General features: G+C 44.8%; 2 protein-coding genes and 3 long non-coding RNA genes across 5 annotated transcripts; 3 read left to right on the forward strand and 2 right to left on the reverse strand.

Moving 5' to 3' along the window:
• Positions 1 to 7,805: 7,805 nt before the first annotated feature.
• polr1f (RNA polymerase I subunit F) lies at positions 7,806 to 14,125 on the reverse strand. The gene is made up of 4 exons (XM_060043333.1): positions 13,782 to 14,125; positions 13,440 to 13,581; positions 12,812 to 13,020; positions 7,806 to 9,163 (listed from the first exon to the last, which is right to left on the reverse strand). Exons 1-4 carry the CDS (start codon positions 14,078 to 14,080, stop codon positions 8,659 to 8,661), a joined length of 1,155 nt encoding a protein of 384 aa, XP_059899316.1. The 5' UTR covers positions 14,081 to 14,125; the 3' UTR covers positions 7,806 to 8,658.
• Positions 14,126 to 15,488: 1,363 nt separating this feature from the next.
• On the forward strand, positions 15,489 to 16,407 carry LOC132451306 (uncharacterized). The gene is made up of 2 exons (XR_009524039.1): positions 15,489 to 15,768; positions 15,908 to 16,407. It is a non-coding gene; the product is annotated as an uncharacterized LOC132451306 (long non-coding RNA).
• A 3,194-nt stretch (positions 16,408 to 19,601) lies between these two features.
• Positions 19,602 to 20,452, forward strand: LOC132450692 (uncharacterized). The gene is made up of 3 exons (XR_009523899.1): positions 19,602 to 19,736; positions 19,878 to 20,207; positions 20,292 to 20,452. It is a non-coding gene; the product is annotated as an uncharacterized LOC132450692 (long non-coding RNA).
• Positions 20,453 to 23,567: 3,115 nt separating this feature from the next.
• LOC132451270 (transmembrane protein 196) lies at positions 23,568 to 31,190 on the reverse strand. The gene is given in 5 exon segments (XM_060043635.1): positions 23,568 to 25,631; positions 25,916 to 26,064; positions 27,013 to 27,151; positions 30,221 to 30,277; positions 30,641 to 31,190. Coding segments are annotated over 5 exon segments (582 nt in total). The 5' UTR covers positions 30,806 to 31,190; the 3' UTR covers positions 23,568 to 25,559.
• Positions 31,191 to 64,294: 33,104 nt separating this feature from the next.
• LOC132451081 (uncharacterized) lies at positions 64,295 to 64,994 on the forward strand. Its single transcript, XR_009523965.1, has 3 exons — positions 64,295 to 64,336; positions 64,502 to 64,567; positions 64,678 to 64,994. It is a non-coding gene; the product is annotated as an uncharacterized LOC132451081 (long non-coding RNA).
• Positions 64,995 to 72,089: the final 7,095 nt, after the last annotated feature.

A 72,089-nucleotide genomic window follows, 5' to 3' on the forward strand; every position in this document is an offset into this window, starting at 1 on the left:
CAAATCACAGGCTGTTTAGACAGCTGGGTGGCCAGTGGAAGGCTGGCTGCCTTGACCACATGTATGTGTGCAAGCAATCCTGTATGCGTGCGGCCTGTGTGTGTGTGTCTGTGTGTAGGTTTTTGTTTTTGTGTACATCTGTGTGTCTTTATGTGTGCATGTACTGTGCATGTGGGACTTCCAGAAACCCGAATACCGCATCACATAAGCCCCCCTTAAAACCCTTGATGATCCTGCTCATCACAATCACCAAACCACTTAGAGGTCCCCCCACTCCCCGCCCACCAACAATCCTTAACCCCCCCACATCCACCACCACCTCCACGCATAATCATCCAAAGTCTGCATATTCATGCGGGGCCCGCATTTTTTCAAATATGCCGCACTTTAACCGCATAAAATGCAGATTTCCGCGCAAAATAAGCGGGGCTTGCATGTTTTCATAATCCCCGCATTTTCGTTGCAAAAAAGTCACATATATCTTAGCAGACAGTTGAAAAATGTTGCGTTTACTTCACACAAGAGCAGCCATTTCCCCCTGTTGCCATGGGAACGTTATAGAGTGACGTAATTACGCAACGTGAACGTCATTGAAAAGCTGAATTTTTCGCAAGTTCCCGCAATTTTGGCAAGTTCCCGCAAATTCATCGCAACAAACACAAAAAAACGCTGCATCTTTCTGGAGGGACTGGTTTAGTGTCAGACGCTTTGATTAGCTTTAATGGGAGGCGTCACCAGGGCGGCGTTGGGCGGTGGTTTAGTGGGAGGCGTCACCAGGGCGGCGTTAGGCGATAGTTTAGTGGGAGGCGTCACCAGGGCGGCGTTGGGCGGTGGTTTAGTGGTGGGTTTGTGTGTTGTTTTTTTTGGTGACTTTTCTTTGATTTTTTTAAGCACCCTCTGAGGCTAAAAATATACTGGTTTGGGGTAAATAACAACTATATTAATACAGGAGTTCCTTACTCTCTCAATGGGGACCCAGATCAAATACCAAATGTGATATGTCTTAATAGGTCTCTTTGATCATACAAAATGGGTTATTATGGGTTGATGTCTGAATGGGGCCTCTCAGGTAAATATCACAGGATATATGATGTGATATATCTAAAAGCCCTCTAAATCATGAAATTCTGCTTCTGCCACAATGTCTGTGTGGAACCCTGAATGTATGTACTCATTTATGGACTTTACTTTGAATCGGAAATATAGGCTAGGCCTTTAGAGTAGGCTTATGGTTTGGGGACAACTAAACCCAGTGCTATAACTGTTCATTTGTGCAGGCCCTGCAAGTCAGGTTATAGGCTATGAATCTGAATGAATGAAGGTATTGCCAATCTCCAGCTGGTTATCCCCTAGAGATGCACCAGCATACAGGAAATCTACCAAATTCAAAGTTTTCTGGGGGAGCACCCCCAGACCTGCCCCACTCCCCTATTTACACCCACTTTTGCACAAATTGGAGGAGGGGGGTCTTCATGCATATTTGCCCAGGGGAACAGTAGTTCACATCCATTCCTGTATCAATGCAATTTATAATGTGACATGGGCCCAATCCAGTAGTTGGGCCCATGTCACATGTTTTGAGAAAAATACTTTTCTCAAAACAAAAGTATTTTCTTCAAGTATACAAAGTGACTTAATTGATCTCAGGTGCTAAGTGAGCGAGTGTGTGAGGCCACATGGCCTCAGATAGGTATATATGGGATTGGGACAGCACTTCATGAGAGCACATGCTACCTTGACAACGTTTAATGACAAAGAAGTTTGGGACATGCCGGTTTGGGTATTCTAATTTTTTTGTTAATGCAATGAAAACAATCGACTACAGCAATTTATTGATATCAGAAAACATAATTTTTACTTTGAATACTTGAATAAGAATGTATTGAATAATTAAGGCGATTATTGGCCTACACCAGGGATGGGCAACTTTCATGATAAAGAGGGCCACATTTTTCATCATAACCATTGGAGGGCCACATGACTGCACACTTCAACTAAACGTGAGCTGAGAGAAGCTACACAATTTTGAATTTGGTAGATATGATTTCCTGTATTCTGGTGCATTTTGGGGATGGCCACTACCTAAAAAATCATCCAGAATCATAACCTATGTACGGTATGTTAATTGAACCAACATACATTAATTTCATGTTTTCCATGCTCAAACAGCCACATGAATGGTCAGTATTTTTATCAGTGCAAAGGGCTCACAATACATCATCATTCAATGAAGTCAAAAAACTGAAAAACAGTGGCCCAACATTAAGTGCAACAACTCAATGAACTCAAACCCAACAAGCAGTTGTAGTAGTTGTAGTGGCGACTTAAGTGGATATCTTTAATGACTGATATCGCTTCTAAGCAACCTAGACGCATGGGTTTGCCTTCGAATTCTATGAATTCTTCTCATCTTTCTTGACCGAGTTTTCTGTAACTCGATCAATTATTATTCTTCTTCTTTCTTTTTTTTTTTTTATTATGTGCGGGCCTGACTGAGTGAGGATGCGGGCCGCACTGAGTGAGGATGCGGGTCGCATGCGCGCATCCTCACTCAGTTGCCCATCCCTGGCCTACACATACTAATCATAAGTCAGAACGGGCTACATTTGGCTGAATTATAAGTAGTAATATGAAGAGCCGTTTGGGAGCCAAAAGAGCCGGCTCTTGCTGGTGAGCTGATCCAAATGATCCGGCTCACTAAAAGAAGGCAGAAATTCCTATCCGGTCGCGCATCCGGTAGAGCCCATGGGACCTATGAGATCAAAAAATATGTATGGGTTTCAATAGAGAGAAAGTAATTATCTTCTGGTCCCAGTCTTTATATGACCCGGATTAGACATGTCGTTTGTGGATTTAAATGATAATTTTTCATGTCAAGAGTTTGACCGTTTATTGTGCAATTATTCAGTTAAAGGCTGTAGAGAAAACACAATGAGAAAGACTACATGTCTTGTATGTGCCATCCCGCTCCCTGCGACTGGCGTGGACAAGACCGACAATCTCCCCATCGGCATAACTGAAACTCTCCACATGCCCCAACTTATAATGGTTTTCACCTCTTTTGATGCTTTTATCCTCCCCTTGGAAAAACTTCTTCACGAAAATGTTTAGTTTTCTTTGCAGGAAAAATTATAATTTAAATCCCAAAACAACATATGTGTAATCCGGGGCATATAAAGACTGTGACCAGAAAATAATTACTTTCTCTCCATTGAAACCCATTCATATTTTTTGATCTCATAGGTCCCATGGGCTCTAACGAAAGGGGCGTGACTTCGCCACAGACAGTAGCATCTTCTTGTTGTTTACCTTCCTAACTTCGGATTTCCCTATGGTCTCCGCGGTAAACGTCACAACGCTTTGAACTGTGGGTAATTCCCTTAGGTGAAGTCTGCACTGATGCAGACTCACGGAAAGGGCTCGGTAAGTGTGGACTCAAACCCTCACGCCCTTTGGAATTCGACATTGGGACAGCCTTAATAATTTCGTGAGAACCCGCAATAAATTCTGTGAGTCTGTGAGTCCGTACATTGAGATTGGGCCATGGTGTGCCGTTGTGTCAATAATCATCAAGCACAGTTGACTCCACAGTGGTGGGAAGGGGGGCCCAAAAAGGCTTGAATAAAATTCTGCTGAGGGCCCCCAAAGGCTTGGGCCGGCCCTGGCTGGGCGCCGAACACCCCAACCACTGCATTACCCTGCCCATGTGTGTTATGTTGGGGAGATGGACACACGCTCTAGAACAGCTGGAGGAAGACTTCAACAAACACTTGATGTAGCCTTGTTCAGTGTTTCGTGGTTGCCGGGCAAATCAGGACAATTCACCCCGACCCACCCCCTGCCTCTTTTGAGTCTCCTTTCCAGCAATCAGTGTTGTATGTGTTTCATGTACACAGTCATCAGCGCTGCCTCGGGGCCCACCCACCCACGGCCCTCTTTCCTCACTCCCCCTCCCCCCTCCCTATTTCCACCCTGCTCGCTCCCTCACCTCCACGCCAAGGGCTGTCTGAAAATATCGTAAAGTATTGTGTGTTCTGGGTATTGTTATATGCTACACTACTTCAGGATGACATAATTTTTTTCCAGAGCCAAACCATTTCTCTCTGCTTATTTATATTTTCGTGGTTTGAGGAGGCTGCGACTGAATGTCTGATAATCTGGTGTGGTGTGTGTGTGCGTTGGCCTTTGTGTGCTTGTGTATGTGTGTGGGCGTATGACGTCTCCTCTGTTCCACATGACCCTCCTCATTCATAGTTTTTTTTACACCCATTGCTGAATCTTTCCACAATAAATCATTAGGTCCACTTGTGTAACTCTTAACTTTCACCCCGATTCCTCCAATACCCACTTTACCTTTTCCCCCTGGCGTTTATCTAATGACTTGTGTACTAATATTCATAACAGTGAAATAAAGTGCAACGTTCTACACTATGTTCTGGTTTAAATGTTGGCTTTGCATTTTCATTGGCCCGTGTGTGTTTCTCTGTGTTTATGAGTGAAGGAGTGACCATTTGGTCAGACGACAGACGTCTAGACACTGAACAGACTCCCAGTAACTCCTGATTACACTTTGCCATATCAATCCCACTAGCCTCTCTCTCTCTCTCTCTCTCACACACACACACACACACACACACACACACACACACACACACACACACACACACACACACACACACACACACACACACACACACACACACACACACACACACACACACACACACACACACACACACACACACACTCCTGACACAAACCCCAACTGAAGGCAGACCCTTTACCTGTGGATTGAAGGAGGTGATAACAGTGAATTCTATTCACTGTTCAATCCTGAATAAGGAGAAGAATGCATGTTAGGAAGAAAGAGAAATCGAGGCTTAATCTTTAGGATTTAACTGGATGATCTCATCCCCTTTAAGAGGGAACACAAGCCTACACATATAAACACAAAAACAGGCATAAACAAACGCTGAATGAGGAAAACAGGAACAAGCTGTCTGCTGTGCAGTGGAGTACAGCTGTATACATTTCATTCCCACATTTAGCTGCTGAACATGTTGACCATGCTCTCCTGCTGCTTAGTCCAGGATCCATCTCAAACATGCCTCACCACTGGTGGATATGTCCATTATATCTGGTAGACACACAAACAATACCTAACCCATACAAAAGGTTCCCAAAGGATCAACATTCACAAATTCAACAATAGTCTTTTAGTCCAGTCAAAACAATATATTCCATACATGAGTAACTTTCCAAGATGTACTTGTGTTAACAAGGATGGTTATGGATGCCATGCCAATGCACTAACGATACACCTCCAGTGTACGCTGTGAGAGATTTGTTTGTCTAAAGGGGGTTACCGTGTTTGTTGTGTGTGTGTGTGCGTGTGTGTGTCGTCTTTGCAACCGGTGGGAAGGGGGACACACAAAAACACACACACATAAAAACACCCAAGTAGAGGCAAATACCTGAAGCTAAAACCAATCATGAAAACAGAGATGCACGGCAGTGGTGCCAAAAGAATCCTCCCAAGAAACGCCTCTGAAATACGTCCATAAAGGGATTTTACGGATGTCAGTGGGCCGAGTGGAGCGGAGTGCTTTGATATATGCCCAGAGTCTTGCCTGGGCCGTGGTGGAGGATAAATGGGCAACACTCTGACTGGTGGAACACTTAAGACTTTACGAACCGCTGCCATTTGGGGTCTAGGCAGAGGAGCAAGCGACCACAGGACTAATTAGGCCTGGTTAAAGAGGTTAGGGAGGCCTGGTTAGAGAGGTTAGAGAGGCCTGGTTGGAGAGGTTAGGGAGGCCTGGTTAAAGAGGCCTTGTTAGAGAGGCCTGGTTAGAGAGGTTAGAGAGGCCTGGTTAGAGAGGTTAGGGAGGCCTGGTTAGAGAGGTTAGGGAGGCCTGGTTTAGGTTAGAGAGGCCAGGTTAAAGAGGCCTGGTTAGAGAGGTTAGAGAGGCCTGGTTAGAGAGGTTAGGGAGGCCTGGTTTAGGTTAGAGAGGCCAGGTTAAAGAGGCCTGGTTAGAGAGGTTAGGGAGGCCTGGTTAGAGAGGTTAGGGAGGCCTGGTTAGAGAGGCCTGGTTAAAGAAGTTTGGGAGGCCTGGTTAGAGAGGTTAGAGAGGCCTGGTTGGAGAGGTTAAGGAGGCCTGGTTTAGGTTAGAGAGGCCTGGTTGGAGAGGTTAGGGAGGCCTGGTTTAGGTTAGAGAGGCCTGGTTGGAGAGGTTAGGGAGGCCTGGCTAAAGAGGTTAGAGAGGCCTGGTTAGAGAGGTTAGAGGGGCCTGGTTAAAGATGTTAGGGAGGCCTGGTTAGAGAGGTTAGGCAGGCCTGGTTAAAGAGGTTAGGGAGGCCTGGCTAGAGGCCTGTGTGACCCCGGGCCTGAGACCCTCGGTCAGGGCGGACTTGGGGAGCAGGGGTGTGTTTGAGGAAGCACATCAGCAGGCGTGTAACTGTGAGTGTAACTGTGTGTGTGCGTGAGTCCTGAGCCAGGGCAGGGTGCCGTTTGTTCTCATAAAGACCACACTGCTCCTTTCATGTTGGAGCTGCCAGGCCTGGAGATTCTGACACAGGAGATAGAGACGCACAGCCAAACCTGCACGCACAACAACACACATACGCACACACACTCTATTAAAAACAACGCCAGAGGATGACCACAGAGAGACAGGGGACGAGGGATACACTGGAGAGACGTAGAAAAGGGTAATCTAGGTCGCTCAATGAAAATAAAACATTTAAAGACTTTCTCCCCATTGTCAACACCCCCCCCCCCCCCCCCCCATGAAGACAGATGACCGAGGCCAGATATGAGGGTGCAGTGGCAGGGGGGTGTCAGCGGTGGAATGCGTGTGAACTACACACGGGCCACTATAAATCAGGGGTCGGGGCGCTGAGGAAAAACAGGAGTGGGGATAAGGGGGGCGGGAGAGAAGAGGGAGTCGTAGGAAGAGCTGACAAGATAAATGATGTTCGATGGAAAGGGAATTGGGTGGGTGGGGAGGTTGGGGGAGGTACAGGTGCACCATGGTTGGGAGAAAACCATCAGTTGAATGAGTGGGTGAGAGAAGAAGGATGAATAGAGTGTGTGTGTGTGTGTGTGTGGGGGTCATGAAGGGACATGTCATCCTCAGGAAGAAGAGATGACGTCATTTTGTTTTGAGATATTGGGGACACTGTGTTCAGTTGGGGGACGGTCGAGAGTAGCTCTTGACGTGCAACGAGTTTTAGTAACTCCATTTTAAAATAGTAAGGATTTAAGTAACTCTAGTCTAAACAAGTTTTGTATTTCCCAGGTATAGCACATCATAGATAGTATCTACATTATAGATCAAGCACATTTTTACCTGATTATAAAACAGGAAATCATTGCATTGAGAGGAAGACACTTATGCCTCAACATTCAAAGTGTGTCTGTTTAATACTAATAACCACAGTATTCACAAAGAAAAACAAATATAGAATGAATTAGTAAAACACACATAAAGGGGTGTGAGTGGCTTAAAGAGGATTCAGCCATTAATAGGGGTCTCTTATCTGACTACTTTTAAGAGCATGGCTGATATCAGCGGCAACAACACTCTCACAACATCACACCCGATAGGAACCCCCCCAGAAGGGGTGTGTGTGTGTGTGTGTGTGTGTGGGGGTTAATGGAGATGTTAAACGCAAACAACGCTATTCCCCTGCTTTACACCCCAGGCCAACTGAAGATGTTGGCTGGAAAGGATTTGCACTATTAACAGAGAATTAAGTTTCCCACCAAAAGGAGCCAATAAAATATTACAGATATTCCAAGATTCAAAATAAAACTCTTTATTAACTACTTTGTGCCGTTTTCTTCACATGAAAAATTGGTAATCATTTTATTTTCCCGACTATGACATGTGACAGCTGAAAATGATTTATTTTGAATATAAGAAATCCCAATGTCCCTTTCATCTCATACCAAGGTAACACAGTTGAGCAGGGGGGGCAGGTCACACATTGGGGATATTTGGTGCCCACTGGACAGATGTTAAGGAGAGGAGGAATTATTGCTTTTCTTGAACAATCCTCATGGACTTTTAAGGGGACATACAATACCACCAGGTGTGAGTGTGATTAGCCTTACAAGCCGTTTTGAAAATCTGCCCCATATGACATCACTAGTGGGCGTGTCCACCTAGATCTCTGCTGGATAGATCAGTCTACCAGTCTATCCAGTGGACTGAAGTAAATGTTGCTCATCTATCGAGCACAGATCTAGATGGCCACGCCCACTAGTGATGTCAGATGGGGGCGGATTTTTCAAAACGGCTTGTATGGTTAATCACACTCACGCCTGGTGGTATAATATGTCCCCTTTAATAAACATTTCTGGCCGATACTACCAGGAATGCGATAATAGGAACTCAAGCTTGAGTCTGAGTGTAAACTTGCACCCCCTTAAGGAGTTTTAAGAGAACTACACATTCTGGTGGCAAAAACAGATTCCATCTTTCAGATCAGGCCTCTTCTCCACTTATAGTATGTAGCACAAGGCCTGTCAACTGTGTCCAATCCACTATTGATACAAGACATGGGCACACCAAAATGACCCAATTCTCATCGGTATAGCCGGCATCCCGCCTTCATTTATAGATTTTCTTTAAGAACATTTCAAGCTAACTGCTAGCCGTCCGATTTCCTCTTTTTCTTTGACTTGGGCCTCTGGGGATCCTCTCTGGGACAGGGAATTATTTCAACAGCCATCTCCAGCCTCCTCTTCCTGCTGGGCTTGTCGCTAAGGTAACCGCTGGAGTCGCTGCCGTGTTGCTCCGGCACCGTCACTGCCTGCTCCTGCCCCTCGTCCTTCGGACCCTCATCCTTTTTCTTCTTCTTCTTCTTCTTTTTCTCAGATGCAGGGGGACTGTCCGTGGCTCCGTCCAAGTTTTGGTCGCCTCCTCGCGGGGCCGTCCACTCCTCCTCCTCCTCCTGCTTCACCGCCCTGCTGACCTCTCCGTCCTCGTCCGGCTCCTGCCTGACATCACCCTCCGTCTGCACCGCATGCTGCTTGTCTCGCTTCTTCTTCTTTTTCTTGGGCGTCTCCTCAGGGGCCTCCGGGGCCGAGGGCGACATCTGGTGGTCGGTGACGATGCACTCCATGCACTCGGCCATGGCCAGCATCTCCTGAACCCTGGAGCGACCACACAACTCGTCAGCAGCCATATTGAGGTACATGTTCAATGAGTTCCCCTCCTATTCATTAACACAGCGGTCACAACTCCAACTGTTCTTTGAAACTCTAGATTATAGCAGCTAAGGATCTTTAATTGCCCTCATTGGGGAAAAAGTTATAGACAATAGCTGTTAGGGGTGGGAATCTATTGGCACCTCACGATTCGATTCCGATTATGAGGTCAACGATTCGATTCTGAAGTGATTATCGATGCAACAAATTTTTTTATGTACATTTCCATGAGTGAGTTTCAAAAATATATATACACATTAGGGTTGGGCAATCGTCTACAAGCTTCCATCGTCCGATAGCGCCCCCTAGCGATCGCCGATACCATCGGGGGTCATCTTTATAATAATTTTATAATATTAATTATTTATAATAATTTATCACTTTGAAAAAAATCGCGTTTTTATTTTTCGATTTTTTTCTTAAAAACGAATACGATGGTCTTCCCCTTGGACCAGCGTGAGCCGTGAGCCTCCGCTGATTTAATGCTGCTATCCATTTTGATGGTAGGCTGGTACGAACGACCAGCTTCAGCGAGAACGTGACGTATTTCCCTTGCTCCAGCCTTCCAGTTTGCCATTTGTGTCCGACGAGTTTGAGAAGAAAACTATTTTGGAAAAAAGAAATAATCCAGTATAATGGTCGCCAGCCTTTACAGAAACATTAACATTGCAAGCCTTTTACATTGCAATAATATCTTGCCATTTTCGCCAATTTTAATTTCAACAAGTTCTGTCGTGTTTCTGTCGAGCCACGAGGGGTAGTAGCGGGCTAGTCATCATTAGCAACATAGCCTCTTTAGCAAACCAGCTTGAAAACACAACTTTACATTGAATTGCACGCAAAGCATGACCGTGCAATGCATAAATTGGTGACCGGATTAAAGCAGCAATGAAATCAAGTGTGTAAGAGGATTTAAAATCGACATTACAACCCCCAACGTGGTACAAATACAAAGGAAATAGAGCTCAATCCCCATTGACTATGGGCGCAGCCATCTTGTTTGCTAGTTGTACAGATCTGCTCGCTCTACTTTGAAAGCGACGAGATACTACGACCGAAAGGGGGCGTGCCTCAGTGAAATGCCGCAAGAAAGCTGGGAGATTTGCGACTTTACCACTTCGTACATCCAAATGGATAGCAGCATAAGTTTCGATGCGTCGGCGGCGCTGTCATGATGACACACAGCTCGTAGCTGTGTTCGAAATCGTTCCCTATCACGGATATAGTGCACTATATAGGGTGCTCGCTATTTTGTAGTGCTGTTCGAATCCTCACTGGTTAATTTCATGCCCTATATAGTGCACTTAAAATACCCAAAATGTGAGTGTACATATGATGTTCTCTACGTGTTACTCCCATATACCACAATGCAATGCAGTCGTGTTTTTCCAGAGGAGAAGAAGAAGCTCAATAACCGCAAGCGGCGAAAACGACTACATTTAATGATGGAGTCTCCGGCTTTCGTTTAGAAATATCAACAATTTATTTGGGATTTAACAAGAAAATGAAACATTCAAAATTAATAAGAAAAACCTTGTTCAAGGAAATGTAACATTCAACATCAATACAACCTCCAGCTTTCCTCTAGAGTGCCCGGTTTGTTTACACAATCTGGGCGCATCCGTCTGCGTCACACAAATACCCGGCGCATTTACTGACACAAATGATGTTTAGAAATGTTCAGCGTAGTGTCCGAATTCTCGTTTGTACGTTCCCTATGTAGTGCACTATATCATGAACACTATAGGGAATAGTGAGTGAGTGAATAGGGAACGATTTCGAACACAGCTCATGTACCACAGCTGTGACCCGGAAATGGTGCAGCGGGGTGTGATGTCATTTCGCCGTGCGAGCAGACCGGTAGGTTTCGAGCCCCTCCCCTCTCCTTCCGCAGCAGTGTGCGAATACGGCAGGTCAGCGCTACATAGTATGTTTTCCACCGGTGCCAGTTAATTTCAATTACAATTTGCGGGGCTTTTTAAGTTGAAAAAATAGCTACCACCGCGTTTTTAAAAAAATAATAATAAAAAAATAATAATTAAAAATTAATTATTAAAATATAATTGACGCCTTTTTATCGGCTACTTGAGACGATCAACGATCTAATCCATCTATCGTCGATAGTCGATAGAATCGACTATCGGCCCATCCCTAATATACATCTAGGTTTGCTACTCAGAGTTTGCTAATCATTTCCTACTTTTGTGATGATCATTAAAGACATCAACAGGTGAATTAACTTATCTAATATTTCATAAGAGAGAAAGCTTTTGTCTCAAATATGACTTTCTATGAACAATGCAATAATCAATGCAGCTTGCATTATAACACAATATGGAAGCATGCAAAAAATAGGTTTCAATTATATTTTCTTTCTATCTTTCTTTTCTATGTCATTAAAGGAAAAGCTGCTCTTGAATTAGAAGGAGTTCTTGTGTCTGGCTGTGAGTTTGCGCGCATGCTATGCGTAGGCTGAATCGCAATCATGTCTAGACAAATCAGATTGGCCAATACACAATGAAGATAAATTCAATAATTTTAAAAATACAGAAATTATCCCTCTCTGGCGAACAGAATGTTGCAGCAGGCAAAAAAAATAAAATGCAAACCCCTAATAGCTGTAGGCCTACAGACAGACCGATACTTGGACATCAGCCGATGGTACCAAACGAAATGCAATGTTCTCATTAGGGTTGGGCAATCGTCTACAAGCTTCCATCGTCCGATAGCGCCACCTAGCGATCGCCGATAGTCGATACTATCGGCGATAGGGAATAGTGTGTGAGTGAATAGGGAACGATTTCGAACACAGCTCATGTACCACAGCTGTGACCTGGAAATGGTGCAGCGGGGTGTGATGTCATTTCGCCATGCGAGCAGACCGGTAGGTTTCGAGCCCCTCCCCTCTCCTCTCGCAGAAGTGAGTGAATACGGCAGGTCAGCGCTACATAGTATGTTTTCCACCAGTGCCAGTTAATTACACTTACAATTTGCGGGGCTTTTTAAGTTGAAAAAATAGCTACCACAGCGCTTAAAAAAAAGAAAAGAAAATTAATTATTAAAATATAATTATCGCCTTTTTATCGGCTACTTGAGACGATCGACGATGGAATCCATCTATCGTCGATAGTCGATAGAATCGACTATCGGCCCATCCCTAGTTCTCATGAGCGAAAAACATTACTTTAGAGAACCTGCACTTACAACACATTTACATTAGATATACAAGATGGCCCTACCTGAAGTCAACATCTTAATAATGTATTTTTAAACAGACCATCTAATACAAGGAGGGGGGGATCTTCTTATATGGGTATTATATTGTTATATACAAGCTATTGAGCCGTAATCTTCACAATATACTGTTATTTGGACTTTGCTGACAATGCGAATAGCGTGAAATTATATAAATGAGCTGGCAATGTGGTTTTAATGACATGGTTCAGATCGACAACGAAGGCGCAATTCTACGGTCAATTAACTTGCATTTGTTGTAGAAGCTAAAACTATAATAGCAACCACTCACTTATTATTTAGACATCGGGAAGATGTAGGGTAACAATGACGCAACCTGCCCATCTCCCCCCCACTCACTTGGTCCGCTCTAGCCGTCCTCGGATCAGTAACACGCCTACTTGGTCGGCGTCTATCTGGTTCACCTCAAACTCCAGGCCTGCTCCTATCCTCGGCCCCATCTCTCGCCAGGTATCCACGGAGATCAGGTTAGGTTTGGGGATGCTGGCGTTGAAGCAGCCATGCACCAGGCAGCCAACATGGCTTGCCCCCAGTTTATTGACTATGCCCTGTGCAGAAGAGATATACAACATAGACATACATTTAAATGCAATAAAGAGGGGATAAAATAATCATTGTGTATATATACACTCATGGATAATCTTGGTTGATCCAAGGTTAAAAAATGTATGTCCCAAAAAAGAAGCAGGGCTTTTAATGGCTAGCAAACATGGGCTTATATATTATGACCCGTTGTGAGAAGTATCTACAGATGGGGCCAAGCATCTGCTTTTTATCCTGGCCGTTTTCACCTGAATCTCAATGCGAGCCTTTAGACTACGCGTTCTTCTGTGAAAGTGAAACATTAATTTCAAAGTCCAGGCAGAGTGGTTCGGGTTGCGACAGCGGACCAGAAAAACATAGTAGTAATAAGACTGCTACCATGATCTATTACGTTATGCCTGTGAATCATATGTCAGATACTCACCAGCAGCTTCTGTCCTGGTTCGGGGTTGAAAACCACAAAGCTGGCAGCTATGTCCATGTGGATGTAGCCGTTATCGTCACAGATGTCTCCCTGGGCGCCGAGGATCGAAATGTGGTCATATGCCAAAGGAACCCCTTTCAATCTAAATTAAACGAGTAATAAAAGGAGAGAGCACGTTATTCGCTTGGGTAGAAGTAAACAACTTGTTCTCAACAGACAGCCGAACGCAGACACAGGAAGAGAGAATCGGCGCTCACTGTTGGGTTGAATGGTCGACTTTATCAGAACTACCCTGCCTGCAGCTAGGTCTGCTCTGTCAACATTAATCAGCTAACAGCTTACTTCTCGGAGTACTTCAGCAGCTCAGTGTCCAGCTCCTCCTGTATGCCCGTCCTCTTCCTCTTTATGTACATGGGCGCCAGGCCGATGTGTCTCCTGTGCGTGTCTAGAACCAGACACGAGTACGGCGCCGACACCAGTTTGCAAGCGTCGGCAAACGTGGGAATAAACCCCTGGCCTGACGCAGGACCTCCAGCAATAATGCTGGGGAGTTTGTTCAGTGTCGCTGGACCACCCGGGGGCAGTTCACTGGACATTATGAGATGTTTTGGCGTTTCTGTTCCATGCTTGACATCAGCCATGCTGTTCCCAAAAGAGGGAGATCAACGAGCAACTATTTCCGTTTTGAAGAAGTAACACGCTTCTCGAAACATTTACATTTGGTTGTGGCGCCCCCGTCTGGAAGCAGGTCATATGACGGGGATTATCACGCTTCCGGGTTCCGGTGGCGGGATTTGTCTTCGTTGTGCATGAACACTTCCGGCGCACTTCAACAATGGCTGAAACAAATTGCCGCTTTTCCACTGCATGTTGTCATAGAAAATCGATAACAACAACAATGCCGCCATTTTCTTTATTTTTTGTAACCTACAATAAATAAAGCAGGCTTCCAGTCAATGGAAAAATGGCTTCTCCCCACCGGCGATTGTTGTTGTTTACGATTTTCTATCAGTTCTCACCACACAACGACGTCTCATCTTTGCTCCTTGAATGTCGATATGTAATGGTATGGAGTTATTGAAACTTACTAAGTGCAAAAAAGACTAGAAATTGAATGTTTATTTTTCATTGAATGTTTACATAAAGTTGCACTGGGTGCCTTTAAACCACCTACCTGACAGGATGTGCTACCTATGGTTTAATCACAGAATGGGCTCTTAGTAGGTTATACCGAGGAGGTAGGTCAACTTTTCAGAACTCAGGCACAAAATGTTTAGTCTTATTAATGTCCCAGCATTTGACCAAACCACAATGTGAAAAGCTTCATCACAAGTACAAATGTTGCATTTTATATCTTAATTAATTGTAAAGGTGAATATTGAGCAATAAAAAGCAACATTTAAAAGCAATATTGAGCTACAAAAAGCAATTTCTTTAGAGGTCCAAACTGCTTCCAATATGCAAGTCACAGCCAAAATCTGGGTTAGATGTTTTAATTTTTTTTCCTCATCTCATACAGGTGCACTGGATGCTGCTGCTGTACACATACAGCAATTGGAAGAAACAGTCAAGGAGCTGATGAGAGCTGTCACAGCTGAAAGTGGTTCAAGTGCCTTTTCACAGATTTTGTGTCTCAGACGAGGACATCCTTTTTTACACCAGATTCACGTCAAGAGATGTTTTTTGTGACTTCTGGGAAGTTATTCAACCATCTGCCTCCATGTTGGTTTATTGGTCGAAAGCTCAGAAAAAGAAACAAACATTTGAACCCATTTCTCCCAGTCCAACGTGTAGACTGCAACTGGTAGAGTTTTTTCTCTTCTGCTGCCGGGTTGCTGCAGGCCTGCAAGAGAAGGTGCTGGCTGACATGTTTCAGGTCAGTGTGTCCACTGTCTCCCATGTTGTTATACCGTGGGCCAACTACCGTTACCTGCTCCTTGGCTCCCTCCCCTGCTCCTTGGCTCCCTCCCCATCTGGATGAGTAAACAGCAAGTCAAGAACACCATGCCAAGCTAATTTGTGCAGTACAGTCCAGATGTTCGGGTAATCATCGACTGCACCGAGGTGCAGTCGATGATTACCCGAACATCATCTTACAAGAACACAACAACCTTTAAGGCCTTGATTGGGATTGCCCCTTGTAGTGCTGTGACTTTTGTGTCAAGTCTCTTCACCGGCTCCATCTCCGACCCAGAGCTGACTGAACGAAGTGGACTGCTGGATTTACTGGAGCCAGGAGATGGCTGCATGGCAGACAAGGGTTTCACCATCGAGAAGCCACTAGCTGATCGTGGGGCAACGCTGATTATACCACCCTTCAAGATGACAGGTAGGCATGAAAGGAATGAACATTTCAAATTAAAACTTTGACCCAAATGTGACCATTAAGATATGTAGACAAATGTTTAAGATGGACTGAAGCACTCACAATTATATTACTAATTAATTTATCTCTAACCACTGCGCAGTTCACTGAAGAGGATGCTCTGAAAACACAAGCAATCGCTCGACTTCGAATCCTCGTAGAAAGAGCAATAGGCAGAGTCAAGGAATACCGCATCTGGGAACGCACTGTCCTTTCACCTTGTCTGCGACAGTCAATCAGCTGTGGACCGTCTGCTGTGTGATGACCAACTTCCAGGGACCACTTGATTTAAAAGGCTACATCCCTGTTGAATAGTGTTTCTACTCAAACATGTACCTATAAATATAATACATAAATATTAAAACGAGAGGCACTGAACATTTGGAGTGGTCCCTTCATTTTTTCCGGAGCTGTAATTTTGTACACTGAAAACATTGTATATATTGAATGACATGTATGTAATTGAATGAGAAGTCTTTCATCTACAATCAATTTTAAAGTCCAGTCAGTCCATCCTGAAAGTATTCAAAATAATGTTAATATATAATGTAGTAAATGATGTACTCAGAAAAAGGGAATGAATTAAATCCTTTTATTCTTTCAGTTCCTTTATTCATTCAGTTCATTTCACATTCATTTCACTTTCTGCTGAAGATACACATTTATATATGTACCAAAGAAGTACAAGTCTACCTTATTTTTCATCTCATCATTTCATCCCTCCAGACTGAGCTGACTCCAAACTGACGTTAGCATAAGCCAACCTACCTAGCGTAAGCTAGCTAGCATTCGTAGTCGATATATTTCTCGAAAAATAAACAATCCCTTGTCCAGTTTGGAGCGGGCTGTTATGGAGTGTTGTTCGGTAAGTCGGTGAACTTCAGAAAACGTGACTTTGGGTACATTTACCGGGGATGTCGTGAAAGTGAACTGCCGGTCCTCCATCATCAGTTCGCCAGAGTGATGAGTGATTCACCGGATGTCACAGTGCACAATGAACACCGAATGCGGAAGTACTACGTATAATTTGATGAATATTTATATATACTAGAGTTTCCGCTCGCGCATTGCGCGCACTCAAACCTCTAGTTGTAATTAAATCAATAGCAATAATGTGGACACCCCAGTCAATAATGTAACACATTTCTGAGGGCATAATATAATAACATTTTGCCTATAATGTTACAACGTATAACATTTTGGTTCACCTATTAAGTAATGAAGCAAGCGTAATCATTTCCTCCTTACATTATGAAGCAAGCATATAAACTTTCTACCTATAAGCCATTTTCACACATTTTTGCCACATTTGTAGCCTATTTCAGGAGATTCTACAAATGCGGCAAAAATGTGTAAAAACGGCTTATAGGTAGAACATTTGGTGAACTTTGGCCTCTAGGGCGCGCTGTCATTAATGAAAATGTGCTTTAACTCCTCCCTCTTCAAATTAGTATATTTCAAACTTTTTTTCGATGTCTGGGGATACTGTCAAACCTCTTCATATAGCTAATAAATTATTTTTCATGGAAACATCACAATTTGGCTGCCATGTTGAAAGTTGTCCAAATCAATTATACTACATATCCAGACAGCACAAATTCTGTACAATCTTTATGAAACTTGCCCGATATGATCAGCCCAAACTGAACAAATGCGTCAAGCAGCTTTTTCAATTCAAAACAGTTTTGCCGTGATAGCAAATCAAACTTGAAGGCGAGGCCGCCAAACAGGAGATAAGCCCATTTCTCAGCAACTCTTTAACATATCATAGCCAAACTTGGTACATAGACTCATGACTCATTCTGGAGACACCCAAACAGTTTGGTGACCTTTAACCTCAGAGGGACGTCAAACAGGAAGTGAGCTCTTATCTCTGCAAGACTTTCATGTATCCAAACCAAACTTGGCTCATAGTCTTATGACTCTGTCCTGATGATCCTGATGGTGACATTTGACCTCTAGGGGGGCATTAAAACCAAAGCGAGTGTGATCACTTCTCAGTCTATCTTTTATTTTGTGATGTGAAACTTGTTGAAGGTTGTGTGTCTGACGTAGATCTATCTTCTTGCTCTGGCTACTCTGACTCCCACTAGTGATGTCATGCGGGGCAGATTTTCAAAACGACTTGTAAGGCTAATCACACTCACACTTGGTGCCATAATATGTCCCCTTTGATAAACATATCCAGCAGTTACTACACAGCAAATACATGAGTGTTAAAAGGTTAGGGACGGTGTTGAATATAGAGTGTTGGTGTTATTTTAACACCACGCAGTTATGAAATAGCACTGCTAGTGTTGCCTGTGACTTATTTGCGTTGTCAAATCAGAGTGTTAAAGGCACCCAGTGCAACTTTATGTAAACATTCAATGAAAAATAAACATTCAATTTCTAGTCTTTTTTACACGTAGTAAGTTTCAATAACTCCATACCATTACATATCGACATTCAAGGAGCAAAGATGAGACGTCGTTGTGTGGTGAGAACTGATAGAAAATCGTAAACAACAACAATCGCCGGTGGGGAGAAGCCATTTTTCCATTGACTGGAAGCCTGCTTTATTTATTGTAGGTTACAAAAAATAAAGAAAATGGCGGCATTGTTGTTGTTATCGATTTTGTATCAGTTCTCACTGATAGTGAGAACTTTATCAAAATTACTATATCAACTGTGGTTAATAGTTGGGAAATAACAGTAAGTGTTTTGGATCTCAGTTTCAGCTAAATTCAACCTGCCAAATTAATCTGATGTGGACCTGAAGGACTCCTCAGGAGTTGATGTAGATGCTGACATTTTTGATGAGTTAGTGAGATCTGCTGCAGTATCGTTCAAGGTGTTCACTGAGGACTCTGGTAAGACACAGAAACGCCCCTCCCATTGCATTTACATTTAGGACATTTAGCAGATGCTTTTGTCTAGAGTGAATTAGTACATCTGTCAATAGGAACAGAAACAACAATATTGTTATTGTTACAACTGCAGATGTCAGAGAGCAAATATGCAAGATCAGGCCACTGTGGTGATGTTGCCTTATGCAAAATATATTTCCCAACTAATGTTAAATATTATAACCCCCCCCCCCATCCCTTTTCTTCCCTTAGCTGAGAAAGAGGTCTCTGAGGCCTCCTTCTGCTCAGAATAGGGATCATTCTCACCCATTGAGTCTGTGAGGTCATTCTCATCAGTTGAGTCTATGAGTTCAGGCTCCACTGTTATTACAGAATGCACCAAAGCACGGAGAAGGCAACTGGTAGAAGGACCACCTGACAGTAAGGCAGCAAAAGATGTAAGTTGTTCTTAGGTTGTTGGTAGGATGTCAAAAAAAATTCAAAATGCATAGCAAGTTTACATGCAACCTCTATATTACAGATGGTCTATGTAGCTCTACATCAAAAAACTGGGGGTGAAGACATATTCAAAGAGTACAACGCAACCAAAGGCCTTTCTGATCAAACAAGAAGGAAACTCGTCAACATCCTGGTGGCAGATATGGTCGAGAGTCATGGGTAAGTGACCAATAAAATACAACCCCAATTCCAGAAGAATTAAGACACTGTGTACAATGTTAATGAAAACAGAATGCTATGATTAACAAATTCTGAAAACCCTTTATTTAATTGTGAATAGTGCAAAGACCAACATATCAACTGTTGACAGAGAAAAAAGTTTCTGATGCCAGTTAACCTAATTAGTTGTGAAATGTTCCTTCTTTTGTTGTCTATTACACAACTTTACTAGCGTTTTGTTGCCCCCGTCCCAACTTTTTTGAGATGTGTTGCTGGCATAAAATTCATAATGTGCTTATATTTCAAACTGACCCTATCTTGCTATGGTGTAGGAGGGTCCCACCAATCAATGTCCGCGTGACCTATGCCCTAGGAATAGTCACCCTTTTCCCCAATTTGAAGGATAAGGCTTCACCAACTGGTTATGTGAGTATTATGCAACAGGAACCTCTCATTTAGTCTTGGTCATGTATAGAGAAAAGCCTTATTTTGGGGTCCTGATACAGACATCAGCTTTGATGGATTTTAATATTGACAGTGTGTCTTGCCTGTGTTCTTGTCTGACAGGAACATTACTACGATCCTCACAGTGGCCAAGGTTACCTGGCCTACAGATTGAAAACGGTTCAGCGCAATACCACAAGTGACTTAAAGAGGAGCCCCAAGTCTGCGGATCAACATGGCCCTAAGACCCTGCGTGAGACATCAACATCTGAGCAGCTGTCAGGTGATGAATGCAGAGAAGCGATGTCCATGATGAAGCATTCAGCAGACCAACCAGTTGTTAAGGAGAAAATGAAGGCAACCTTCAAGCACCGTCAGAGTATGCTACACGATCCAGACCAGTCTTTAGTTATCCTAGATCACTTCCCCCGATTCTTGGATACACCAGGCTTGGTAAGAATTATAGAGACTTGCTTGATGTACCAGTTATTAAATGTGTTGTGTACCATGTTTTAATATAGTTTCTGTCTGTGTTAGATTAACCAAGACTTCACAATGCTATTTGGAGAAGATGTCTCGGGCAAGTTTATTGCAAAATGGCCAACGTTCTACAAACCTAGGATTATCGCTGTCTGCAAAGGCCTTCGCCCTGGTACTCATGTGGATGACCTTCTGTCCGCTCAAGAGGAATCGAATGATTATGGTAAGTGTCCACGGATTGTGTTTGCTAGTGTTCTTCATATGCGCTTATTAACTATGACTGTGTACTGATGGGGTGTGGGTGTTGCCATACTAATCCACTAGGATGGGACAGTGACTTGGCAGCTATCCTCCTGCTCGTTCATCTCTTGCCTCCAATCGCAAAAGGAAAAAGACATGGGAAAATCAGTGCCACTGAAGCTGCTGACCATGTGGTCAAGTTCATGAAGGTATGTTCAGGACATAGATAGTGACTGAATGTTGCTTCACCTCTTTTAACACTTAATTTACCTATGATTTGTCACTTTCTTGGTCAGCTGTTTGAAAGATCCCTCTCGCAGTAGTTAAAGGGACACACCAACATTTAGGGAAATTATTTATTATTTATCGTCTCCTTCTTGTCTCTGTGCGTGCAGTAACTCAATCTGACATACTCACTACTAGCCTAGTTTTGCATAGCTTATTGAGGTGGGCAGAAGCAACAAGCAGAGATAGAACATCAGACTGAGTTACTGCACACACAGTAACGAGAAGTGTATGTATCATCTTATACAACTTTGGGGGATAATATTTAAAATATTGGCAAGTTCCTTTAAAAGACAAGATATTGTTTACATAAAATAATGCTCTTAAAATGATTTGGAGATATTTTATTCACTGCTGTGGTGGCACTGTAATCAAGGAGGCCAAGATGATGAGAGATAATTAATTATTATTTATGTACGTTGCCCTTTGTTGACTAGACATTTAGTAGATCCCAAAAAAGCTCTGCTTTTAACGTGCCATGTCATTCAGAGGTGTTTAGACGCCTATCCAGCTATAAGAAGAGGCTTATATAAGAGGCTTATATAAGAAGCCTCTTTGGTGTGTAAACAAATTACTGTTCCTAATTTCCCCTCCAACACTCTTAGGTGGGGACGAGCATGGTGATATTCCTGGACAGATTTGGATCAGCACAGCCCTTCCTCCTCTATGTTGGAGAAAAGAAGAGTAGTATCCAAAAGTTTTACGTCATCCTCGATCAGAAGGCCATTCCATGCGTGGCGCAGACAGCTGTGGCTGCCTTCGATGAACTGTTTAAGGCCCACTTCGTCTTTGCTGTATCCTACGATGAGGCCTTGTGCAACTTCTACACCTTCATTCAGACTACCGTATATGGGATTGACGTCGGCACTACAAAAGAGAGTCCACGGGTCAAGGAAATCCGGGCAAAAGTTGATCATATTGAGGTTTGAAAATGTTCACCTGCAAGCACAAAAGTTGCTCCGTTTTTTTTCAACATTTGAAGTTTGGTCATGCGTTGTACCCAGGACGTACATTGCGTTTGAAATGTGGAGAGAATGGGTGTTCTTCTGTTTTTTACACATATTGTGGATTCAAGAAACATTTATTGAGAGTACATGGAGACTGTGTAGCTTCAAATTCTATTGTTCCTTTGGACAATGTTCTTTCTTTCTTATTCTCTACAAACTTTGGGACCTATCTCCTTCCTACATTTTTAACTATAGAGACTCCATTCTAATCTTCAAATGTTCAGAATAGCTTGGAATCGCTCGCTTCTTTTCCGTTTTTTTTAAAAAAAATTATACTTTTTAAGATATTCTACTTTTAAAATACTGTACTGTTTAAGACGTAATAACTAAATCAATTTTCTACCGTTTATCTTCGTTCAAACCATTTCAATAATATGAATTTCGATATCATTTAAACTTTATTCTGAATCACAGTTTTAGTTTCATACCTACAGAAGAGGATTAGGTCCACACAGGGGATTAGGTCCACACAGAATTCTGAGAATTCTGAGAATTCTGAGAATTGAGAATTCTGACTTTGAGAATTCTGATTTTTTAAATCAGAATTCTGACTTTAATATCAGAATTCTGAGAATAATGTCAGAATTCTGTCTTTAAACTCAGAATCCTGACATTAATCTCAAAATTCTGACTCTAATCTCAGAATTCTGATACCAAAGATATAAAAGGTGAGTGAAAGTTTCACTCACCTTTAGGTCTACCATTAACGAAATGGCTTCTTCTTCTTCCTCCTACTGCATAAAGTAAAGTGTCTCTCCCACAGAGGTTGGTCCTTACAGGTAGGCCTACCCGTAGTTCTGACTTTAATTTCAGAATTCAGACTTTTTTCTCTGAATACTGAGATTAATGTCAGAAATCTGAGTTTAAAATCAGAATTCTGAGATTAAAGTCAGAATTCGGACATTAATCTCCGTATTCTGAGAATAAAGTCATAACTTAATTATTTTATTATGTCTGGCCCTAATCGTCTTCCGTACATACCGGCTTTAATTTTCATTTGATTTACGTTGACGCTGGAGCGTGAGGACGTTCAGCAGTGTTGCCAGATTGGGCGGTTTCCCCAATCTATTGAGCTACTTTTAATCATGCACCAGTTCGCTATTCTCTTAAAGACACACACACACACACACACACACACACACACACACACACACACACACACACACACACACACACACACACACACACACACACACATTCACATTCACAAGCAGCAGTTGCAGATTCTCTTGGCATGTATGTTGTGGTCCTTGTGATAGAGAGTGACGTGGCCCCTTCGTCAGCGATAGCTCCTATTGGAGTGTACTGCAGAGATCCCAAAGCAAAACGAGTGTGCACAGACACACAAACACACACACACAAGCACACACATCAGTTTTGAGTCCCCTCCGAAGTAAGCAAGGATCATTTTGGGCTATTCAACAGCTTTGATGTGGTCAGTGCTGTTGTACAGTATATCAATATATGAGGTTAGCTTACCGCTATCAGGTTACTTTATATGTGAAGAGAAAGCAATAAGTCCAAAACCTAAATGATTAAAAAGACAATCTGCCTGTTTTTGCATGTGTGTGTGCAAGTGTGTGTATAAAACGGCCTTTAAGCCTATATTTGTAGGAAGTCTTGTATCCGGTGGAATGATTTGCGGCGAATTATTTTTCTATTGTCTATATATATTCACTATGTATCAATATCATTCTTTTATTTATGATGCAGAATGGACCTGGTGGTTATTGTAAGCATTTGAATAACGGATTGGAATTGTTGCGTCATAAATATTTGTAATGGCTTCCATAGTTTTCTTCAAATAGGGCTTGAAGTGGATATTTCTAGTAATGTGTGTGTTTGTGTGCATGTGTGTGCACGTGTGTATGTGTGTGTGTGTGTGTGTGTGTGTGTGTGTGTGTGTGTGTGTGTGTGTGTGTGTGTGTGTGTGTGTGTGTGTGTGTGTGTGTGTGTGTGTGCGAGGACGTGCATATGTCTTGTAGGCTACATCATCTCTTGATCAAGCCTGACAAACAGCAACATAAGCAAGGTGCATTAACAGTGTTACATTTATTTCAGTTTTTATAAGAAGCTTATAGAAAAATATGTTTGGTGTACGGATATTGACCAGTTAAATACAAGCAGCAATGTAAATTACGAATTGTTCTATTTTCACTTGATATATATATCCACAACAATGCTATACTGCTGGCTGTACCAGGAATCTGCATTCATAATAAGGAAGACCGAGGGAGATATAGAAAGAGACAGAGGTAAAGAGAAGGCGAGAGAGAGAGAGAGCGATAGAGAGACATAGAGAGAGATAGAGAGACAGATTGACAGAGAGAGAGAGAGAGAGAGAGACAGACAGACAGACAGACAGACAGAGAGACAGACATACAGACATACAGACAGACAGACAGAGAGACAGACAGAGAGAGAGAGAAATAGACGAAGAACAGGTACAGAAAACAACGGTAGCTCTTGATAAAAAATAAACAACAGCATGCCGTGTTTGTGCTATTTCCTCGGAGGCGTATGGTACGATTGGATATTATCGACGTAGTTCTTCCTGCTGAATAGACAAAATCATAGGTTCCATCACGCAGACGTTCCTCACCTGAAGTATCAGTAAAAATAGCGGCCATTGGTCGTGTGTCACGTCAAACGCACACTTTTGATATGTTCATGCAGTACCTGCCAAGCCTTAAAGTGTATTCCGATGAAAAATTAACCCAGAGTCTTTTCGGCATGAAACCCATGAAATAAGCCCGCCAGACACTTTTTTTCATTGATAATCGAGTACAGAGTGTGCCTGCGAATGCCCGGAGCAATGTAACAACCCCAATGGCTTCCATGTTATTGGCTAAGGGCAGTGTGAACGCTTCCAAATCGACATTTTAACCAAAATATTGCTCAAAATAGCCCCAAACCTCTGCAGTAGCATGTGTAGGGTCCCTACACATAAAACGAAGCATCAAAAAGTAGATTAGCATAGAAGGAGTTTATCAAAGAAGATTGTTTTCCATGTGCCTTGCCGGTAGGTCCATGGTTCAAGGAAATCCAATAATAATATAATAGAGGCACCAACATTTTTAAAACAGCCAAGTATCAAGAGGGGATATTGTTAAGTTCAATTTGTTGGCGCCTCTATTATATTATTTACAGTAGCCGGTAATCTACTTTAGTGGACTTCCTGGAAACATGAACCTACCGGTAAGGCACAGACTTGGAATATAGTATTTTTTAATAACCTCCCGGTACACAAACTAAGTTGATAATGCTTTGTTTTATATGCAGGGACCCTAGTCATGCTACTGCAGAGGTTTGGTGCTATTTTGAGCAATATTAGTTTCCAGCTTCCAAATTTTCCATTTGGAAGCGTTCACACTGCCCTTAGCAAATAACATGGAAGCTATTTGAGCTGTTACATTGCTCCGGGCATTCGAGGGCAAGCTCTATACTCGATTATCATTGAATAAAAATGTCTCTAGGGCTTATTTTATGGGTTTTTATGCCGAAAAATACCCTGGGTTAAATTTTCGCCGAAATTACACTTTAATTCCCCTTTGTTCCCAAAGATAACATGTTCTGCCTCACTTCCAATGAGGAAGACAATAGCTGATCACTGACACACTCTCTCCTCTCTGCAGAGTGTACACAAGTAGTCAATCCAGACAGGTCCATGGATGCCGCTGAACGCAAGTACAGCCCAAATTGCGCACCATGTTGTATTTGTTTCAACCATGGAGGGTTTCAACGGGCCTGAGCGAAACCCCTTCCAAGAGATGCTGTCCGGAGCGCCTGGTCGTTATAGTGATGTACTGCTGTTTCCGTTATAAGAAATCTGGGGAATGCCGTTACTGGAGTTCTCTAGGATCTCCTATTATGGGGGGCACACACACTCACACACACACACACACACACACACACACACACACACACACACACACACACACACACACACACACACACACACACACACACACACACACACACACACACACACACACTGTTGCATCATTATCAGTTTCATATTTGTACTATCACTGACAATAATTCCTGCCACCCATCAGAGAAAAACACAGTGCCATTTGCTTACCCTATCATCTACTGTTTGCACACTGTTAACATGTGTTTTTCTTCATCATCAGTTTTGTATTATACTTATCAATTATGCTGCCATGTCTGCCGTACCTTCTCGGCCATCTCGTGGGAGTGGTGCAAAGAGTGCTCTCTCTCCAGGAACATCCTCTGCTGCTCCGAGCTGGCAAGCCGGCAGGTCAGCCAGGCGGACAGCGTGCAGGAGGAGATGCCTGCAGGACAGACAGACAGAAGACACAGTGTCCTGAATGGAGGAGCCCCAACAGAGATTCAGTAGTATTCATTTCATTCCTTCATTCATGAATAGAATTTTCCAGAGGAATGATGGATTTTGTGTTTGGAAGCAATCTAAACTTAACAAGGAGATGTCTTTGGGAGGTGAACAGGATTTCGTGTGTGTCGGCGGCTGTCAGTACAGTCCTCGTAAGCGGTCGCCCGACGGCACGCACGTCATTCACCAAACTGACAGCGGGACCGGCTACCAGTTACCCTCCTCTCCCTCCACTCCTCCTGACAGCCCCCTATACGTTGCTCCGGTCTCTCTCTTTAACGTCTTCTCTCATCATCGCTGGTGTCGGGCCCTCCGCCTCTCTCCCCTCTGTTAGGGTTCTCCGCTGCTCTCTCTGTCGGTCTGTGGGTGCTAGGGTTCTCCGCTGCTCTCTCTGTCGGTCTGTGGGTGCTGGGGGGTGCGCCTGCAGATTCCTCCCCGGTACATCATCTGCTGCTGTTCCTGCTTCACATCTGTGGTTCATCTTCTCATCCCAAAGCAGTATATCCACTCCGGTTTTCAAGCCACTCTTTGCCAGTTCGTAATAGACTCTGAACAGTTTGTATAGCTCCTTAGCCCATCTGTAAAATCCTTCTTTCTAAGAATTATCTTGACCTACCTGCCTAACCTGTCTTTCCTTGTTCCCTAGTTCCATGCTCCTCAGCCCCTCTGTCAGGACTCAGCTGGACCCATACCGGATTCCCACCATTCTCCAGCCCCTCGGATTCTCAATAAATGCCTCTGTACCGTCAATCTTCTCCTGCCTACCCTGTGTGGTGCATTTGGGTCAACTACCTCTCCCCTGAGATCATTACAGCCGGCACGCAGCCTGTGGCCTGTGGCCTGTGGCCTGTGGCGTATGGCGTGGGGGTTCACTGGTGTCTCCGGGTACCTAGACAGGCCAGTGTCATGGCCGCCAGATGGACCGAGTGCATGGCGGTGTCCGGCCTCTTGCTCAGCGCACGCACAAACTGGAAGTTGAGGATCCCCCCGATCAGACCACAGATACAGCAGGCGGAAAACACAATCATCTGGGGAAGGGTAGAGACAGACAGGTGGACAGACAGGTGGGAAGACGGATGGACAAACAGAAAGACAGAAAGGGGAAAAGAATGACAGATTTGTGGACGGAAAGATGTACAGTGGGATAGGCAGATGGGCAGATGGGCCGATTGAAAGACCAACAGACAGATGGACAGAGAAAAACCGGCCAATAGACACAGACCAATATAGAGATAGACAGACAGACAGACAGACAGACAGACAGACAGACAGACAGACAGACAGACAGACAGACAGACAGACAGATAAACATAGACAAACAGGCCGATGGACACAGACAGAAGACAGACAGTCAGACAGACAGACAGATGAGCAGACCGACATATCGGCCAATGGACACAGACAGACAGAGAGACAGAGAGACGGACAGACGTGCAGGCAAACAGACATAAAGATTGTTTATTTTGTATCTGCCAGTTGATGTGATTTATTTGAACTGCAGTGATCATCACAACAAATACAACTACCTCAGTTAGTTTGGTTAAAATGCGTTTCAGCAGCAGACGGAGCCAGACTCAACAAACGGAGAGAAGGAGAAGACAGGAGAGAGGGTTCATGACAACATATCCTTGGTGTGTGTGTCACAAATTGTGTGATTGTGTGAATTGAGTGATTTACAAACCAGGAATGATTTGAATGTTATTACTCTCCTGCTTCTGAACCGGCCCCTTCAATGACTCATATGCCTTAGTCCTAAACAAATCATATTCTCTATTAGAAAATTGGATCACTTTAAATGCCACTACTCTAGAGATATTGCACTGGCAGTGATGTGCTTGTTGCACACACAGTCTGTGTGTGTGTATGTGTGTTTGTATTTATAAGTGTGAGTGTGTGTCTGTGTGACCAGGTTACTCTTTTTAATCAAATTTACTGCATAATGTACCTTATGATAAATCGCAATTTATTAAAGCCTTCCACAAACCAATGGTGGAGTGCGTGTGTACTTGCTTTTTTTAAACCTGCCCTTTTTAAGGGCAGGTTTACTTTCACTCACAACCAACACACTAAAGCACACACACACACACACACACACACACACACACACACACACACACACACACACACACACACACACACACACACACACACACACACACACACAAACTTACCCACAATAACACACACATATTACTGACTGCATGGAAAAGGATTGCTTGGTTTCAGTCATCACAGAGAGGAGGGGCTTCAGGGAAGATGTATTGGAAAGTGTGAACACAAGGCAAGCTAATGGAATCATTCCCCCACACAGAGACAGCAGATAAAATAGATTGGAGGACGGATAGAGTTGAAAATGAACAAGGGAGCAAGAGGGCAAGACTGAGCTAGAGAGAGAGAGAGAGAGAGAGAGAGAGAGAGAGAGAAAGTGAGGTGAGAATGAAGATCGCTGAATTGAAACTGATTGATGAAAAGGTTAATGAGGAAAGATGGAGAGAAACAGAAAGAGAAAGAGAGCGATATAGAGAGAAAGGAAGAGAGAGAGAGAGAGAGAGAGAGAGAGAGAGAGAGAGAGAGAGAGAGAGAGAGAGAGAGAGAGAGAGAGAGAGAGAGAGAGAGAGAAAGAGAGAGAGAGAGAGAGAGAGAGGAAGAGGGGGAATGAAACAGTGACAGGTGGGATAATGTTACTGTTACAGCAAATCACACGGTATCGATCAATCCTTAAAACCCAGTCTGGCAGGGAGAGACAAAGACAGAGAAAGGCAAAGGGAGGAGAAGTGCAGAGGGACAAGATTCAAATCAAAATGTAAAGTTTTTTTTTTTTTTTTAATACACTTCTTCTGATGGGGTTCTGTCTGAAATTATAAACTGCTGAATTGTTGGGCCCTAACCAGAGAGACATTACTAAACCAAAATAACAAGAAGTGTTAGATATCAGATGGTGGTGCTGGGCTGACTTTTTTCGGAAAGTACTTAAACATTTAGCTCAAATCACTCCTTTATGCTAGTATTATGGGCTGATCTCAGTTGGAAAGTTGTATAAACTACTTTCACATGACACTAGCGTTATTTTTAGTCGTCACTGTAAGGGAGAGAGAAAGTGAGGTAGAGAGATAGATGGAGAAAGGGTGAGAGATAGAGCAGGGCAAGAGAGAGAGACGGAGAGAGAGAGCAGGAGAGATATGCTTGCTCAGGGCTGGTCACGAGAAGCAAGACAGAGGGCGTACGAAGAGAGACAGAAATGAAACAGAAACAGAATCGCAGTGTGTGCATGTGTGTGTGTGTGTGTGTGTGTGTGAGTGTGTGTGTGTGTGTGTGTGTGTGTGTGTGTGTGTGTGTGTGTGTGTGTGTGTGTGTGTGTGTGTGTGTGTGTGTGTGTGTGTGTGTGTGTGTGTGTGTGTGTGTGTGTGTGTGTGTAAGGTACAGACAGAGGAGGAGAGGTGACTGCTTGTCTCCTCTGGTTTCCTCTGATGACTGAGCTCAGGACGCTCAGTACGCGGTGGAGGACAGACGTGTGCGTGGAAACATGCACTCGCAAACACAGGCGCGCAGCAAGCAGACTCTCATACCTACAGTGGGTTTATAGCATGTCACTGAGACACTATGGGAGCAGGTCGGAGGTCAGAGTGCAAACATGAAAAAAAGGACCACAAAAAATAATCTGACGCTGACGACTGACTGGTGAAAGTGTGCGGTTAGCCTTTTTGCACAAAACACAACGGGCCATGAAAGAGAATTATTCACATTTGATTTATTACATGATGTTATGAATCAAATATTTATAACATATATAATATAAATCAAAAACATACATGATATGTTCTCTTCGAAGATTGGTGTTTGTTTATTGTAGTAAAACTGCCACATAAAAAATAAATCAGCTTTAACCTTGAGAGCCGATCTGGATGGCTTTACTCCTGCGTACAGCATCTGAAGCACTAGTCAATGACTGAGTGTATCGATGATAGACATGAGATATAGATTTAGAACTAAGATGTGGTTAGACTGATGGACTGACAAGAACAAGAGCCAATTTACCATCTTGAGACCAAAGGGATCACACAGTTAATCAAGCGTTCTCCTCCAGGGGTTTTACTCACGATAAGACCAGTTCTCTTTCGGGCACACAGCATCCCACATACCCCACACACCAGGAACTAGAAACAAGTGGATTAGAAGGTAGAAATAACAGCTTAGCCAGGTAGTCTACAATGTGTTAACACACTGTTGTCCTTATACGTGAATATTCATAAAATACATACATAAATATAAGACATCTAAATCATATGTTGCCCAAACTCAATCATATGTCGGCATAGAAATATATATACAAATTAAAATAGCATTTGGAATAATTAAGATTCAGTTGTGCACAGTTATTTATGTGTTTTAAAATTGCCCCCCTTAATGACTATTACAATTAATAGAAACGGAAGCAAGCATATTTTATAAGTTTTTTTCAACTTGAAATCTCTATATATTTTTTTTCAACTCAGCATATTATCACCAAGGTAACGTACACAGAGTCCGCTCCAAACCGGCGACGCGTCGCCCTGCTGCGGCTTGTACTCGTCTCGTATCCAGCTGATACCCACGGCCCCCAGGACGATGCTGGCCACGCCCAGGCCCACCTCCACAACCGACAGCAGCAGCAGGCTCCACAGGATCTTGCGGCTGGAGCACATCTTGCCCGGGCATTGCTCCACACGAGGAGACCAGTGAGACTATGTTTAGAGCGGGGATGCGCTTCCTTTTTTCGTGCAAACACAGCGTCTATCTAATCCATAACTCCTTCGGTTTACCGCGGAGAGTTTCCACTACAACATTAAATAAATACCGTAAGTGAAAACTAGCGCTCAGAGACGGAACTTGGGAATCTTTTTAAAGGTAAAGCGCTCGTCGTGAGGTTTGTTGAAACTTGATCCGTGTTGAGAGAGAGCAACGTGTGATGGCTGGTGCTGTCTATGGTACCTATACACTCCTGCGCACTCAAAGGTTTACACACACTGTTCTCTCACACCCTCTTTCCATCTCTCTCCCTCTCACTCTCTCTCCATCTCGCCCTTTCTCGCTCTCTCTTTCTTCACCCCCCCCCTCTCTGAGACAGAGGGAGACAATCTTCCCGCCCCATTACATTCAGTGGCAAAACTGGCGCGCTCACCCCCCCCCCCCCCCACCCCACACACACACACATACACATATGCACGCTCGACAACATCAAAATCCATCGTCAAAACCGCATTCAGGGAAAGTAATTTATGAATATAAATGAAGTTTTCCTAACTTATCATCATATTTAATTTTGGTGTGAAAAGACTCATTCCATTTAATTTCCTTCCCCTTCCATTTTTTATCTTTGACACAATGAATGTGTTGAATCTGCCCGTCCTAAACATACCTTTGCCACCTGCCACTTGACCACGCCCACCTCACCTGTTGGGGGTGGTGGAGCCTATAAACCAACCACCGGAACCATCGGACTCTCCCTGACCGGTTTCACCTGACTTACGTGAAACGTCGGATGGACACGAAGGGACCGAGGCAGGCGAAGGCGTACAGCAGCGGGCCCGACCTTCCTGGTGACGGGGAATGGACCCACGAAGCGTGGCGCAAGCTTCTTCGATGGGACCTTGAGATGTAAGTCCTTGGCTGACAACCACACTCTCTGTCCTGGCTGATAGTCTGGAGCCGGCCGTCTCCTGCAGTCGGCCGCTCTCTTAACCCGGTCCCCCTGTCGAATCAGGACCTGGCGGGCGGCTATCGAGATGCTTCGACAGCGTCGGATCATGGCATGGGCAGAGGGAACCGACACTACCAGCTCGTTGTCTGGAAATACTGGTGGTTGATAACAGTAAACACAGTGAAATGGTGAAAACCCTGTGGCAGAAGTGGGTTACGAGTTGTGCGCATACTCTACCCAGATCAGGTGCTTGCTCCATGTTGAGGGGTTCTGGAAAACCACACAGCGGAGACCGGTTTCCAATTGTTGGTTAAGGCGCTTGGCCTGGCCGTTGGCTTCCGAGTGGTAGCCTGAGGTCAGGCTGGCCGTGGCATCGATGAGCCGGCAAAACTCCCTCCAGAACCGTGACACGAATTTGGGCCCCCGGTCAGAGACTATGTCTTTGGGGAAGCCATGGATCTTGAAGACCTGGTCCATCATGACTTCTGCCGTCTCTTTGGCAGACGGCAGTTTGGGCACATGGGTGGATTACTGCACGGGCACACCGGGCACATGCCCAGGGGCCCATGGGCTCAGGGGGGCCTTGGGCCCCCCTGAGCCGCCCCACAAGTTACTAACAGTGGGACCCAGGGCCCCACAAGTTACTAACAGTGGGGCCCTCGAGTAGACTGAGCCGCCCCACAAGTTACTAACAGTGGGGCCCAGGGCCCCACAAGTTACTAACTTTAATGTTGCATTGTCGAAGCAATCAGTAGAGAAATGCAAAAATCCAAGCGAAAACAGCAATAGTAGGCCTATTACTACTGAGTAAATAAATTAATAAAAAGATCAATAGGGGGCACTATTTCAGTTTTTGAATTTGAGACCGGTCACGAACAAGTCACTGTCATTTAAACATGGAGCAACGGCGAACTCAGTGGAGCGTTGAAGCAATGAATTTATTCAGTTCAGATCAACAAGCCTGGAGATGATGCAACCTCAAAAGGACTGCTACGAATTATACTCGATTGTGGACTGCAATCTATGTTTCCAAATGTGTATGTAGCGCTAAGGCTTTTTCTGACTCTGCCCGTCAGTAATTGCGAAGGGGAGCGGACATTCTCTCTTCTGTCACGGATAAAAAATGAACTGAGGACGAAAATGTCACAAAAACGCCTCAAGGCACTTTCTCTCATGGCAATTGAGAGCGACCTTACCAATGCACTGGACTTTGATGATATCGTGGAGGATTTCGCACGGAACAGAACCCGGAAAAAATGCATTTCATAGGAGAAATGCATTACTGTCAATTAATGTAGGGAACTGTTCGTATTGAGTTGCTTTAAGTCATTTTTATTTGTTGAAAGCGGTGCATTCGAAATTCGTTCAAATTGCCAAAAATTTCATCAATTATATATTTTTTTATCCTGTTTTGGTTAAATAAAGATGCATTTATTTGTATAATTATTGTGAGGTTTCCTTTCCTGTGCTACATATCCTGCTGAGATGCAGGTATAGGCCAATGACTTATTATCGCCAATAAGTGTGTGTGTATTCTGGGTGAGTGTGTTTATGTTGGAAGGGGGGGGGGGGGGCCTGCTGAGTCCACGTGCCCAGGGGCCCGATATGTCATAATCCGTCTATGTTTGGGCAGAGCAATAAATCTGACCATCTTGGAGAACCTATCCACCGGTGTTGCCTTGAGACGCCGGGAGACCCGTGACGAAGTTGAGTGAGATGTTGGACCAAGGTCTGGAGGGGATGGGCTGCGGTTGTAAGAGCCCCATGCGAGCCCCGGAAGAAGTCTTGGTGCAGACCGCACATGCCTCTATGTACTCCCTGACCCCCACCTCCATGGATGGCCACCAGAACCGCCGGGAGATGGCGAACACCGTTCTCTTGACTCCCGGGTGACATGAAAGCCGCGAGGTGGGAGCCCAGTGGATCACCTGTGGGCGCAGCTCGATGGGGACAAACAGACGGTTAGCGGGGCACCCACTAGGTGCCGGAGCACCACCATTCGCTCGCTTTACCTCAGTCTCTATAGGCCAGGTAACCGCTCCAACCACACGGGTTAGTGGGAGGATGGTTTCTAGTTCTTTGGCCTCAGGCTCGGGGTCAAATAGTCGAGACAAGACATCCGGTTTGACGTTCCGGGACCCCGGCCTGTTTGAAAGAGAAAAGGCGAGCCCCTCCCCCATTCAGCGGCAGCCCAAGTCTTAGCTCTCCCGGTCAGGTGAGAAATCATAAACGCTACTTTGGACCGGTCTGTGGGAAACGCATGAGGATTTAATTCAAAATTAATTGAACAGTCAATAAAAAATATCCTGCTTTGCTCCAGCTCTCTGGTGTATCACGCTGGGGGAGCCAACTTACTGCCTGCTCCGATAAGCGGCATGGGGAAAGTCGGCGTTACTTCCGGGGTCGGAAGCGGTGCCGGAGCGGTCTGGCGAGTGAGCTGGTCAATTATGTCCTGCACAGGCTTCCTGGGCGCGTAGGGCGCTGGACACACGTTCTGCCTCTGAAATAAACCAAATTGTTCTGCATGAAACCCTGCCTCTTCTCTGCTCTTATTCATCACTCCTACCACTGTCTTCTGACCGAGACACTGCCTGCTCGCCAAACCTCACTCCATCTGAATCATAATTTTCACCATTTATATCAACCTACCAACAGTTCCTACAATGGTCCTTCGAGCAGGAGGCTGAGTGAGGGACACCATGGCAGGCATTGGTATGGAGTCACCAGACGAAAAAGAGTTGGATGAGAGGGCTCTCCCAGCCGAACACAGTGACAATTCATCCAGGCCTCACTGAGAGAGGCGCAAACCTGACCGCTATGGCTCCCTGGCTCCTGATGGGAGCATCTCCAGTAAGCCCAAAAGCCTCCCTCATCATAGCCAAGCAGCTGATCCATCTCCTACTACAACTGCTGCTGCACCAACCTGGAACACCCGGATCCACAGCCTGAAGAGGAGGAAGCTACAGCAGCCGAGGAGGGAGAGGGAGATGAAGAAATCACCCACAATTATACCCGGCCCGAATCGTCCGAGGAGCAATCAGCTCAACAACCAGCTCCACCCTCAGAGGGAGGGCTGAGACCCGACTGATCTAGAGGCAAAAGGGAGAAACGTCAGTCATTGCCAAGGTCAAAGATGGCCTCCTCTTATCCTTACAATTATGCCAGTGGAAGTTCCCGAAGCTCACGCAAGAGTCACCAGGTGGAGCTCACCCCTTTAGGGGGGGCAGCCATGAGAGGTCATGAGAGGAGGAAACTTGGAGTCAGATCCGGGAAGAACAAGCCCTAGATGACAGGGCTCAAGAACTGGGCAGGCAAGCACAAGCAGCCTTGAAGGGGCGAGAGAGGTTGACCTGATCTCTTACTCTACAGCGATGGCTAAGGAGAGTTCAACGAGAATTGGAAGAGGCTCGGCAAATAACATCATTCACCGGAGAAGTGACCACAGAGCATCCACCTGCTTCACAAGCTATGCCTAGTGTTCATAACCCATCTCAATAGTTGGCTCCGTGTTCCATGAGCTCAAGGGAGAACCTGTTGACCTGTTCTCCGAGCAGGGAGCTCCAGCTCAAGGGAGCCACCCAGTAGTCCAGACGTCCAATCTAGAGCATGCAGCTCCCTCACCTCCGTCATTCCACCATTTAGTACGGACCGCACCTCGTCCTGCCAAGACCCTCAGATCCAGTTCCTGAGAAAGCCACACCTCTTTCCTTGCTTAAGCCCACTGAACAGGCATCAGAGGAGCTAGTATCATGGAGCTGTTAGTGTCCACTGCTTTTGGCATCCCAAAGCCAAGACTGCCTTATTTCGAGAGTGGAAATGAAAGTGACTTTGTTCTGCTTAATATGGCGTTGGAGAGCCTGTTAGATATCCACGCTCACCTCTCTGAACAATACAAGTACCAGTTTCTAATGGACTACCTGAGGCTGCCCAGTGCTTACAAGCTAGTGAAGTCATATATGCATGCCTCAACTCCCTACACATCTGCTCTTGGTGCCCTTAAGGCAAAGTATAGCCAGCCGCGGCAGTTGATCCAAAGTGAAATAGCTAGCATCCTTCATTCACCAACTGTCAGATTCGGAGATAGCAATGCCTTCCAGGACTTTTCTCTTTCTGTACATTCATTGATTGGCATGCAGCTAACAGTGGAAGGTACAGGCGGAAGTGAGTTGTGGTGTGGCTCTCATGTCGACAGGCTACTCACCAAGCTCCCCCTTCCATACCGGGACAGTTTCATTAAGCACTGTTTGAACCGTGGCATCCTGAAAGATGGCGCAGAGCAAACACACACCTTGGAAGACTTCTCTGCCTGGCTCCAGTTGAAGGCCCGGGCCAAGAGTATTGCCCAACAAGTCTCAGTCCCTGCTTCAATGGAGCGACGAGAGCCTGTACAGAAGAACCAGGGGAGGAAGGGGATGCCTACTACCATGTACCTTAGCAACACAGCCACTGTGGAAAGCCAGCCTGGTGTCCACCAGGGCCGTGAAAAGAGGATGACCTTCCCTGATAAACCCAAGTTCCAACCTTTCTGTCAATACTGTAACAACCACGACCACTTCCTGGGAACCTGCCCAAAAGTGAAGGCGTTCAGCCAATCAGAACTGAGAACATGGATAGAGAAGAATGATCGTTGCTACAGATGTGCTCGCTGCCATAAGCCGGATAAATGCACCCTAAAAAAGCCTTGCAACACCTGTAAAGAGCTGCAGCTCACCATCCTGCATGACATCGCGCATCGACTGACGCATGCCCACAAAGCCATGAGAACTCGACTACGGCAGATATTCTCAATGTGCTCGTCCGTGCACCTTGCACTGAAGAGACTCTGTACATCAATCAGCCAAACCGATCCGCCCGTGTAATGTTGAAGGTAGTTCCCGTCTTCCTAATCATTGGCCGGCGGAGGCTGCAGATGTACGCCATCCTGGACAATGGTTCAGAAAGAACAATCATTCTGACCTCGGCAGCATCCCAGCTACAACTAAAAGGACCAGAAGAGATCATAAACCTGAGAATGGCATGAGGTAAATCCTATGAGTGGTGAGACCATCTCCTGTCATATCTCCTGTGTGAGCCGGAAGAAGATTAGGTTCCCTATAGCTAATGCATTTACTGCCCCTGTCCTCAACTTGGCTGAGCATTCTTCTGCAGGGGGAGTATTCCTACTTGCAAGGCTTACCCTTACCAGACTTTGTCCAAGCTCGACCTTTAGTCCTTATAGGCTCAGATCATGCCTACTTGTTGGTGCCCAAAGAGCCTGTCCGCATTGGATCTTATAGGGGACCCATCACCGTGCATACTGCACTGGGATGGGCTGTCCAGGGCCCAGCCCATGCATTACCTCGATCACCCACTTCGGATGCACAAGCCTTGTTCACTCTCTGTGACTGTGTATCTCTCATTTGAATTCACCACTTTATTGGAAAATTTCTCTCTCGCCCAACATGTCACCTTCCCCACCCATGACAAAGGACACATCCATGACCTTGTCTGCTCCATTAATCTCCCTGTACTCGACCTCCGGCCATGCCCCTTTCCCCTCTCTGATCACAACCTTTTACAGTTCTCCATCCTCTCCCCCATCTCCCGCCCTCGCCCCCTTAGAGTAATCACCTTCCGTAACCTAAAATCCATTGACCCCCACCATCTCTCTGACCTGCTCTCCTCCACCCTCCCCCTCGACTCAACCCTCATCTCACCTGATGAGCTCACAAACCACCTTAATGCTACCCTGTCTTCCTCCCTCAACACTCTGGCCCCCCTCAAAACCAAAACTGTCTCCTTTAATACCTCCTCACCCTGGTTTACACCTGCACTCCGCAAATTGAAACAAACCGGCCGCCAACTCGAACGACTCTCCAAAAAAACCTCACTCACAGTCCACCATCAAGCCTACAAACTCCACCTCACTGCCTACAAAGACGCCCTCACCGCCGCCAAGTCTGCATACCTCTCCGCCATCTTTTCTGACCCCTGTCAAAACCCCAGAACCCTCTTCTCCACAGTGAGCAACCTCCTCAAACCGCGGACCAGCACCCTCTCCACCTCCACCCCAGATCTCTGCAACTCATTCCTCCAGTTCTTCGCCGAAAAAATCACTGCAATCAACCATTCACTATTCCCTGTACATAACCCCCCTGCACACTCAATGGCCTCTCCCCTACCCATCTCTCTGGACCTCCCAACACCTCCTCCCCATTGCCGTCTCACCCACTTTGACCTGATTACCCCTCCTGCACTCTCCAAACTTATAGGCTCCTCCAAACCTACTACCTGCTCCCTCGATCCCCTCCCCACTCCCCTGCTCAAGTCCTGCCTCCCCGTTCTCTGCCCTTACCTCACTAAGCTCTTCAACTCCTCACTGTCCCATGGAACTGTCCCCTCTGCCTTCAAATCTGCTGCTGTCACCCCCACCCTCAAGAAACCTGGTCTCGACCCCTCCTCCCTCAGTAACTACCGCCCAATCTCCAACCTTTCCTTCCTCTCCAAAACCCTTGAACGCATCGTCACCACACAACTCCAATCCCATCTCCATGCCAATAACCATTTTGAATCCCTCCAATCTGGCTTCCGCCCCCTCCACAGCACAGAAACCGCTCTCCTCAAAGTCCTCAATGACCTCCTCATCTCTGCCGACTCTGGTTCCCTCAACTTCCTCATCCTCCTTGACCTGAGTGCAGCCTTCGATACTGTAAACCACACCATCCTGCTCACCAGACTCAGCAACCTCGGAATCGAAGGAACTGCACTTAGCTGGCTTCACTCCTACCTCTCCGACAGATCTCACTTTATCTCCCTCCACAACCACACATCTGCCACAGCCACCGTCACACAAGGTGTTCCCCAAGGTTCTGTACTTGGCCCCCTCCTCTTCATCATCTATCTCCTCCCCCTTGGTCAATTACTCCGCCATTTCTCCATGGACTTCCACTGCTACGCCGACGACACCCAGATTTACCTCAGCACCAAATCCCCCCACAACCCCCCCCTCTCCCACATTGAATCCTGCCTGTCTTCACTCACTCTCTGGATGCAAAATAACTTCCTGAAACTTAACAGCAACAAATCTGAACTCCTCCTCATTGGCTCCAAATCCACCCTCAGTAAACCCCCCCACACTCACTATCGACGGCACCACGGTCTCCCCCTCCCCCCAGGCCCGCAACCTTGGCGTAATCTTTGATTCCACCCTCTCCCTTGAACCCCACATCCGCCACACTGTCAAAACCTCCTTCTATCACCTCCGTAATATTGCAAAGATCAGATCCTCCCTCACACCTCACGCTGCAGAAAGACTCATCCATGCCTTCATCTCCTCCCGCCTTGATTATTGCAATTCACTCCTCGCCGGCATCTCCACCACCTCCATCAACAGACTCCAACTGGTCCAGAATGCAGCAGCCCGTCTCCTCACTCATACTAAAGCATGGCACCACATCACCCCAGTCCTCAAGAATCTCCACTGGCTCCCCATCTCACATCGGATCCACTACAAACTCCTGGTCCTCACCTACAAAGCTCTTCACCATATGGCCCCCCCATATCTCTCTGATCTTCTCTCCCTCTACCAACCCCCCCGGGCCCTCAGATCCTCCTCAGCTGGTCTCCTCTCCACCCACACATCAAAACTCCACAGCCTAGGTGACAGAGCCTTCTCCAGGACATCTCCCATGCTCTGGAACTCCCTCCCCCAACATATTCGTGACTCTGAGTCCCTCACCATCTTCCAGTCCCGCCTCAAGACTCATCTCTTCTCCTCTGCCTACCCCTAGATCACTCACTATCTCTAGCCCCATCGACGTTTATCTATTTTTGTGCCCCTATGTAAAGCGCTTTGAGTACGTGAAAAGCGCTACATAAATTGAATCTATTATTATTATTATTATTATCCTGTCCAGCTACCGCAGAGTTGATGGAGAAAGTCCAAACAACCCAGCGGATGCCCTTACCCGAGGCAAGAAACTCTGTGACTTTGCTCAAACTAACTGCTCGACGACCAGGCCGCTCTTCCTGCAGAAGCCTGAGAATTGCTGGACTGTTGCCCCTGATGTTGCCCACTCTTCACCACTCACAGACAGTGCTGAATTGAAGAAAGCTGCTCTGTGCCTGAATGTTTCTGCTGCTACCAGTACAGTGCCAGACGCCTCCCAGTATCAAAGCTGGAGTGACCTTGTCACCGCCACTGAGCAGGCACTGACCCAGTCTGACAAAGTGCAAACATACATCTACAGACACCACATAACACGACAAAACCCGTGCGACAGACATGTAACATATACCAAAACATAAAGAATTATACGGGGACAAGGACAGATTACGAGAGGGTTTGGGGAGGTGTTTGTGAGAGGGAGAGAGTGAGTGGTGTGTGTGTGTGTGTGTGTGTGTGTGTGTGTGTGTGTGTGTGTGTGTGTGTGTGTGTGTGTGTGTGTGTGTGTGTGTGTGTGTTGTAAGGTCCATTTGTTTAAATAAAATAATAAGGATATATAGTAGTGAAGTAATCAACATCAAATGTTGAATTGTGATACAATAAACATGATCTTGACTTTGAAATTACATGAAAGTGTAGCCAATGGTTTATTTTTTACTAAAAACACACTAATTGCCTGCTTCATGGCTGGTGATAATTTCACATTTTTGCATTTTTAAAATGTTCTATGGTTTTAAGTTAAGGCCTACCTAGCTGTTTGCTGTCAAGACAATTGAAACATTCAATAAGTACAAGCCACCAAGTTCTGATGATAGCGACTTTACGATTGTTTGGCGGCGGCGGGGGGGGGGGGGGGGGGGGGGGGTGGCCTTGAGCCTTGTTGCCCAGGGCACAGAAAATTGTTAATCCGGCCCTGGTCTGATGGTGCTTCCTGAGCTGACAGAAGAGTGAGTCTTTTTCTCAGGAGTAATTGACCCCAATTCCGGGGCGAGTAAGAAAAGACTCATTCCATTTAATTTCCTCCCGCTTCCATTTTTATTCTTTGAACACAATGAATGTGTTGAATCTGCCTGTCCTTAACATACCTTTGACACCTACCTCTTGACCACGCCCACCTCACCAATCGTTATCTTCCATCCATCCATCCATCCATCCATCCATCCATCCATCCATCCATCCATCCATCCATCTATCCATCTATCTATCTATCTATCTATCTATCTATCTATCTATCTATCTATCTATCTATCTATCTATCTATCTATCTATCTATCTATCACCTGTTGGCGGACTGGTGGAGCCTATAAATTGTTTGTGCACACTTTAGCTCTTGCTTAGCACTCGCCACCAGCACGCTCATAATTTTCACCATTTACATCAACCTACCTACAGTTCCTACAATTCAGCCTATTTGGTTTGTTAGTAGCCTACATTGATTTAGCTAACTCCAAGTGCGTTCAACCATTACTGTAAGATACAATCTAAAAAAAGGGCAAGAATCATGCAAAAACATTAAATCCATCAAACTAATGAATTGCTACATTGCAAAAACAAGAATATAACAAAAAATATATATTTGTATTTTGGTTTGTGAGCCGTTTCGGTTCCTCCATTATAGGTGATTTCACCTATAATGTCCGATCAGAAGCATATTCGCAACGTACAAATAAACATTTTATAATTGGTGATGAGATTGTATTATAAACTGGTGTTTTACCAGTGTATCTTTAGAAAGCTGTCTAAAGAAACCAAACAACCAACTAATGTTTTCCATCTGTGCTGGAAATTTGACTGCTAATGGAACACGGTAGGGCTAATGACTTGTAAGCTTGTTTTGCCTATTTTGCGACACACAAGGTTTTTTCAGCCAATGTATGTATAGGCCTATATCAGGAGTAGGATGTATAGATATTTTTGTGTACAGATGTTTTTTGTTTGTTTAAATGTAGGGAGTAAAAGTAAGAAGTTATCAAAAAGAATACTCAAGTAAAGAACAGATACATGAAAACTGTATTTAAGTACAGTAACAAAGTATCTGTATGCTACTTTGTGACCTCCCACCTCTCCGTGATATGCACTGATCGCTAAATCCAGGGACCGACATTTCTTTGTATTAGTGTCCCATCCTTTTAGGTTGAAACCTGTCTTGATGTTTGACAGGCATGCAATGATGCAAAATAAATTAAATCTAAATCAAATCAATTTCCCTCAAATTTCCCAATTCACGCGCCTGTATTGAAAATGTAAGGAGTATGTACAGATACTGGTGTTACAATTTAGGGACCGAAAAGTAATCTGAAATAATAATAATTTGTACAGATACCTGACAACTGAACTTGAGTACAGCAACAAAGTATCATTACTTTCCACCTTTGGCCAGTAGTGAGTATGTCCACTACGTACTCACTAGCAGACGGTCTGGATGTTGGGCCCCATTTTTCAAAGTCATTTGTTTAGGTATAATCCTTATCTTTGGTGGTTACTGGTTACTGGTTCTTTGCTCAAATGTAAAATAACTACAATTCCTGTGGTGCAGTTCAACTCTTACCTAATATAGGTTTTGATGATAAGTCTTGTTTATTTTTAAGACAAAGTTTATGGCAAAAGTAAATTTACATTTTGAAACAAAGTAAAGAAGCGAGTGCATTTTTTTTGTATTCAACACAGTAACCAAACCGCCTTGGCTTTTTATCTCTTTCCCAAGGCGAAAGTTGATTTAGCTAGGTAAGTGTAAATTATTGTCCACTCTTTTGATCAATCGATAATCACAAATGGTTATGGGTAGTGTAGTAGATGTCACAGAAAAACAATCCTATTCTCAGCCAACACAGTCTCACTCCGAGAACGTCAAATACCGACTGTTGGCAAAGGCCCTTTAGCGTCGGTGACTGACGTGAAAGGTACCCTTTTTAGTCGGTCGGTGACGGTAAAGGTACCCTTCGGCGTCTTCTGCATACGGAATGGGGGGTGCCTCACTACGTCTCTAATAGACGCTGTGAGCATCTTTCCTATTGGATAGTTTTTAGGATATTCTTCTGTGAAAATGGCGGACATACTTTTTATCCTGGGTGGAAAATATGATATTTTAGCATAGTTAAACCATTGAAAGTGTTTATGTAAAAAAATGTAGCGAGAAATGTGCATTTTACTTTCATAATCGTTGTTTGGCGAATGTGAAGGATGTTTGGTTTGATAGATATGACGAAGAATATTTCATCGGGCGATAATGGCCGGCGTACAGGCATCCCGGGCTCACGAAAATAGGTGACACTGTCACGTTATTTAATCTATTGAAACGTGATCAGGTACACGTATTTTCAAAATGTTCGTGTCAAAAAGCACAATTTTCAAACTCATGCATATCAATTGGAAGTATTTGTCGTGATTTAAGCACGACTTCCATCTAAGGTTCTGTCCGGGAGCTTTCTCCCTATTGTTCCTTAAGGAGCTCCGTACAGAACATTTATTGTTAAAAATTGTCTGTGATAACTAAGAATATGACAGCTTTTCCAGTCTCACCAATATGCGCACAGATCGCACGGTTTGACACTTTCAAAATGCGTGCAGTACATACGTCAAATGACCATTTCGTGTGCATACGATACACACACACACACACACACACACACACACACACACACACGCACACACACACACACACACACACACACACACACACACACACACACACACACACTGCATTTCGCTGCCAAATAAATAAATACTAAGGCAGAATAAAGAATAAATTAATTCATTATCATTCAACTTCAACATGCGTTATTACAGTATAGTGGTGGAGGGATGACGTGTGTTGGCCAACCCGGAAGTGAGCGTCGCCCTGGGTTCCCTTGACAAAAAGCCAACGGGTTTTTCCATTTGATTTTGGATTATTGCAGAAAAATTAGCATCTTTGAAGCACCTCCTCAAAAACTGAAAATAAATAAAAATAACTGTGCTCCAAAGAAAGAAATGTGAACCAATGCATTCCGAATGGGAGTGTTTCTCCGATTTTTCCATGCTACACAGAACGAAATGTAAACCCATGCAAATAAAGACTTCATGGTCATAATCATTTAAATATCATTAATCTCCTGAGGGTGGTATTCTATTTTTTTCAACGGGGCTGAATCCAGTCACTTGACCGTCATGGTTGCTATGGTGGTTGCTATCCACCAGCCCCTCTAATCCTTACATGGCTCTAAAAACCACGCGGCAAATGAGCTGCCGTAAATTGTGTTGTTTTTGTGGTAAACTAGTGTCCGATGGTTAAAAAATAGACGGATATTCCAAGGTATCCTTAAAAGGCAGCTTGGATGTTTTTATTTTCTGCAGTTTAGACTTCTTCTATAACCTATTTTTGAAAGCAAAACACCAAGCTCATTGATTTAACGAGGCAGGGTTATTTGAAACAATTTATTCAATAAATATTTATGAGAGGTCATTCCTTCTCCTGAGTTTTCTTCCTATTTATGTCTAGTGTACAACCCTACTGTCCACAAGCATCACCCCCCCCTCCCCATATGGATTTGGAGAATTGTTGCCACGTCCCAGTGGTGGAGGTATCATATATATGAAAGAGGGCATTCAATTATACTACAATGATCAATTAGGAGGCCGAAGCCCTAAAGGAAGTGATGCAATAGGTGACTGGGTCGACGACATTTAAGTAAGCTTTACTTTGAGGTCTCTTATATATCAAAGGGGGTCTCAAAGGATGCATACGCTTCAACCTGTGGCTCCAGCCCTACAGGAAATGACTCAGCAAATGCTCCATCTCGTTGCACCTGCACCCAGCGGCTCGCTTGCAAGATTTTGGCCTGAAGTTATTCCCAGACCTACACCATAGCCATCCAACCTGCATATCTGAGAATCAGGCCTCTCTTTAATAATGACAAAATGTATGAGAGAAATACACATTAACTTTTGACTCATAAGCGGCGTGGTGCCGGCTCCTTTTGACCTTTTGACCCCAGACTTCTGGGGGAATAGCTGAATCAATTCATTAGTCAATCAAAAGCATGTAAATATCTTCCCGGTGGCGTAAGAGGGAGAACAAGGTGTCCTTCAACATCTACGCTTCCAGGCGATTGCAACGGTGCCACACATGAGCATATTCGAACATGTTTAATGGTAGTAATTAGCTGTCGAAATTGGAGGCCTTAATCAATAATGAGCAGCTATTGATTTGCTTCCCGATAAAAAATTGTGACAAATGACATTAGCATCTACACGTTGAGCTGAGTCCAATGACACCAAGCATGACACTCTACCTAATGGTAACATGTATTTTACATGGTACACCTAGGTCTAGGACATGATCTCGGTGTAGCAAGAGGGCGAGCTTGATCTCATTGGACTCAGCTTAACGTGTAGATGCTAATTAACATGTAATTTGTCAAAAATCTCCATCGGGAAGCAAATCTATAGCTGGTCATTATTGATAAAGGCCTCCAAAATCGACAGCTAATTACTACCCCGAAACATATTCAAATATGATCATGTGTGGCACTGTTGCAATCGCCTCGAAACGTAGATGTCAAAGGACACCTTGTTTGCCCCGTTACGTAACCGGGAAGATATTTTACTTCTAATTAATTGATTCATATTTTAAGGTTCTCGGAGTGAGACTTTAAGCGGCTGCAGCAGAAGTGTTGAGACGAAAGATGATATCAAGACATTTATAGAATATTCCCATTCACATTATGATTCTTCGTCATAACATCCGACCAAACATCCTTTACAATCACCAAGCGAGGATTATGAAAGTCCAGGCCCCCCCTTCCGGCACTCGGGGTCCGACTGGGCCAAGTTTAGGACAGGAAGGGCCCCCCATTCCGGCCCTCGGGGTCCGACCGGGCCAAGTTTCGGTGCGGGGGTCCCAGTTAGGCCTTAGAATAAGGTATTCAAATTTCAGGGCGGTAGGACCTTCCTATCTCAAAAACTGTTTTTCCACCACATTCTGAACCATAAGGTCTTGCAGGTAACACTTCTGAGGGGCTTTGTCCAAATGACACTCCATTTGGGAAAAAAAAAATTCTCTAAGGGCTAGAACTCCAAATCTCGGATATGTCGTTCTCGGGGCCCCGGGAAATGTGTGTAAACATTTTAGCATCCCTAGCTATCTCGAAAAGGCCGGAAAAGGGGCGTGACCTCCCACAGTACAGTAAATGTACATAAGACAGAGGTTAGTTTCTAGTCCCCATTTTTTGTGGGATGGAGGTGTACATTTGTGGCTTAAGGTGTGTAGTCACAGCTGGCCTGTGGCCACGTTTTTGAAGTCTGGGGTCAAAAGGTCAAAAGGAGCCGGCACCACGCCGCTTATGAGATAACAAAAAGTGAATGTGTATTTCTCTAATAGCTTTTTGTCATTATTAAAGAGAAGCCTGATTCTAAGATATGCGTGTTGGATGGCTAGGGTGTAGGTCTGGGAAGAACTTCAGGCCAAATTCTTGCATGAATGGGAATATTCTATAAATGTCTTGATATCATCTTTCGTCTCAACACTTCTGCTGCAGCCGCTTAAAGTCTCACTCAGAGAACCTTAAAATATGAATCAATTAATTAGAAGTAAAATATCTTCCCGGTTACGTAACGGGGCAAACAAGGTGTCCTTTGACATCTACGTTTCGAGGCGATTGCAACAGTGCCACACATGATCATATTTGAATATGTTTCGGGGTAGTAATTAGCTGTCGATTTTGGAGGCCTTTATCAATAATGCTATAGATTTGCTTCCCGATGGAGATTTTTGACAAATTACATGTTATTTAGCATCTACACGTTAAGCTGAGTCCAATGAGATCAAGCTCGCCCTCTTGCTACACCGAGATCATGTCCTAGACCTAGGTGTACCATGTAAAATACATGTTACCATTTTCTAGAGTGTCATGCTTGGTGTCATTGGACTCAACTCAACGTGTAGAGGCTAAATAACATGTCATTTGTCACAAATTTCTATCGGGAAGCAAATCAATAGCTGCTCATTATTGATTAAGGCCTCCAATTTCGACAGCTAATTACTACCATTAAACATGTTCGATTATGCTCATGTGTGGCACCGTTGCAATCGCCTGGAAGCGTAGATGTTGAAGGACACCTTGTTCTCCCTCTTACGCCACCGGGAAGATATTTACATGCTTTTGATTGACTAATGAATTGATTCAGCTATTCCCCCAGAAGTCTGGGGTCAAAAGGTCAAAAGGAGCCGGCACCACGCCGCTTATGAGTCAAAAGTTAATGTGTATTTCTCTCATACATTTTGTCATTATTAAAGAGAGGCCTGATTCTCAGATATGCAGGTTGGATGGCTATGGTGTAGGTCTGGGAATAACTTCAGGCCAAAATCTTGCAAGCGAGCCGCTGGGTGCAGGTGCAACGAGATGGAGCATTTGCTGAGTCATTTCCTGTAGGGCTGGAGCCACAGGTTGAAGCGTATGCGTCCTTTGAGACCCCCTTTGATATATAAGAGACCTCAAAGTAAAGCTTACTTAAATGTCGTCGACCCAGTCACCTATTGCATCACTTCCTTTAGGGCTTCGGCCTCCTAATTGATCATTGTAGTATAATTGAATGCCCTCTTTCATATATATGATACCTCCACCACTGGGACGTGGCAACAATTCTCCAAATCCATATGGGGAGGGGGGGGTGATGCTTGTGGACAGTAGGGTTGTACACTAGACATAAATAGGAAGAAAACTCAGGAGAAGGAATGACCTCTCATAAATATTTATTGAATAAATTGTTTCAAATAACCCTGCCTCGTTAAATCAATGAGCTTGGTGTTTTGCTTTCAAAAATAGGTTATAGAAGAAGTCTAAACTGCAGAAAATAAAAACATCCAAGCTGCCTTTTAAGGATACCTTGGAATATCCGTCTATTTTTTAACCATCGGACACTAGTTTACCACAAAAACAACACAATTTACGGCAGCTCATTTGCCGCGTGGTTTTTAGAGCCATGTAAGGATTAGAGGGGCTGGTGGATAGCAACCACCATAGCAACCATGACGGTCAAGTGACTGGATTCAGCCCCGTTGAAAAAAATAGAATACCACCCTCAGGAGATTAATGATATTTAAATGATTATGACCATGAAGTCTTTATTTGCATGGGTTTACATTTCGTTCTGTGTAGCATGGAAAAATCGGAGAAACACTCCCATTCGGAATGCATTGGTTCACATTTCTTTCTTTGGAGCACAGTTATTTTTATTTATTTTCAGTTTTTGAGGAGGTGCTTCAAAGATGCTAATTTTTCTGCAATAATCCAAAATCAAATGGAAAAACCCGTTGGCTTTTTGTCAAGGGAACCCAGGGCGACGCTCACTTCCGGGTTGGCCAACACACGTCATCCCTCCACCACTATACTGTAATAACGCATGTTGAAGTTGAATGATAATGAATTAATTTATTCTTTATTCTGCCTTAGTATTTATTTATTTGGCAGCGAAATGCAGTGTGTGTGTGTGTGTGTGTGTGTGTGTGCGTGTGTGTGTGTGTGTGTGTGTGTGTGTGTGTATCGTATGCACACGAAATGGTCATTTGGCGTATGTACTGCACGCATTTTGAAAGTGTCAAACCGTGCGATCTGTGCGCATATTGGTGAGACTGGAAAAGCTGTCATATTCTTAGTTATCACAGACAATTTTTAACAATAAATGTTCTGTACGGAGCTCCTTAAGGAACAATAGGGAGAAAGCTCCCGGACAGAACCTTAGATGGAAGTCGTGCTTAAATCACGACAAATACTTCCAATTGATATGCATGAGTTTGAAAATTGTGCTTTTTGACACGAACATTTAGAAAATACGTGTACCTGATCACGTTTCAATAGATTAAATAACGTGACAGTGTCACCTATTTTCGTGAGCCCGGGATGCCTGTACGCCGGCCATTATCGCCCGATGAAATATTCTTCGTCATATCTATCAAACCAAACATCCTTCACATTCGCCAAACAACGATTATGAAAGTAAAATGCACATTTCTCGCTACATTTTTTTACATAAACACTTTTAATGGTTTAACTATGCTAAAATATCATATTTTCCACCCAGGATAAAAAGTATGTCCGCCATTTTCACAGAAGAATATCCTAAAAACTATCCAATAGGAAAGATGCTCACAGCGTCTATTAGAGACGTAGTGAGGCACCCCCCATTCCGTATGCAGAAGACGCCGAAGGGTACCTTTACCGTCACCGACCGACTAAAAAGGGTACCTTTCACGTCAGTCACCGACGCTAAAGGGCCTTTGCCAACAGTCGGTATTTGACGTTCTCGGAGTGAGACTGTGTTGTCTCAGCAGTTAGTGTCAAACATAACATTTATTGAATGAAATAATCTATGCACTCGTCAAAGATTGTGGACCAGTGTGATATGGTTTGACTCTAACTACTGATAATTAATCAGTTGCAATAGGGAATTATCATGGGTTAAACCGGAGTGGAACATGAGTGCCTGAGTCCATATGCTTAGTATCTCAACTATCATAACATGTGTTCACTCAATCCTGCTAAGGGCTTGGATTGTCCGATCAAAATCTGGATCAATATATTACAGAAGTACCATCCACCTAATTTCCATTTCCCATTGTCTTAGAACAAGAATCATGAAATACTTCATGAAGAGTTCCACATATAAAGGTCATGTTGGCCCCGGTAGCACGAGTCCCTTGACATGTGACTTCAGGCCAAACAAATGGTTTGAATGAACTCTTTCTTTATGGAAAGATCGGGAGTTGTCGAAAAACTCTCAATTCAAAGTACCGCATATACTCTGTGTGGCTCTGGTCCAAGTGGAGCAGAAAGTCTGTTAGTGACTCTGGGTCCTTGAAGTCATTGCTCATAGTTCACTCTGGGCGGGCCCATCACTACGGGAACTATCCCCGCCACCAGCGGCCGTTCTCCTTCTCTGTGATGTAGTCTCTGTGTAACGAGTTCTCAAACGACAGATAGAACTTACAGCCAGCGAGAGTTGGGTAATAGTCTTCATAGGGCAGTATTTGTCTGGTAAATGCTGTAGCAAAAAAATTTATCTTGATGTGTTCTGATAATATATCTCCCATTTCCCGATTCACCCTTTGCTCAAACCCCTTAACCCTACCCCTACCCCTTAAGCCGACTCCTTCATTCTACCCCTCGCGAATTCGTCCCTCTTCAAAATGGGACAACCCTTCAACACCCAGTTACATCATTAGTAGTCGTCCACGCGTTTACGTAAATAGGTGCAACAGGTTTGAGGCCGGTAGTGATGGATTTCATGATTATTTTCCTTGATTCAGTTTGCACGGTCAGCTCGCCAAGAAGAGTCGTTCAGAATCGTTTGTTCGTTCAGTCGCGTTGCCGGTAGCGGTGAACCGAATCATGGAATGCACGGTTCTCAGCTGAGTCAGTCAGACTCAGCTCCTCCCTCGTTCTCATTCTCAAACAATCGTGCAAGTAGGTCATCAGTCAACACATCAGTACAACTTTAATCAAACACAGCGGGATGGGGGGAGGGGGGTGTAGTTAATTATTGTATGTTTAAAGGGGCCCTATTATGCCCCTTTTTACTGTTTATTATTTAATTTGTTTGACCTCATACAATTGATTTACTACGATAAAGGGTTGTCTAGCATATCATTTTTTCACCTACTTTTATGAGTATTACAACCCCTATGTGAAACACCCTGTTGCTTTTTGAGGCATTTGGAATCTTGGTGCTGACAGGGTGCTGACGTCTCTTCAGGCACTTTGTCACTCTGTCTACTATGGATTCAGTGCTACCTTACCAATTTGAGCCTGAGTCGGACCCCGAAAGCGATAATGGAGCTGACGACGCTAATGACGAGCGCAATTTTAGTCGTAGAATGGACCAGGACTAGGGAATATTGCACTACGGTCCTCTATATTGTTGCACTATGGACCTCTATGTTGTTGCACATAGCGGAACAGGAAGTTAATGACTCAGTTTAGATGTAAACCTACCGGCACTTTCAGCTGCTCATGACATGTTTGGTTATTGTCATTTCACTGCTGTCGTTCATTAAAGCAAGTGAACAAATGAAAAGTTGTTCTTATTTATAACCAAACTTCTGGATTAAGCCAAGCAGACATTCCGACGTCGCGAAAGAATGCAATAATACGAGTGGGCGGACCGCGAGTGTGTTTACAAGTGACGTCGCCCAGGAACCCGGATATACGAGCGCATCATTGAAAACAAAGAAACGAAAATACAAAACTGTGAGACCAAGGATGAAGGTGCCTTGCCATATCGAGGAGTGTCGGAGTGTGGCTACACATACTGAAGCAGCAGTGGTGGTGGCCATGCTGAACATACACGCGACCACACACGCTGCAGCCCCTAGGGAACCGCGCCCAAATGCCAAAATGGAAAAACTCAGGCGCCCGTCCATAGCGTTGGCTGGAGCAGCCGAGACCTGGTCATACTTCCTAACCCGCTGGGGTGAGAACAATAGGGGCACTAAACTAATTGGATCAGATGTTGTCACACAACTGCTAGAGTGCTGTGAGGAGGATCTGAGAAGACCTCACCCGTGCTGCAGGCAAAAGCCTAGTGGACAGTGATGAAAAGGACGTTCTCTCTACCATGAGGGCACTCGCTGTCCGTGCAGGAAACACAATGGTAGCTCGAGTGGCCCTATCTAACATGCGACAGGGACACGAAGAGCCCATCCGATCATTTCATGCTCGCTTAAAGGGGCAGGCAGGCACGTGTAAATACGAAATTACATGCACTAAGGAGGGGTGTGACCAAGTCAACGACTTCACAGAGGAAATATTGCGCGATGTGATCGCCCGTGGCATAGCAGACCAAGAAATACAGCTCGATCTGCTTGCCGCAAAGAATCAGGATTTGCCACTAAAGGACATGATAGAGTACATCGAAGCCAAAGAGTCAGGAAAGCGCTCAGCGTCACGTTTGCTTGACCCTCAGAGCACGGACACTATCGGCAGCTCATATCGACGGGGGAAGCAGCAGGACGTCCGCGCCAGGGCGGGCGCCAGAGTGGAGAAACCCAAGGTCAAGGCCAAGGGGACGTGCATCTACTGCGGCGAGGCAGGCCACGGCAAAACACCTCAGTGGCGCGGCATGCGGAACCTCCAACCAGGCCAACCACGCTCCCCATGCCGGCCACGGAGGCTAACAGGGTAGCTCTACGGAGACACTTACTTGGACTATACGCTCAGAGCACATTCAATACATGGTCCCATCCAGCCCATGCCGAGGATGTCTGGTCCACCGCTGCGTCTCATGCTCGATGAGAACGCAACGCCGGTCGCCTGCCACACCCCCATCCCAGTCGCCATACATTGGCAAGGTGAGGTGAAAGCGGGCCTTGACCAGGACGTTCGTCGTGGCGTGCTGGAAGAAGTGCCCATTGACACGCCAGTGACGTGGTGTCACCGCATGGTGATCTGCGCAAAGAAGAACGGCAAACCACGACGCACCGTCGATTTCCAAGCACTGAACAAGCATGCGCTCCGTGAGACCCACCACATGCAGGCGAGACAGGTGACCAGTGGGAAACGCAAGACTGTATTCGACGCCTGGAATGGCTACCACAGCGTCCCACTGCATGAAGATGACCGCCACAAGACAACATTCATCACACCATGGGGGTGCTACCAGTAACTTTCAGCGCCACAAGGGTACATGGCGTCGGGAGACGGTTACTCACGGGGCTATGATGAGGTGATTGCGGACATCGGCAACAAGACCAAGTGTGTGGACGACACACTCCTGTGGGCTGATACAGTTGAAGAGAGCTACTTCCAGGCGGCACAATGGCTGGATGTTTGTGGCAGGAACGGCATCATCCTCAACCCGGATAAATTTGTCTTCGCCGCACCCTCGGTGGACTTTGCGGGCTTCACAATCACCATGTCCGACGTACAGCCATGCAGCCGTTACCTGGGGGCTATCCGAGACTTCCCACGACCCCGCATTGTCACTGACATCTGATCCTGGTTCGGACTGGTCGACCAAGTGGCCTACGCCTTCAGTATGGCCTAACGCATGCAACCGTTCCGGAAACTCCTACTGCATGGGGTACGCTTCGAGTGGTCTCCGGAATTGGAGAATGTTTTCCGCGAATCAAAGGAGGAGATCGTCCAGGAGATCGAGCGCGGCGTCCGCATCTTTGACAAGTCCAAGCCAACATGCCTCGCCACGGACTGGTCAAAAGAGGGCGTTGGCTTCTGGCTGTTCCAGAAGCACTGTCAGTGCACGCCGGTCAGGCCCTTCTGCTGCGCTGATGGATGGAAGGTGACCCTGGTTGGCAGCAGGTTCACGCATGCGGTCAGATACGTGCCTGTAGAGGGCGAGGCGCTTGCAGTCGCTGACGCCTTGGGCAAAGTGCGCTACTTCGTGTTGGGCTGCAGGGACCTGATTGTGGCACTCGACCACAAGCCATTGCTCAACTCCTTGGCGACAGAGCACTCGACGACTTACCCAACCCCCGTCTCAGGAACCTCAAGGAGAAGACCCTGCGCTATCGTTTCCGCATCATACATGTCCCCGGAATGAAGAACAGGGCTGCAGATGCCATGTCGCGCAGGCCGGTCGGCACACCGTGCCCGTCGCCCATGGATCTTCCAGACGACAATGCCGCCATGGTGACCCACCTCTCACCCAGCGCACATGCTGATGTGCTGTCTCTGATACGGTGGGCAGGGCCGGCGGCCGATGATGTTGAGGAGGGGGACCTGGCCTGGTGCGCTGCTGGGCTTGAATCGCTGCAGTCCGTGACACGGGACCGCGTCAGGGAGGCCATGAGCCGCAGCGACGATATGCGTGCGTTGGAGGAGATAGCAGCAGACTTCCCCGAGTCAAGGGCTGGGATGCCGGTGGCGATTCGTGGCTTCCATCAGTACCGCGAGGACATCACATCAGGTGATGGGGTGGTCCTGTACAAGGATAGGGTAGTCATACCACCCTCAATCCGTGGCGAAGTGCTGAGCGCCCTGCACGCTGCCCACCAAGTAGTCTCCATGATGACCGCCCGCGCGGAATCGTCTGTGTTCTGACCAGGCATGTCAACTGACATCTGCGCCACATGGAATGACTGTGAACACTGCCACCGGATGGCGCACTCTCAGCCCGCGCCGCCGCCGACCCCGCCTGTCATGGCCATTTACCCCTTCCAGGTTGTGTGTTCAGACTTTTTCATGCACAGGGGTGTACACTATCTTGTGATAGTTGACCGCTACTCGAATTGGCCAATCATCTCGAGGTCGACGGGTGGCGCCGCGGACCTCATATGCCACCTACGCCGTACCTTTGCCACATGCGGGACTCCGGAAGAGCTTGCATCGGACAGGGGACCAGAGTTCACCTCCGCCGAGACCAGGTCTTTCCTTTGCAGATGGGGCGTGCACCACCGCCTCTCATCGGTGGCCTTCCCCCACAGCAACTGCCGCACAGAGATCGGGGTGAAGACGATGAAGCGGCTCATCACTGACAATACAGGCCCAAAGAGCGAACTCGAAACCGACGCTGTGCAGTGGGCGATACTCCAATACCGTAATACGCAGGACCCTGACACAAAGCTATTCCCGGCAATGTGTGTCTTCGGCCGGCCCTTCCGCGACTTCATCCCGATTCCCCCCGGGAGGTACAGGCCTCACGTAACATGGCGTGAGACGCTGACGGCAAGGGAGGAGGCCCTCCGCAAACGCGACATCCGCACAGCTGGCACTTGGGCGGAGCACACCAAACGCCTCCCACCTCTCAAGGTGGGGGAGTTTGTCCGTGTACAGATCCAGACGGTGCCTCACCCTAACAAGTGGGACAGGACGGGCAGTGTCGTTGAGGTACGCAAGCATGATTAGTACGTGCTCAAGATTGACGGGTCGGGCAGGGACTCAGCTCGGAACCACAGATTCCTGCCCAAGTTCTACCCGGTCCACAGCGACCGGCCCCCGCCTCGATCGATCTATGACGATCTGGCGTCTCGTGTCGCTGTACCAGCATTTAGTGCAACGCCGCAGCTGCCTGGTCTTGCGAGCAGCCAAGTAAGGCCCGTGACGGAGTCAGGGCCCACTCCACCACCGGCACTGCCACCTGCAGGCTCTTCCCGGCGCGGTATGCAGCCCACCTCTATCGTGCCAGTGGTGCCGGCCCAGGGCGTCCCTCGTACGCCGCCGCCATCCTCTGTGGCCCCTGTGGCCCCTCTCCCACCGCCACCCGACATGTCGCTGGCGACAGGCTTGCGCCGGTCCACCAGGAAGGCCAGTGTGCCTGCCTGGCATAAGGACTTTGCTGTGGGGTAGTCTTTAATGGGTTCTGTGGTCATTGTGTTCATGTTGGACTTTCCGCTCGTTTTTATGGCACATAGTGCGTACGACTGTTCGTTCAATGCTGTTTTTTTTTTTTTATCAGCCTTGTGTTAGAGTGTTAAAGGCTCAGGGGGAGATAGGGAATATTACACTACAGTCCTCTATGTTGTTGCACTACAGACCTCTATGTTGTTGCACATAGCGGAACAGGAAGTTAATGACTCTGTTTAGATGTAAACCTACCGGCACTTTCAGCTGCTCATGACATGTTTGGTTATTGTCATTTCACTGCTGTCGTTCATTAAAGCAAGTGAACAAATGGAAAGTTGTTCTTATTTAAGGACATTTCACAGTGGTACGTTTTTGTTTACGCTATTATACACACACGCAATTTATCATGTATTTAGCGTAGCTTTTCTGACTTAACTTGCGGCTAGTTGACTACTCGTACTATTCAAGCGTCCGTAACAAGCTTTTTATGTCCCGACATGGCATATTGTTGATTACTTTTATCTGTCAAAATACACCGTTATAACTTATAACATCTCTACTACCTAGGTGTACCTGTGGGAATTGAGCCACTATGCCCAACGAAGTGGAGAACGTTTGCTGTAGAGAAATTCCAAAGATAAAACTGATGAAAACTGATTAGGCTAAGCTACACCGTCTGTTGAGAACGATGTCATGTCATATATCTATCATCTTCAGAGGATGCATATATATAAATATATATATATATATATATATATATATATAGATAAAACATCCTCAGAAGATGAGTAGCCTACCACTATCTCCACAAAACCTTATAATAAACTTTTAGTAAACTATGTTGCATGTTTAGATCATCTCTACCATATAGCAACAGTAATATCAGTCCACTAGTAATGGCAAACGAGTAATCGCACCATTCTCACCTGCTTGCTACCAACCAACTGCACCATGTTTGTTGTATGAAGTCATTAGGGATACCATTTTTTGTAAATAACAATCCTACCCGAATAGATGTTGCTTCAGCAATACCAGTTACGAGAAATCTCAACTGTTCACTGTTGTCTAAGCCATCTATTTACTGTATAACAATCATTGTTATGTCTAACTAATCAGTGATTTAATTTTTTTTTCAATAAAGGTATGACTGGAAAACAGATGTTGCTTCCTGAATCAGTATAGTCCTATGCAGTCATGTTGTACTCTGTGATGTCAAAGTCTCTTTACACGGTAGTTATTTTGTCTTATTGTATTTATTAGGTACTAAGTCGAATGAACCAAGTGCCAAAATCAATAACCTGCATGACACAACATCCAGGCCTAGAGCCTGTGTGTCTAAACACATACAGTCTACAAAATATCTACAATATTTACCAGTATGATTATGGACCTGTGAGGCACACAACAGATGAAGAGTAAGTAATTTTGGCTAAGCTCCTACTAAACAAAACCAAAGCAATATTATACTAATAATATTATTATGTGATTTGAATCAATTTACCATTAAAAGAAAAACAGAATAAAAGTATTAGGCCGCGAGCTACGGGGCCTTACCGTGCACCCCCACCTCCTAACAAAGCCAACTATTTTTTTATGTTCAGCATGGTCAGACCATTCAAAAATAGTTGGTTTCGTTGGGTGGTGGGGGGTGCACAGTCAGGCCCAGTATAGGCCCAGCCTATAAGAGGTTATTGTTTAAAACAGAAAGTTCTGATCCTTGTCCCTTAGGCGTTTCAGGCATCTTGCCTATCGAAGCTTTGTAAGCTGGTGTTGGGGATATTTAGGACATAGTTGTCGGGTCATCATCCCGTTATGTGTGGTGCAGCGGATACGGCAGCAGTTCCCATCTGGTGACTACGTAGGCTTCAGACCACCTTTTGATTGAAGCGGGCAACCAGCTCAGCCTTTGGAGTGTGTGCATATTCCGCTAAAAGGTCTGGAGGGATGGGGATAGTCTTCATTTCCTCTTCAAATGATGTTGGGTCCTCAAAAACCTCCATGAGCAGCCTCAAGAGGTCATGTATATAGTCTGGTATAGCATTAGCATATAGCATTAACATACTAATGAATGTGGCCCTAACAATCTGTAAATTGATGTGTGTGTGTGTTTAAAGATTATCTTTTACAAATTTACTGAATGTTGGATCTGTTATCACGGGCTTCACAACACCTTCCCCCATCTTCGCCTTCGGAGGGAGAACTTTATAAACAGCCTGCCCTGCAGAAGTCCTAGCTTGCTCCCGTGATGCATTTTCATTGCGGTGCATTGATGCTAAATACAACCAATAGTAAATAAAAAAGCACAGCCATTAAACAACACAGAGTGTGCCTGACAATCATTCCAATCAATCATTCCAATCAACATTCCCATGAAGGGAAAAAACACATTCTTTGGAGCAAAACGCAGCTCCAGCTGCGTTTTGCGATGAAGTCTAGTGATGATGGCTGAGTTTTGCTACATCATTCTGGACTCGTTTGTTAAGCAGTAGTTTCTCAGCTTTGTGAAGTGCAACTGACCCGTGAGTGAAAAAATAACACATGGTGAAATATCAGTGGCATCATTGTAGCACTGTGTATTTTCTGAGTAGCCTAATGTTATTTGGCACATACCAGGTTGTAGCCATTTGTTGGGGTCCCTCGAGGCTCGTTCAGGATGCAGACGTTTGGGGAAAAGGGGGTCTTCATGTTCATGAACATTTTGCAGGTGATTTAGCAGCGATGTCCACTTTGCCACTTTTTCCGGTCCAGTGGTTGACGACGTAGCGCACCAGTACACATGGTTCTTGATGCTCATATCAGCAAGATAAAAGACTTGATTTAGCAATGATGGAGTTTAAAAGTAAATTATGTACAGTTGTGTTTATTCAGGGCATATTAGATTTTCTTGGATTCACAGTAACTTAACACTATTGTGAAGATGGCCACCCCCACTCAAGAATCCCCGAACCCACAATCCACGAAGGTGGGGGTCCCGGGTCGCGTGCATGAGAACGAATCAATTGAAAAACGAGACAGATTGACAAGACATTTAAATATTTTATTAATCTGGCATGACACAGAAAATACAAAGACAGCATGCATTTACCATTTCACTGATATTTAATCGTATTATCGTATACTCGCTCACTAAGCCAGGTGCGTCGTTAGACCTGGGCATTCGAGGCTATGGCCCTAGATCTTTTGGGAATAGCCCCGGATCGCTGTGCCGTCAAAAACAAATTAAAAAACATAATAATGATGAAAATAGCACCAGAGAGTATACTTCTTTATGGTTGCTTTACCAGCAGCCACAGATGCAACATTGTAGTCAGTGAAAACTGCAAAATTCTGACGTGTCCATATATGGGCAGATTTAGAATAAGCCTTGTTTGCAGGTCTGCCCATCCAATATCTTACCTCCAAGGGGTAGTTAGCCCTCCCTCTTTCCCCCTACCCCTCAATAAAATGACAATTGGGACACCCCTACCCTGCCCGTGAGCGTGCAAAAGTGAGGGGTAGGGATGGGGGTTTGGGTGAAGGGGTGAATCTTGATTGGACCTAACTTGTCCTTCTTGGGCAAAACAAATGGGTCATCGTCTGCAGGCTCCTGATAGTCAGTTCATTTCTCACGGTGATGTCTGTGTTTTCCAGGACTGATTTTGTGAGCGTGTTGGTTGGGAACTGGTCAAAACACAAGCCCAAGGGGAACCGCTGCCTCACAGGACAGAACCACAGCAGGACGATGGGCTTCCCTTCATTATTAGCTGACTTTTAGAGATGCCTCAAATATATAGAGAAACGTGATCACAGTCAGAACAATGAATGGCTTCAGATATCTTCGTCATCTATGGAAGACAATTTTTATGATATACATCTCACATTCTTGAACACTTTTCCATACATATCAGAATCAGAATCAGAATCTCTTTATTTTCATTGCACAAAGTGCAACGAAATTGGGGTAGAGGCTCTCAAAATAAGTGCTTTTTAAAACAAAAACTAAATGAGAAAAGGTTCCTTTTTAAAAATATAATACAGAATGTTAAAGAACTCAAACAAATATATATATTTTAAAATGTCTGCCAATTTTTAAGGTCGGATTGGTATGATAATGCAATCATTTATAATTCTGCGTTATTTAGAGAAATAACAGCTCTGGGGTAGAAACTGTTTTTTTGCCTATTGGTTTTTGATCTGATTGCCCTGTAGTGCCTCCCAGAGGGCAACAGTTCAAACAGGTTATGGCCTGGGTGGGATGAGTCTCTCAGGATGCTATGAGCTCTCTTGAGGCAGTGTCTATTGTAGACATCCTCAAGAGATCGAAGAGGACATCCAATTACTTTTTGTGCCGTTTTTATGACCTTGTGGAGCGCTTTCCTCCCAGCTGCAGTGCAACTGGCAAACCACAGCAAGATGCCGTAGCTTAGGACAGTCTCAATGGTGCAGCGATAAAAGGTCATCAGCATTTTCTCCTGAAGATTGTACTTCCTGAGGATCCTTAGGAAATACAGTCTCTGTTGGGCCATTTTCAGAAGCGCCTTGGTGTTTATTGTCCAGGTCAGGTCCTCCTGCATGTGTATGCCCAGGAACCTGAAGTCCGAGACTCTCTCCACGCTCTCCCCGTTCATATAGATGGGCTGAATGTCCGGCTTATTCCTCCTATAATCAATGATCATCTTTTTGGTCTTGAGGATGAGGATGAGGTTGTTCTCGGCACACCATGTAGACAGTCTTTGGACCTCCTCCCTATATGCAGTCTCATCCCCACCTGAGATGAGCCCCACCACTGTTGTATCATCCGCAAACTTAATGATGGTATTGCTGGGGTGGCTGGGGATGCAGTCATTGGTGTAGAGAGGTGTAGAGACCTACTCTAATCTCTGGGAGCGCTTTGTCAGAAAGTCTTTAATCCAATAGCAGATGGGTTGTGAAAGACCCAAGTCCATTAGTGGTGTAAGGGCCGGTTGTCGTTGAGGCTGCTGACAGTAGTCTTTTTTGGTAGAGGAATGATTGTGGAGGACTTCAGGCAGGGTGGGATCTTGCACTGGGACAGGGACTGGTTGAATATATCAGTGAAGACATCAGCCAGTTGGTCAGCGTAGTCTCTCAGCACTCTCCCCGTCACACCATCCGTCTAGCAGCTTTCCTAGGATTCACTGCCGTAGTGTGCGCCTCACCTCATGTGCCTGCACAGTGAAGATGTCGTTGCTGGGGGCTGGTGGATGTGATGGGGCCACCTCCAGTGTCTCAGCCTCGAAGCGGGCAAATAAGCAATTTAGTTCCTCAGATAGCGAGGCATCAACGTTGGTTACTGTGAGGTTGCTGGACTTGTAGTTTGTGATGTGTTGGACCCCCTGCCACACCTGCCGTGAGTTGTTGCTGCTGAAGTGGTCCTCAATCATCCTCTTATATGCTGTCTTGGCCTCCCTGATGCCTCTCTTCAGGCAGGTTCTGGCAGCGCTGTAATGTACCTCATCTCCAGACCTGAAGGCGGTGTCCCTCTCCTTCAGGGCCGTCATATACAAGTAAGTAAGTAAATAAGTAAGTACGTAAGTAAGTAAGAAAGTAAGTAGATAAATACTTAATAAATCCCCAAAGGGGATTATTACGGTGGCGCTGAGCATTCACCAAATAAAAAAAAGTTTCACAGCTAATGTAGCCGTTAGCACACTCAGGATCTCGTAATTACGAGATAATATCTCGTAATTACGAGATAAGGATCTCGTAATTACGAGAAAAGATCTCGTAATTACGAGATACGGATCTCGTAATTATGAGAGATAGCAGAAGATGTTATTTCAACGTGGAATTTTGATTGAAATGGTTGATTTATGGTTATGGTTGAAAATGTGATGGTGAATCAACCACTGAAGAATTGAAAGTTGAAAAAATGTCATTGAATCAACATTGTATTATGGTGGGATTTAATGGTTGAATTGCAAACATTAGTTCAATGTTTAATCAATGTTGTCAAACCGATAGGCGGGACGCAGGAGGAGTGGCGGGAACTGCTAGGTGAGACCATTAAGATGAGGGGTTACATATATTTTTAATTATTATATCTTTATTATTATATATTTTTTATTAAACACAATGATGTGGACAATTGATTGTGATGTTTTTTTTAACATGTATCTTAGGTTATGTGTGTAACCGTTAAGAGAACAAATAAAAATAAGAAACCAAAAACATATCTCGCCACTTGTTTGGAACAGTCCATATCAGTTTCTAGCTGCTACCGTTACCGTTACGTTACAGAACTCCAGTGCCATTTTGAGTGAATGCTTTCCTCATACCAACTCCTGCTCGAGGTAAGTTTTAACTGAATTATTTAAAAAAAAACAAAAAAACATGCTGTTTGTTTGGGCACTTTGTCGTTAAATGGAAACGTTAACACTCTATTACGTAGTTCTTCAAGGAAAGTGGTCAAATCCAAAGGAATAGCTTTAAAGAGACTTTATTTAGTATTTTCGGTATGGTAAACTGATACTCTGAAGCAAGGAGAGATTGAAGATGTGTCTAAGCACGTGCGAGCGTTCTCCTAGCTGATCAATAGACCTATAACCCTGTCCAATAGCTGCCGAAAGAATTCTGAAGACATGCTCGATCTGTATGTTGTTATGTCTGAACAGCGCGGCCCGGAAGTAGTGGGAGGAGCCGGTGTGGTCTCAGCTTCCTCGCCTGGTCTGTGGTGCTGCCTTCTGTGGCTAAAGTATTTATTGCAGCCTTCAGTAAGGTCTTGCTCCCCTTGTGGCTATGTATAGTATTTACGGCTTATATGTTTGGTCCTACTCCCTAGTGGTTAAGTGAGGGAAATACAGCTTGTGTTCTTAAAATACGTAACAACTCAGTAAGGGAATGACCATGATTGGTTTATGTGAATATTGCTAGTTAGCAGCTAACGCTAGCTACTATTTAAACAGTTGCTGTAGTGACAACAAGTCAACGATATTGTTGCAAAAGTGCCAGCAGAGTGTGAAACTCGCGAGGAGGGGAACATTCCGTAACATCCCGCCGGCGGGCAAGTTTTTGTTACACCAGCCCTTCCCCCCCAACATGCTTGGTCAATTTTCGTCAACATACAGTTGAGTGTTATAGTCATGTCATACACCGTTTGAAAGCTTAGAATCTCCGGAATGTCATCCAATGTCAACCATACGGTGGAATAAATATGTTTAGCGAATATAGATCAAAAATATCCTAGTGTATTTGGTCAAAATAGCACCCCTCAACCTCCTCCTCCCTTGGTGCATTCTAACTTTATCGTCGTTGTGGATATCCTTAGCAATGCGTTGATACTTCATGTTGGGTCTTGAAAGTTCATAAGAGTCCGCCGAAATCGAGTATCAATATTATTTTAGTCTAATTACATTGTGTATATGCACAAGCCATCTTATACAAAGCAGCCGAAAAATAGAAAACCGAAACGCTGCGATTCAGGGTTTGAATTCCGCTATTGTCGTCTGATTCATGGAATCCACTGTGTTCGCCAGGGTCTCACGGTGACAAAATACTAGAGCCCTCACACATGTCTGTAAGACCAATACTTCCTTGTTTACAAGCATTACGAGCCAATGAGGCGATCACTATCAAAACGGGGCATGTATACTTTGATTGACAGCTACACCAGCAGACAGCAAGGGTCGGGGACGGGCTCACGTGTGGTGGAGAAAACAAATGCGCAAGGGGTGTGCGTAAACTAGCAGGCTCTTCCCCAGAGTGCGAATGTGAAGCAAGTGGTTGAATTGCTCGCTCGTGTGTGGTTTTATTAGGGGTCCAAGCCAACAGGTTGGATCCCTATTGTTTTTGTAAGGATTTTTATTCTTCCTATACTTCCTTCCCTAGAAGTGGTACCACAGCCCAAACCGTAAATGGTGCCGACACGCCAATTGCATGACTAGATCCAGGTCCGTGAGGTGACGGCAGACGACAAAATCCAGACACGCCGGCCACTAGGTGGCGCTATACCAAGGAATACGCGTTTGGGGCTATAACTCCCACACCGAACCTCCCAGAGTCCAAAAACTTGTACACACAGATGCACTGGAGTCTGCTGCATCTTTTGGCCTAGGCCACGCCCATTTGCGTCCATGAATATTTTTCGCTAAATCGCGAAAACCGCAAAACTGTATTTTCGCTACTCCTCCCACATTTCTTGACCAATCAACACCAAACTTAATCTTAGAAATCGTAGACAGTTTTTTGATCCGACCTTTGACGACGAAACGGTAGCATTTTGAATATTTGTTTATTAGCTAAATTAGACGTGAAAAATAATAAATCCAAAAAAATCAAGAATTAGACGTCGGATCGAGTCCAAACTTTACACACATGTTGGGGCTATCCTTAATGTCGTTCGATAAAAAACTCGGAAGATTACGCCATTAGGGGGCGCAAGAAACGAGGAAATTGTATATCTTCTAATTGGCCAAAGGAATGTTCTTCAAACTATAAGGGAACCATCAAGGGGCAAACCCGAGTCTATATAAAAAATATGGCCAAGAATTATTAATGTGGGCGGGAGTTATTTGGCAAAGGAAAATTGTCTTTGGAAAATTTCGCCACAAGGGGGTGCAAAAAAACGACAAAATAATATATCTCCTAACTGGCCAATGGAATGTTCTGGAAACGCGTTTTGGGCTACAACTCCCACAACGAACATCCCACAGTCAAAACCTTTACATCCACAGATTCACTGGAGTCAGTTGCATCTTTTGGCATAGGCCAAGCCCATTTGTTTTGAACACATGCTTCGCGTTGTGCCGGCGAAATGCACACTTCTTGGACCCCTGCATAACTGCTTGCAGTTCTAGTTTTTATTTACTTTTGTGAAGTTACTTCTGTCCCCTCATAATTTAACTAGTTATCTATTATTATTTATTATAATTAATAATAAGGAGGTCACAGCAGCATTATTTTATCTTGACTTTGGCTTGATATAAAATGGACTGATTTTTTTTACTGTTTATTTTTATTCTGGCAAAATCCACTGTATATGGACTCGGACTCTGATGAGCCATCTGGTGAACCGAAGAAACCACGTCTTTCACGCCCGCCTGATGTGAGAGTTCCAGCAGCATGGTCCTCACAACTGGCAAGAAATGGTAAGTCACATGTATTGTATGCCCCTTTTGCAGATATGTTTGCAGGTGCCAGTGCAGCCAAACAAACAGCACGTGAGCAATTTCACCATGGTAAGCTCTCAAATAATGGTCAGTAGTCGCATAAGCCTCTGTATGTCTTTTGTAAAATAATTTCATTCCCTGACTTTTACATTTCTTATTATGTGATTCAGAAACGATGGCAGCATCCGCCAGCGGCGCTGGGCCGTACCACCAGCTGCAGGTCCCACAGAGAGAGGGTATGATGCCATACTTCCAGCAACACTTTTAGTACAGCCGTGGACACAGAACTCCACAATGAAACTGACACATTAGCATGACATACATTTTTTTTTTATGACCTGCCCCTCTCAAAGTTTTTTTGATGCTTCCAAATATATAAATTAATATCTTTGTTTTTGCAGGTACCAGTATATCACCATATGGTTCCGTGCACACCCCATTTCGTGCCCCACAATATGCACAAAACGGTAATGGTTATTTGGTCTTGTTGTAATGCCACCGGAAAGGATTTCTGTGTAGGTCTTTATAGTACAGAAATGCATTAAATTAACATACTGTAAATTACTTGTATTTATAGATGTGACCATGCAAGGTGACAACGGGCAGCTTTTGAAAGGCAAGTCTATTAGAAAATGTTGTGCTATGTAACCACAGAAGTATTTTGCACGTTTTTATCTCATGACAATTTGTTTGACAATTTGTTTTTGCCCTCCAAAAGATGACAAAAATGCTTGCCGAAGTGCTGGTGGTTGTCAATGAACTGTCAAGGGATGTGCAGTTCATCAAGGGTGAATTGGCAGAGGCTAGAATGACCCCATCTTGTGGACCAGGGCCAGCCACAAGCCAAGAGATGTTCCCCATCCAACTGCCTATCACCAACGAAGATGACTTCAATGAGGCTGAAACGTTGTTGGGAACTGAGCCAGTCCGACAAAAGATGGTAATTTGTTTGATAAACTGAGCTGCATAATGAGACATTCTGCATATTGGGTGGGGCCTTACCGGGCTTTACTGGGCCTTACCACGCACCCCACCTCCCCCCCCTTAATCCAACAAAAACAACTTTTTTTGAAAGGTCTGACCATGCTGAACATTAATCAGAATGGTAAGTAAGGGATAATGTAAAGAACGCCAGTATGGTGACACATTAGTGCCATAATTCACTAAGATGCATTCATCACCAAAAGATGCATTCAGGCGTATTATATTATTCCACACGCGTAGATATTAACTGCGAGCGCGCAAATGATCTCTGCGCGCGCGCAAATGACCTCTGCGCGCGCAAAACAGCCTCTCGCGCGCGCAAATGACCTCAGCGCGCGCAAAACAGCCTCTCGCGCGTAACAGCCTCTTGCGAAAGATGTTTTTACGCTCGCTCAAATTTAATTTTGGCACTATGGGGGAGGGAACCAAGGCAGGGCGGGCTTTCCTATGATTGGCCGTTTCTGAAGCGCGATATTTGATTGACAGCCCTCCTCAGCCTTCCTCTTATTCAATTCTGAATTGTACAGTAAATGGCTGAAACGATAGTTACGTATTGTAACTCTAGATTCTATGAGTATAGGCGCAGCCTTTTAAGGCTATCGCTATTGGGTTATCCCTAGGTGTGAGCCGTAGCACTGAAAAATGTGTAATCCCCGACCACCAACAGCGTGGGCCTCAATTACGTCCGCGTGCGGCGTGCCTCAACGACGTCCGCATTTCGCAGATATAGTCGGGCGCCGGCAGACGTTCTGCTCCCAATAAACAGCTTTTCTTCAGCTATTTAAAGGACAATGAGGCCGACACTTAAAAGGCTGCGCCTATACTCATAGAATCTGGAGTTACAATACGTAACTATCGTTTCAGCCATTTACTGTACAATTCAGAATTGAATGAGAGGAGGGCTGAGGAGGGCTGTCAATCAAATATCGCACTTCAGAAACGGCCAATCATAGGAAAGCCCGCCCTGCCTTGGTTCCCTCCCCCATAGTGCCAAAATTAAATTTGAGCGAGCGTAAAAACATCTTTCGTGTGAGGCTGTTACGCGCGAGAGGCTGTTTTGCGCGCGCTGAGGTAATTTGCGCGTGCGAGAGGCTGTTTTGCGTGCGCAGAGGTAATTTGCGCCCGCGCAGAGATCATTTGCGCGCTCGCAGTTAATATCTACGCGTGGGGAATAATATAATACGCCCGAATGCATCTTTTATCACATTAGTGAATTATGGCACTAATGTGTCGCCATACGCCAGTCATTATCGGGATTTGCCTTGTGAATCAAGTAGAAAGACTTTACATTTTGGTCTCTACTATTTAGGGAAAGCCAATATACCTCTCAAACCATACATTTTCTGAAAGCTTGTGTCGTCTAGATGTTATTAAACATGCAAAGACAGATCAGTCACACCTGCTCATGGAGTCATGTTCCTGTAATGCATTTCCAATGCATTTCCAATGTATTCCAATGAAACATGTAGTGCAACCCAACATTTTCGCTGTCAATTTTTTTTATCCATGTTCCGCATTGTCGGACCTTTACCACCGGTGTTCCAATTGAGTCACATCAACAGGCAAACTGGCATTGTATTTAAATCCATTTTTGCTCTCATCTCAATAGATTGCCCGCTTGGCCTTGGTGGGAGGCACTAGCTCCACATGTATGATAAGGAGGATGCTGGCAACGGTTTTGACCAACGGCCTGGCCTGCAAGTTCAATCGGGCAGGAAAAACCTGCACACAAAGGGATGCCAAGCAGCCCTTCAAAGACACAGCCCTGCAAGACTGCATGTTTGGTGAGTTTATCAAAATATTCCTTGTGCTGTTTTGACATAGTAACAGTAATCTGCATTTAAGGCCAAACAAAAGCATTTTCGGTCTCTACACACCGTAAGTGTAACTGGACTGTTGACATTTCAACTGCATTAGCACTATTGCACTTTGGGTTATTATTTTTACACTGCCCGGCCAAAAGAAAGTCGCCCCCTGAGCAAAAGGTATTGGGCCATTACTGCATGGAACATTATGATGCAATGAGTATCTTCTCATTCCTTAAACAACCATTTTGTATTCATGTCTTTCAGTTGCTTCTCGGCAGTGTGACCGCAAACTCACACAGCAGGCCTTCAGCGACATTGTAAAAAATTGGCTACGTTACGCCCCTTGGCGTGCAGGAGGCATCAAGAAAAAGTAGATGTAGGTGAATTTGATATTCCTAATATTCCTAAAAAGCTGTTGCAGAAGTTGCTCTGCAAAGTGTTTCATCATGAGTGCTGACATGTTGTCTCTGCTTCTCTCCCACAGTGTCCTCTTCATATGGGCTATGGCCCTTGTTGGCCCTGGTTGCAGCCTTTTGTTAAGGGTCAGACATGCAAACGGCGCGCTTTTTGGCGCGAGTCGCTTTTTTATCATACATTTTGGGGACCTGTGTGGTTCGTGCAGATCCGAAGAGCTTTTCTTTTTGGGGGGGGGGTCGATCGGTGCGTCGATCGGTGCTCGCGTACAGGTGTCAATATTCCGTAATCTGATTGACTGAGACCCCCCGTGCCTTCGAGGTAAAGAAAAGTGATTCCGGAAATGGTTTTGGTAGGGGACCAATCACAGCCCTTGCCGTCGCGTCAAAATATTGGATGCGCATGCGCACGGTAGAGCTTGGATCGGGCTCAGAAAATCAAGCCCGAGCCCGAGCCCGTGCACGTTCTGTCCGAGCCCGGCCCGACCCGACACATTAACTGTAATTAGGAGCCCTAGCCCGATTTCAAGCCGACAATTATTTTAACACATATGTAACTTTGTACACATTTGTTACTAGGCTTACTCAGCTAAATATATATGTAAGGGATAATGTATAGAACGCCGGTCATTATCGGGGAAAATAAGACCCGACAGGGCGAACAGTACACCGACGCGCAGCGAAGGCGTCTTGCTTCGCCCTGAAGAAGGGGCTTATTTTCGAAAATGACCGGCGACGTTCTATACATGATCCCGCTTATAACACGGCTACTTGCCAAAACTAAAAAAATAACTTCACATGGTGCGCCTTTTTACAATTTATTCGTTACCAGCATTCATTCATAATCTTTTCACAATGTCTTGTTTTTAAAAGATTTATGATGACTATATGCTCTGTAAGGTGACCTTGGGTGCCTTGAAAGGCGCCTCTAAATTAAATGTATTATTATTATTATTCGTAGTGTTGATCAGCAGTGCAATAATAAATTGTCCGCAAAGACGGTGACGTCACTTAGCAACGGAAGACACTGGGGTTAACAAGTCACCGGACTAGCTTCCAAAGTGAACGGAGCGTTCCACGGCATTGAGAAGACCTGTGTAATAAAGGCCTATAATATTTCTGTTTATGGCATAGATTTCTCCTCAGATTAGGCCAATAAACCAATGATACAAATAAAAATAAAAACGCTCGATCAAAGGCCCGGCCTGACCCAGCCCGAGGATAGTGGTGGGAAATATCGGAGAAGGATGCACTTATTGTACAGCAGGACGCAGGGTGCAAGTGCAGTTGGAAGTGGTCATCAAGGCTAAAATTAGAAGGCACGATTAAGGTGAATACAGTGAAGCACAACTTTCCACTGTCTGACTTTTTCAAAAAAAATTGCATTAAAGAAATTTGTTATGCCAGCAGGGGTGTACATGCCCTGTATGCACACTGTAAGGCAGACATTCATCGGAGGAAAGTGACAACAACAATAAGTACACAAAGTGTTGCACAGCTTCTCCGAAACCCTCTTCCAGAAACCCCCTAAGCAGCAGATAAGATCAGGGACAGTGCCAGGCCAACACTGCCAGTACCTGTACCTGTGATCACATATCCAATGCAGAGGTGTGTGTTTGTGAAAATAAATTAACTTAGTTTAAAAAGTCACTTTAAAGGCATATTGTACGATTTTCAGTGATATGCACTTTTTAATATGTTGTTGAAATTGGTTTATACATCCTGACAGCAATAAATAACTTATGGGCAATGAAAAAGAAGCGGAAAAAAACCGAATTCTGTATCTGCTATAAACCTGTTAAAATGCTTACCAATCGGAGACATTGTACCCGAATCTAAAGAACCAATCACAAGCCTGCGCGTTCTCTCCCCTCTGTGTACGAGCCTGAGCCGGCCTGAGCGCGTTCACGGAGGGCAAAGAAAGCGTTGTTATCATAGTAGTTCATGACAGTGGACTAGACCTAGTGAGCCTACAACGTTAACACGATGGAAGAAAAAAAAACAGAAGTTACCACTGCCACCGTTACTTGCCCCGGTTCATCCTTTTAAAAAGGCAAGAAAAGGAAAGACAGAAAATGAAAAGGCAGCAACAAAAAAAAAGTTGGAGAATGCTCGAGGAAAAACGAGAATAAATATTGGATTCGCTTTTCAGCGATGGCGACAGCTGAGGGAGTTGAATGGCCTGAAAAGTGACGCAATGGTTGCCGTTGAAGTAAGCCGTAAGCAGCATTAGCGCTCGTGCACGGCTCTGTGTCGAGGGGTTGGGGCAGGGAGTCCTGAAGGGTGGGGGAGGAGTTAAACGGAACTCCGAAGAGAAGCTAATTTCAAATCATGCTAGCTCTCTCACATCGTACAGTATAGCTTTAACTGAGTAACTAATATATTTTTTTATCTTTCTAGGCATATAGCATATAGCATAGGCCTTCTCATGATAATAGGATATCATGCCGTCATATTTTTTCAGACTTCGGGTAGCTCTCTCTTTTTTTGTCATACATGTGTTTGCATCCCTGAGGGTGTTTCATCCCACCCTTCCCAAAGATGCAAGAACATGTGATTACACTAATTCACCTTTTCTTGTTGGTATCTTTTGTGGTGAAGGCAAGCCTAAGATTCTTTCAGTACCTTGAACAATTTGATTATTTAATTTGTTTTTTCGAATAAATGTTTTTATCCATAGAATCTAAATGAATCCAAAATGTGTCTGTTGTTATTATACAGTTAGTCCTATTGTTGGCGGCATAGTCTTACTGCTAAATAGAGTGTATTTCAATGGAGGTTGATGTTGATTGTTCTGCAAGCTAAAATGGCCATCACTCATTGTAATACTTATGTATATATTATACTCATTCATTCATATCAATTAATATTTAGTATACATTTTAGATAATGGTTGAACCAATATTGATTCAGTAACATTATTTCAACATAAAATCAACTGAAATTGAAATGTAGATTATCATTTAGATGATGGTTGATTCATCATTGATTAAGTAACATTATTTCAACATAAAATCAACTGAATTTACATTTAGATTCTCATTTAGATGATGGTTGATTCACTATTGATTGAGTGACATTATTTAAACATAAAATCAACTGACATTTAAACGTCGATTCTCATTTAGATGATGGTTGAATCACCATTGATTCAATATCGATATGGTTGAAGATCCAATGTTGATCCAACGAAAAGTAGAGGGGACACTTTCCACATCGTGTCAATGTCAGGCTTCAACGTAGTTTCAACATTTCTGCCAAACCATATTTAAACATTGATTCAACTGAATTTTGCTATCTGGGAAGGATCTCGTAATTACGAGATAAAATATCATATTTACGACATAAGGATCTCGTTTACGAGAAAAGGATCACGCCTCTCATTCATCAATAACGTTGCTGTCTAGCTGCAGGCCGGCAAAAATTACGCTATCTGACGCTATCGTATTTAATCTCCTGCTCGGGTTGAGGTATTGGGTAATATTGATGTTCCTTAAAAGTGAGGAGGGCATTAATATAAGTATGTCAACATTGCGCAGACATCTGAAGTCATTGGCCGGCAAAGATGACGCTATCCGACGCTATCGTGGTTTATTTCCTGCTCGGGTTGAGGCATTGGGAAATATGGATGTTCCTTAAAAGTGAGGAGGGCATTAATATAAGTATGCAGGTCCTGGGCCCCTATACAAGAGGTACTGATGGGCCCCCCTGCGCTGAATTGTTGACGGGGGGGGGGACGGACGGACGGACGGACGGACGGACGGACGGACGGACGGGGGGACGGACGGGGGGGGGGGGACAGGGACGTGGGGAGGGCCTAGTGCTATGGGCTGGTAGTTAGTTATTTTATTTTATTTTATTTATTTATTTTTTGTGGGCCCCCCCTGGGCTGTGGGCCCCTAGAATCGTCATCACCTTTCACCCCTTTACGACGGCCCTGTAAGTATGTCCACATTGCGCAGACATCTGAAGTCATTGGGACTGTTCAGGAGAAAAGCCCAGTCGGAGCAGCTACAAGTGGCTCTCTTCCTGCAGGAGCAGTTGAACCAGTACGGGATGCTTGTTCCATCATTTGATGTGCCAAAGCCCCTCGAATATTGACGCGTTAATTGTTCAGTGGAACCCAGAAGTGGAAATGTTGTTGTGGTGGTTTAAAGGGCATGTGGCTGGCCCCTCACATTGCAGCTCTTAAAAGTTTAATACAGCAGTGCATTATGTGTTTAACTTTATATCATGCATTATTGTTCAGAAAACGTCTTACCTCAAGCTCTTTTCCAATTAATGAGCTAAATTGTTTTTATACAAATCAATAAAATATTGTTTTTGTGGGGAAATAGAATTTTTGTCCCACTGCCCACATTCGATATTGTTTTAATATTGGCTGTGACAGTATGTCACATAATTAAGGTATTCAAATTAAAAAGGGCTGCAGCGGCTGCCGTGTCGGAGGCTAAGCAGCGGGTGTGGGAGAAGTTCGGAGAGGCCATGGAGAAGGACTTTCGGTCGGCACCAAAGTGTTTCTGGAAGACTATCCGGCACCTCAGGAGGGGGAAACGGGGAACCATCCAAGCTGTGTACAGTAAGGATGGGACTCTGTTGACCTCAACTGAGGAGGTCGTCGGACGTTGGAAGGAACACTTTGAGGAACTCCTGAATCCGAATAACACGCCCTCTATGTTGGAGGCAGAGCTCGAGGTTGATGGTGTTTCGTCGTCAATTTCCCTGGTGGAGGTCACTGAGGTAGTCAAACATCTCCGCAGTGGCAAAGCCCCAGGGATTGATGA

This window comes from Gadus macrocephalus, chromosome 22 (assembly GCF_031168955.1).
Source record: "Gadus macrocephalus chromosome 22, ASM3116895v1".
Classification (NCBI taxonomy): Eukaryota; Metazoa; Chordata; class Actinopteri; order Gadiformes; family Gadidae; genus Gadus; species Gadus macrocephalus.

What these genes read in the sequence shown, in the direction of transcription:
- polr1f (XM_060043333.1), bottom strand. Translation starts at nt 14,080, where the DNA reads ATGGCTGATGTCAAGCATGGAACAGAAACGCCAAAACATCTCATAATG. An exon ending in CTGCTGAAGTACTCCGAGAA is followed by an intron (nt 13,582 to 13,781) that starts GTAAGCTGTTAG and finishes CGTTTAATTTAG; the next exon opens with ATTGAAAGGGGTTCCTTTGG. An exon ending in GGACGGCTAGAGCGGACCAA is followed by an intron (nt 9,164 to 12,811) that starts GTGAGTGGGGGG and finishes TGGTCGCTCCAG; the next exon opens with GGTTCAGGAGATGCTGGCCA.